This window comes from Oncorhynchus clarkii, chromosome 1 (genome assembly GCF_045791955.1).
Source record: "Oncorhynchus clarkii lewisi isolate Uvic-CL-2024 chromosome 1, UVic_Ocla_1.0, whole genome shotgun sequence".
NCBI lineage: Eukaryota > Metazoa > Chordata > Actinopteri > Salmoniformes > Salmonidae > Oncorhynchus > Oncorhynchus clarkii.
This window is the reverse complement of record NC_092147.1, coordinates 2740360-2812448: the sequence shown is the minus strand read 5'-3', so window position 1 is coordinate 2812448 and position 72089 is coordinate 2740360. Positions and strand designations below refer to the sequence as shown.

General features: G+C 46.0%; 2 protein-coding genes across 11 annotated transcripts in view; one reads left to right on the top strand and one right to left on the bottom strand.

The window, feature by feature from the left end:
- Positions 1 to 19786, top strand: part of LOC139415385 (tumor protein p63) — a 93647-nt gene extending 73861 nt beyond the window's left edge. For 3 of the 6 annotated variants that reach the window (XM_071163722.1, XM_071163651.1, XM_071163832.1), the window contains 4 exons: positions 11258 to 11409; positions 13000 to 13144; positions 15200 to 15293; positions 17522 to 19786. In XM_071163722.1, coding sequence (XP_071019823.1) covers positions 11258 to 11409; positions 13000 to 13144; positions 15200 to 15293; positions 17522 to 17818 — 688 coding nt within the window. In that variant the 3' untranslated portion in view covers positions 17819 to 19786. Of the gene's footprint in view, positions 1 to 11200; positions 11410 to 12999; positions 13145 to 15199; positions 15294 to 17521 lie in introns of all 6 variants that reach the window. The other 3 variants (XM_071163579.1, XM_071163517.1, XM_071163793.1) reach the window with 1 other exon arrangement.
- A 2774-nt stretch (positions 19787 to 22560) lies between these two features.
- Positions 22561 to 60292, bottom strand: LOC139415176 (zinc finger and BTB domain containing 11). 5 transcript variants are annotated; one of them, XR_011634952.1, is made up of 13 exons: positions 59797 to 60292; positions 56201 to 56460; positions 49756 to 49987; positions 48320 to 49515; positions 46548 to 46853; positions 43464 to 43698; positions 42284 to 42451; positions 39884 to 40001; positions 35836 to 35917; positions 34411 to 34487; positions 28673 to 28848; positions 23401 to 24013; positions 22561 to 23342 (listed from the first exon to the last, which is right to left on the bottom strand). XR_011634952.1 is itself a non-coding variant. In XM_071163101.1 (13 exons), the coding sequence occupies exons 1-12, from the start codon at positions 60104 to 60106 to the stop codon at positions 23493 to 23495; spliced, it is 3681 nt and encodes a 1226-aa protein (XP_071019202.1). In that variant the 5' UTR covers positions 60107 to 60292; the 3' UTR covers positions 22561 to 23400; positions 23473 to 23492. The 5 variants fall into 5 exon arrangements, 4 of the variants coding, with proteins under 4 accessions (XP_071019202.1, XP_071019331.1, XP_071019422.1 ...); XM_071163101.1 differs by having other exon boundaries at positions 22561 to 23400; positions 23473 to 24013; XM_071163230.1 differs by having other exon boundaries at positions 22561 to 23371; positions 23473 to 24013.
- Between the last annotated feature and the right edge of the window lie 11797 nt (positions 60293 to 72089).

Genomic DNA, 72089 nt, shown 5'->3' with positions numbered 1-72089 from the left:
TGGCCACACTACACCGAAATGGCCACACTGCACCGAAATGGCCACACTGCACCGAAGTGGCCACACTACACCGAAGTGGCCACACTACACCGAAATGGCCACACTGCACCGAAGTGGCCACACTGCACCGAAATGGCCACACTGCACCGAAATGGCCACACTGCACCGAAGTGGCCACACTACACCGAAATGGCCACACTACACCGAAATGGCCACACTACACCGAAATGGCCACACTACACCGAAATGGCCACACTACACCGAAATGGCCACACTACACCGAAATGGCCACACTACACCGAAATGGCCACACTACACCGAAATGGCCACACTACACCGAAATGGCCACACTACACCGAAATGGCCACACTACACCGAAATGGCCACACTACACCGAAATGGCCACACTACACCGAAATGGCCACACTGCACCGAAATGGCCACACTGCACCGAAATGGCCACACTGCACCGAAATGGCCACACTACACCGAAATGGCCACACTACACCGAAATGGCCACACTACACCGAAATGGCCACACTACACCGAAATGGCCACACTACACCGAAATGGTCACGCTACACCGAAATGGCCACGCTACACCGAAATGGCCACGCTACACCGAAATGGCCACGCTACACCGAAATGGCCACGCTACACCGAAATGGCCACGCTACACAGAAATGGCCACGCTACACCGAAATGGCCACACTGCACCGAAATGGCCACACTGCACCGAAATGGCCACACTACACCGAAATGGCCACACTGCACCGAAGTGGCCACACTACACCGGAATGGCCACACTGCACCGAAATGGCCACACTGCACCGAAGTGGCCACACTGCACCGAAATGGCCACACTACACCGAAATGGCCACACTACACCGAAATGGCCACACTGCACCGAAGTGGCCACACTGCACCGAAGTGGCCACACTACACCGAAATGGCCACACTACACCGAAATGGCCACACTACACCGAAATGGCCACACTACACCGAAATGGCCACACTACACCGAAATGGCCACACTACACCGAAATGGCCACACTACACCGAAATGGCCACACTACACCGAAATGGCCACACTACACCGAAATGGCCACACTACACCGAAATGGCCACACTGCACCGAAGTGGCCACACTACACCGAAATGGCCACACTACACCGAAATGGCCACACTACACCGAAATGGCCACACTGCACCGAAATGGCCACACTGCACCGAAATGGCCACACTGCACCGAAGTGGCCACACTACACCGAAGTGGCCACACTGCACCGGTGGCCACACTGCACCGAAATGGCCACACTGCACCGAAATGGCCACACTGCACCGAAATGGCCACACTGCACCGAAGTGGCCACACTGCACCGAAATGGCCACACTACACCGAAATTGTCACACTACACCGAAATGGCCACACTACACCGAAATGGCCACACTACACCGAAGTGGCCACACTACACCGAAATGGCCACACTGCACCGAAATGGCCACACTGCACCGAAGTGGCCACACTACACCGAAGTGGCCACACTACACCGAAGTGGCCACACTACACCGAAATGGCCACACTGCACCGAAGTGGCCACACTGCACCGAAATGGCCACACTGCACCGAAATGGCCACACTGCACCGAAGTGGCCACGCTACACCGAAATGGCCACGCTACACCGAAATGGCCACGCTACACCGAAATGGCCACACTACACCGAAATGGCCACACTACACCGAAATGGCCACACTACACCGAAATGGCCACACTACACCGAAATGGCCACACTACACCGAAATGGCCACACTACACCGAAATGGCCACACTACACCGAAATGGCCACACTACACCGAAATGGCCACACTACACCGAAATGGCCACACTACACCGAAATGGCCACACTACACCGAAATGGCCACACTACACCGAAATGGCCACACTACACCGAAATGGCCACACTACACCGAAATGGCCACACTACACCGAAATGGCCACACTACACCGAAATGGCCACACTGCACCGAAATGGCCACACTGCACCGAAATGGCCACACTACACCGAAATGGCCACACTACACCGAAATGGCCACACTACACCGAAATGGCCACACTACACCGAAATGGCCACACTACACCGAAATGGTCACACTACACCGAAATGGCCACACTACACCGAAATGGCCACGCTACACCGAAATGGCCACACTACACCGAAATGGCCACACTACACCGAAATGGCCACACTACACCGAAATGGTCACACTACACCGAAATGGCCACACTACACCGAAATGGCCACGCTACACCGAAATGGCCACGCTACACCGAAATGGCCACGCTACACCGAAATGGCCACGCTACACCGAAATGGCCACGCTACACCGAAATGGCCACGCTACACCGAAATGGCCACGCTACACTGAAATGGCCACACTACACCGAAATGGCCACGCTACACCGAAATGGCCACGCTACACCGAAATGGCCACGCTACACTGAAATGGCCACGCTACACTGAAATGGCCACGCTACACTGAAATGGCCACGCTACACTGAAATGGCCACGCTACACTGAAATGGCCACGCTACACTGAAATGGCCACGCTACACTGAAATGGCCACACTACACCGAAATGGCCACGCTACTCTGAAATGGCCACGCTACACTGAAATGGCCACGCTACACTGAAATGGCCACGCTACACCGAAATGGCCACGCTACACTGAAATGGCCACACTACACTGAAATGGCCACGCTACACTGAAATGGCCACAATTTATTTTCTTCTTCAATACTGTGTTTCCAAATGCCTCTGTTTCTCTATTTTGTAACTCTCTCCTCTTAACTTGTGACTTTCTACTGGTTTATTTCTCTGGTTCCTGTTTCCTACTCTCCTAAAGTGAGTCCTTACTTTCTTCTCTCTCTCTTCTCTGGTTTCTGTCTGCAGTCTGCTTAAGGCCCGGCTACGTTCAGAGCTCCTGGAACCCCTAGCGGCAGAGCAAAGGAGACGATGCAGTACCTCCTGAGACTCACCTCATCCTCACATTCCTCCTCCCTTCAGTTTCCTCGCTCCTCAAACCTCAGCCACAATCAGATTAGGGGCTCCTCTATCTTGCTCTCTCTCTCCCTCTTTCAGGGCTCTTTCTAATATTCTCTCTCCTCCCTCCCTCTATTTCTACCTCTCTCTCTCCTTCTCTCCTCGGTCTCTGGGTTCCTTCTCTGAGATTGTGCCGCTATTGAAACTCTCACATTCTCCAAACAGAGTTAAATAAACAGATAAACAGTCTGTTGGTGCTTCATGTTCATGAAATAAAACGTTTTTTTTCCCTATTCATTACTTATGTAACACATAATGTGTTAAAAGTTGAGTCTGTCTGGCAAGTACTCTGCATATACCAGTCTACTGATAAGATGCTGTCACATTAGACAAGTCAGATATTAAGAAGTTTTGCATGCCAGATTTTTTTTATTTTTTAAATAAGAAACTTTGTAGCTGTGTGGCAACACCAGTCTCAAACAGCAGAGGGCGCTTTGAGTTATTCAAAATTCAGTTTGTTTCATTAAAATGTTTTTACATTGAGTCATTTAGCAGATGCTCTTATCCAGAGCGACATACAGTAGTGAGTTTTCATTTTCATTATTTTTTTTCATATATTGGTCCTACGCGGGAATCGAACCCACAACCCTGGCGTTGCAACCGCCATGCTCTACAGCCTGTGTCACACGGGAACCCTATGGTCAGCGATTAGGCTATACAGCACATAACCTACATCCTGTTTAAAGCACCATTCATGTCTTTTGTTGCTTTTTAAGTTTGTGTTGCTGATGGTCAAAATGACGCCAGTAATTGAGTTATGGAGGGGATACAGTCTACTTGTATTGCAGTCAGAACACGTGCATAGTATCAGGGGATACAGTCTACTTGTATTGCAGTCAGAACGCGTGCATAGTATCAGGGGATACAGTCTACTTGTATTGCAGTCAGAACGCGTGCATAGTATCAGGGGATACAGTCTACTTGTATTGCAGGCAGAACGCGTGCATAGTATCAGGGGATACAGTCTACTTGTATTGCAGTCAGAACACGTGCATAGTATCAGGGGATACAGTCTACTTGTATTGCAGTCAGAACACGTGCATAGTATCAGGGGATACAGTCTACTTGTATTGCAGTCAGAACACGTGCATAGTATCAGGGGATACAGTCTACTTGTATTGCAGTCAGAACGCGTGCATAGTATCAGGGGGTACAGTCTACTTGTATTGCAGTCAGAACGCGTGCATAGTATCAGGGGTACAGTCTACTTGTATTGCAGTCAGAACGCGTGCATAGTATCAGGGGATACAGTCTACTTGTATTGCAGTCAGAACGCGTGCATAGTATCAGGGGTACAGTCTACTTGTATTGCAGTCAGAACGCGTGCATAGTATCAGGGGATACAGTCTACTTGTATTGCAGTCAGAACGCGTGCATAGTATCAGGGGATACAGTCTACTTGTATTGCAGTCAGAACACGTGCATAGTATCAGGGGATACAGTCTACTTGTATTGCAGTCAGAACGCGTGCATAGTATCAGGGGATACAGTCTACTTGTATTGCAGTCAGAACGCGTGCATAGTATCAGGGGATACAGTCTACTTGTATTGCAGTCAGAACGCGTGCATAGTATCAGGGGATACAGTCTACTTGTATTGCAGTCAGAACGCGTGCATAGTATCAGGGGATACAGTCTACTTGTATTGCAGTCAGAACGCGTGCATAGTATCAGGGGATACAGTCTACTTGTATTGCAGTCAGAACGCGTGCATAGTATCAGGGGATACAGTCTACTTGTATTGCAGTCAGAACACGTGCATAGTATCGGGATACAGTCTACTTGTATTGCAGTCAGAACGCGTGCATAGTATCAGGGGATACAGTCTACTTGTATTGCAGTCAGAACGCGTGCATAGTATCAGGGGTACAGTCTACTTGTATTGCAGTCAGAACACGTGCATAGTATCAGGGGATACAGTCTACTTGTATTGCAGTCAGAACACGTGCATAGTATCAGGGGATACAGTCTACTTGTATTGCAGTCAGAACGCGTGCATAGTATCAGGGGATACAGTCTACTTGTATTGCAGTCAGAACGCGTGCATAGTATCAGGGGATACAGTCTACTTGTATTGCAGTCAGAACGCGTGCATAGTATCAGGGGATACAGTCTACTTGTATTGCAGTCAGAACGCGTGCATAGTATCAGGGGATACAGTCTACTTGTATTGCAGTCAGAACGCGTGCATAGTATCAGGGGATACAGTCTACTTGTATTGCAGTCAGAACACGTGCATAGTATCCGCCTCTCGGCTGACCTCTCCTCCTATTGGCTGGGGCTGGTCAGGAACTAGTGTTTTTCTACAAGACTTCACTTGTCTATTGATTGAGCTTTTGTTGTTTTGTCTTTGGAGCTGGACTCAAACCTAACGGTGTGTTCCCCATGATACCCTATTGTCTAAATAATTACTATTTTTAACCAGAGCCTTATGGCAGTCCTAGGTAGAGCCCTGTTGGCAGTCCTAGGTAGAGCCCTGTTGGCAGTTCTAGGTAGAGCCCTGTTGGCAGTCCTAGGTAGAGCCCTGTTGGCAGTTCTAGGTAGAGCCCTGTTGGCAATTCTAGGTAGAGCCCTGTTGGCAGTCCTAGGTAGAGCCCCGTGGCAGTCCTAGGTAGAGCCCTGTGGCAGTCCTAGGTAGAGCCTTAGGGTAGTCCTAGGTAGAGCCCTGTTGGCAGTCCTAGGTAGAGCCCTGTTGGTATTCCTAGGTAGAGCCCTGTTGGCAGTCCTAGGTAGAGCCCTGTTGGCAGTCCTAGGTAGAGCCCTGTTGGCAGTCCTAGGTAGAGCCCTGTTGGCAGTTCTAGGTAGAGCCCTGTTGGCAGTCCCAGGTAGAGCCCCGTAGCAGTCCTAGGTAGAGCCCTGTGGCAGTCCTAGGTAGAGCCCTGTGGCAGTCCTAGGTAGAGCCCTGTGGCAGTCCCAGGTAGAGCCCCGTGGCAGTCCCAGGTAGAGCCCCGTGGCAGTCCCAGGTAGAGCCCCGTGGCAGTCCCAGGTAGAGCCCCGTGGCAGTCCTAGGTAGAGCCCCGTGGCAGTCCCAGGTAGAGCCCTGTGGCAGTCCTAGGTAGAGCCCTGTGGCAGTCCTAGGTAGAGCCCTGTGGCAGTCCCAGGTAGAGCCCCGTGGCAGTCCTAGGTAGAGCCCCGTGGCAGTCCCAGGTAGAGCCCTGTGGCAGTCCTAGGTAGAGCCCTGTGGCAGTCCTAGGTAGAGCCCTGTTGGCAGTCCTAGGTAGAGCCCTGTTGGCAGTCCTAGGTAGAGCCCTGTTGGCAGTCCTAGGTAGAGCCCTGTTGGCAGTCCTAGGTAGAGCCCTGTGGCAGTCCTAGGTAGAGCCCTGTGGCAGTCCTAGGTAGAGCCTTAGGGTAGTCCTAGGTAGAGCCCTGTTGGCAGTCCTAGGTAGAGCCCTGTTGGCAGTCCTAGGTAGAGCCCTGTTGGTAGTCCTAGGTAGAGCCCTGTTGGCAGTCCTAGGTAGAGCCCTGTTGGCAGTCCTAGGTAGAGCCCTGTTGGCAGTCCTAGGTAGAGCCCTGTTGGCAGTTCTAGGTAGAGCCCTGTTGGCAGTCCCAGGTAGAGCCCCGTGGCAGTCCTAGGTAGAGCCCCGTGGCAGTCCCAGGTAGAGCCCCGTGGCAGTCCCAGGTAGAGCCCCGTGGCAGTCCCAGGTAGAGCCCCGTGGCAGTCCCAGGTAGAGCCCCGTGGCAGTCCTAGGTAGAGCCCCGTGGCAGTCCCAGGTAGAGCCCCGTGGCAGTCCTAGGTAGAGCCCTGTGGCAGTCCTAGGTAGAGCCCTGTTGGCAGTCCTAGGTAGAGCCCTGTTGGCAGTCCTAGGTAGAGCCCTGTTGGCAGTCCTAGGTAGAGCCCTGTTGGTAGTCCTAGGTAGAGCCCTGTTGGCAGTCCTAGGTAGAGCCCTGTTGGCAGTCCTAGGTAGAGCCCTGTTGGCAGTCCTAGGTAGGCCTAGGCAGTCCTAGGTAGCCCTGTTGGTAGTCCTAGGTAGAGCCCTGTTGGCAGTCCCAGGTAGAGCCTTGTGGCAGTCCCAGGTAGAGCCCTGTGGCAGTCCCAGGTAGAGCCCTGTGGCAGTCCTAGGTAGAGCCCTGTGGCAGTCCTAGGTAGAGCCCTGTGGCAGTCCTAGGTAGAGCCCTGTGGCAGTCCTAGGTAGAGCCTTAGGTAGTCCCAGGTAGAGCCCTGTGGCAGTCCTAGGTAGAGCCCTGTGGCAGTCCTAGGTAGAGCCCTGTGGCAGTCCTAGGTAGAGCCTTAGGGTAGTCCTAGGTAGAGCCTTAGGGTAGTCCTAGGTAGAGCCTTAGGGTAGTCCCAGGTAGAGCCCTGTGGCAGTCCTAGGTAGAGCCTTAGGGTAGTCCTAGGTAGAGCCTTAGGGTAGTCCTAGGTAGAGCCTTAGGGTAGTCCTAGGTAGAGCCCTGTGGTAGTCCTAGGTAGAGCCCTGTGGATCCTGGTCAAAAGTAGTTCATAACAAAAGGAATAGGGTGCCATTTGGGAGGCACATTAATAGTGTTATGGGGAGAGGTGCCATTTGGGACTCAGTAGTGTTATGGGGAGAGGTGCCATTTGGGAGGCACATTAGTAGTGTTATGGGGAGGGGTGCCATTTGGGAGGCACATTAGTAGTGTTATTGGGAGAGGTGCCATTTGGGAGGCACATTAGTAGTGTTATGGGGAGAGGTGCCATTTGGGAGGCACATTAGTAGTGTTATTGGGAGAGGTGCCATTTGGGAGGCACAAAAGTAGTGTTATTGGGGAGAGGTGTATTGTGAGAATCACTTTGATCATGCTGGTCATGTTGTATAAGGTCACTGCAGGACAGTTTGTTTTGTTGTTTTTGTTTAATTTTCTGAAATATATTTAGCATTTATTTAGGATTGACAGATTCATGACACACATGTGCCTTTATGTACAGAGAGCAGATTCCACGGAGAACTTTCTTTTTGACTGTTTGAAACAGATTGTTGTGATGCATGGCTGTTGCGGTTCGTTTGGTCTGTCAGAACTCAATAAATGTATTTTCTGCTTTGACTTTTCCTTCTCGTTTTTCCTCTTACGTTACTCCATCTCTTCATCTCTCCATCTCTTCATCTCTCCATATGCAAAACAAGGCACCCTCAGCTCAAGCCCATGATGCCACTAAGGGCTCTATTCAATCAGATCAGCGTTATCCAACATTCTATCCCACATTCTAGGATGATAGATGTAATCTACTCCTCCACTAGGATGATCGATGTAATCTACAGGATGATAGATGGAATCTACAGGATGATAGATGTAATCTACTCCTCCACTAGGATGATAGATGTAATCTACAGGATGATAGATGGAATCTACAGGATGATAGATGTAATCTACTCCTCCACTAGGATGATCGATGTAATCTACAGGATGATAGATGGAATCTACAGGATGATAGATGTAATCTACTCCTCCACTAGGATGATAGATGTAATCTACTCCTCCACTAGGATGATAGATGTAATCTACAGGATGATAGATGTAATCTACAGGATGATAGATGTAATCTACAGGATGGTAGATGTAATCTACAGGATGATAGATGTAATCTACAAGATGATAGATGTAACCTACTCCTCCATTAGGATGATAGATGGAATCTACTCCTACATTAGGATGATAGATGTAATCTATACGATGATAGATGTAATCTACTCCTCCATTAGGATGATAGATGTAATCTACAGGATGATAGATGTAATCTACTCCTCCATTAGGATGATAGATGTAATCTATAGGATGATAGATGTAATCTACTCCTCCATTAGGATGATAAATGTAATCTACAGGATGATAGATGTAATCTATAGGATGATAGATGTAATCTACTCCTCCATTAGGATGATAGATGTAATCTACAGGATGGTAGATGCAATCTACTCCTCCATTAGGATGATAGATGTAATCTACAGGATGGTAGATGTAATCTACTCCTCCATTAGGATGATAGATGTAATCTACAGGATGGTAGATGTAATCTACTCCTCCATTAGGATGGTATATGTAATCTACAGGATGATAGATGTAATCTACAGGATGATAGATGTAATCTACTCCTCCATTAGGATGATAAATGTAATCTACAGGATGATAGATGTAATCTATAGGATGATAGATGTAATCTACTCCTCCATTAGGATGATAGATGTAATCTACAGGATGATAGATGTAATCTACAGGATGATAGATGTAATCTATAGGATGATAGATGTAATCTACTCCTCCATTAGGATGATAGATGTAATCTACAGGATGGTAGATGTAATCTACTCCTCCATTAGGATGGTAGATGTAATCTACAGGATGATAGATGTAATCTACAGGATGATAGATGTAATCTACTCCTCCATTAGGATGGTAGATGTAATCTACAGGATGATAGATGTAATCTACAGGATGATAGATGTAATCTACAGGATGATAGATGTAATCTACTCCTCCATTAGGATGATATATGTAATCTACAGGATGATAGATGTAATCTACAGGATGATAGATGTAATCTACAGGATGATAGATGTAATCTACTCCTCCATTAGGATGGTAGATGTAATCTACAGGATGATAGATGTAATCTACAGGATGATAGATGTAATCTACTCCTTCATTAGGATGATAGATGTAATCTACAGGATGGTAGATGTAATCTACTCCTCCATTAGGATGGTAGATGTAATCTACAGGATGATATATGAAATCTATAGGATGATACATGTAATCTACACCTCCGTTAGGATGATAGACGTAATCTACAGGATGGTAGATGTAATCTACAGGATGGTAGATGTAATCTACACCTCCGTTAGGATGATAGATGTAATCTACAGGATGATAGATGTAATCTACAGGATGATAGATGTAATCTACACCTCCATTAGGATGATAGATGTAATCTACAGGATGATAGATGTAATCTACACCTCCATTAGGATGGTAGATGTAATCTACAGGATGATAGATGTAATCTACAGGATAATAGATGTAATCTACTCCTCCACTAGGATGATATATGTAATCTACAGGATGGTAGATATAATCTACAGGATGATAGACGTAATCTACACCTCCGTTAGGATGGTAGATGTAATCTACTCCTCCACTAGGATGATATATGAAATCTATAGGATGATAGATGTAATCTACAGGATGATAGATGTAATCTACTCCTCCATTAGGATGATATATGAAATCTATAGGATGATAGATGTAATCTACAGGATGATAGATGTAATCTACAGGATGATAGATGTAATCTACTCCTCCGTTAGGATGGTAGATGTAATCTACACCTCCGTTAGGATGGTAGATGTAATCTACAGGATGATAGATGTAATCTACACCTCCGTTAGGATGATAGATGTAATCTACAGGATGGTAGATGTAATCTACAGGATGATAGATGTAATCTACTCCTCCATTAGGATGATAGATGTAATCTACAGGATGATAGATGTAATCTACACCTCCGTTAGGATGATAGATGTAATCTACAGGATGATAGATGTAATCTACTCCTCCGTTAGGATGATAGATGTAATCTACAGGATGATAGATGTAATCTACACCTCCGTTAGGATGATAGATGTAATCTACAGGATGATATATGTAATCTACTCCTCCGTTAGGATGATAGATGTAATCTACAGGATGATAGATGTAATCTACAGGATGGTAGATTTCACCTCCGTTTAATTGAATGATGTTTAATCTGAGCTTCATTATTCGTATATAGTCTAGATGTTCTGAACGTCTAAGGAGAGTGGGGGGCGGCAAGAGCAGCTGCTCCGCGATTTTGACGGCTCCAAAACGTCTGCTATCGACGGTTGACGCTGATCTGAATCTATACACATACTGTTAGATGACACGTAAACTTTATAGTCACAGAGAGGTGCTTTGAGTTTCTATGGCGTGCTTCAATTGAATCGTTTCCGATAGTGTTGAAAACACATTGGCGTGTAAGAGATTCATGTTTGAGAATAAAATCAGCTACACAATCTGTCAAAAATGATTACCTAACCTTGTCAATAACTATACTGAACAGTAAAACTTAAAATGTTGTATTCCACTGTACTGTAACTAACAGCCTTGTGGCCCTTTGTCGTTAAAGATGGGATCTCTGGGGCGATGAGAGTAACGGCCTGTACCCTCCTCTCCCCTGCCCCAGGAGCGCCATGGCCCCCCAGCCCCAGTATGGCTCCAGCTCCCCTCCTCTCCCCCACGGCAAGGTCAACAAGCTCCCCTCCGTCAGCCAGCTCATCAACCCCCAGCAACGCAACACCCTCACCCCCTCCTCCATGGCCCAAGGCCTGACTGACAGTAAGTGTGCCTTTACCCCTTTGTATAGAGAGATTCTGCTCCCCCTGTCTGACTTGATCTGTTTAGAGGCCCCTGTCCTGTCTTTGTGTCTGGGTCCCTGTCATAACTCCCCTGCCCCGCCAACTCCAGTACCACGTCCCCTCTGGGCCGATCATGTGACACGCGTCAGGGAGGATAGCGGTATCTGTCTGGGCACAAGTGGCGCTGGGAGGGATGTGTATGTTGTCACTGTACAACTCTCAGCCCCTTGTCAGAACGCTTCCTCCTCTGGGTCAATGGGGCGGCAGGTAGCCTAGCGGTTAGAGCGTTGGACTAGTAACCGGAAGGTTGCAAGATCAAATCCCCGAGCTGACAAGGTACAAATCTGTCGTTCTGCCCCTGAACAGTTAACCCACTGTTCCTAGGCCGTCATTGTAAATAAGAATGTGTTCCTAACTGACTTGCCTAGTAAAATAAAGGTTAAATACATTTTAAAAAGACCTGTGGGACTCTGTTCCTCCCCTCTGGAGCCTCGCTGCAGGTCCTGGTCCTGTCTAGAGGCCCCTGTCCTGTCTAGAGGCCCCTGTCCTGTCTCGCTGCAGGTCCTTGTCCTGTCTAGAGGCCCCTGTCCTGTCTAGAGGCCCCTGTCCTGTCTAGAGGCCCCTGTCCTGTCTAGAGGCCCCTGTCCTGTCTCGCTGCAGGTCCTTGTCCTGTCTAGAGGCCCCTGTCCTGTCTAGAGGCCCCTGTCCTGTCTAGCTGCAGGTCCTGGTCCTGTCTAGAGGCCCCTGTCCTGTCTCACTGCAGGTCCTTGTCCTGTCTAGAGGCCCCTGTCCTGTCTAGAGGCCCCTGTCCTGTCTAGAGGCCCCTGTCCTGTCTCACTGCAGGTCCTGGTCCTGTCTAGAGGCCCCTGTCCTGTCTAGAGGCCCCTGTCCTGTCTCGCTGCAGGTCCTTGTCCTGTCTAGAGGCCCCTGTCCTGTCTAGAGGCCCCTGTCCTGTCTAGAGGTCCCTGTCCTGTCTCGCTGCAGGTCCTTGTCCTGTCTAGAGCTCCCTGTCTGTCTCTCTGCAGGTCCTTGTCCTGTCTAGAGGTCCCTGTCTGTCTCGCTGCAGGTCCTTGTCCTGTTCTCAGGACATGTATTATTCTTGGCGTTGCCCTTTCACTATTTTAGTAAGACGGTAGATGGCTGAGCATGTTCCCTTTCTCCTCCTCCACCTCATGTATTGTTGTCGAGGTGCGCCCCCCCCCGTCTATCTTATGTAGATAATACACAATCTCAGAGACCGTTAAGAGTTCTTACATTTGTCCAGCCTCATCCCTTAGGGCTGAAAAAACGAATGACAGATTGTGGCTTTAAAGAGTACCGCTCTCTCTGAGAGCTTGTTTCTGGGAATGACGCGATGATGCTCACTGCCCCTAATCTACAGAAATATCTGAACCATAGTAATGGTGCTGGAGATACATTTGACATTTTAAAAATGCCAAATTACCCCCTTTAAGAGTCACTCACACAAGTCCATGTGATTCTCTAGTGACTCTGACGATTGGCCACATTGGCTAACAGTAGATTGCTTCCTTTTATAGAGATAAAACTATGATCTCTATGGTTTCTCTAGTGACTCCGATGATGGGCCACATGGCTATGAATGCTGACATGTCGGCCCTGAGCCCCGCCCACATCCTGCAGCCCCAGTTACCCATGGTGCCCAGCTCCCACTGCACCCCCCCGCCTCCCTACCCTATGGACAGCAGCATCTCCAGGTACCTAGCTAAACAACCACCAGTGGAGGCTGGTGAAGGAAGGACGGCTCATAGTGATGGCTGGAATGGCTTTACAGTATCTCTGTTTGATAAGGTTTCATTCATTCCATTACTAAGAGCCCGTCCTCCGATTTAACATTTTAAAAAAGTGGCACCAGCCACCACTGATAACACACATCTGTTGATGCTCTTGGACAGTTGTGGGCTCTATAAAAAGTCAGGACGAGACACAATATTGACAGGACAATTTCAACACGGCTTTAAAAGTGTCTCCTAGCGCTAGTTTTGACCTGAACCTGAACCGCTCTAACTAACATGGTTCTAAATAACTGGATCTGACAGAGCTCTCTGTACTGGATCTGACAGAGCTCTCTGTACTGGATCTGACAGAGCTCTCTGTACTGGATCTGACAGAGCTCTCTGTACTGGATCTGACAGAGCTCTCTGTACTGGATCTGGCAGAGCTCTCTGTACTGGATCTGACAGAGCTCTCTGTATTGGATCTGACAGAGCTCTCTGTACTGGATCTGACAGAGCTCTCTGTACTGGATCTGACAGAGCTCTCTGTATTGGATCTGACAGAGCTCTCTGTACTGGATCTGACAGAGCTCTCTGTATTGGATCTGACAGAGCTCTCTGTACTGGATCTGACAGAGCTCTCTGTACTGGATCTGACAGAGCTCTCTGTACTGGATCTGACAGAGCTCTCTGTACTGGATCTGACAGAGCTCTCTGTACTGGATCTGACAGAGCTCTCTGTATTGGATCTGACAGAGCTCTCTGTATTGGATCTGACAGAGCTCTCTGTACTGGATCTGACAGAGCTCTCTGTACTGGATCTGACAGAGCTCTCTGTACTGGATCTGACAGAGCTCTCTGTACTGGATCTGACAGAGCTCTCTGTACTGGATCTGACAGAGCTCTCTGTATTGGATCTGACAGAGCTCTCTGTACTGGATCTGACAGAGCTCTCTGTACTGGATCTGACAGAGCTCTCTGTACTGAATCTGACAGAGCTCTCTGTACTGGATCTGACAGAGCTCTCTGTATTGGATCTGACAGAGCTCTCTGTACTGGATCTGACAGAGCTCTCTGTACTGGATCTGACAGAGCTCTCTGTATTGGATCTGACAGAGCTCTCTGTACTGGATCTGACAGAGCTCTCTGTACTGGATCTGACAGAGCTCTCTGTACTGGATCTGACAGAGCTCTCTGTACTGGATCTGACAGAGCTCTCTGTACTGGATCTGACAGAGCTCTCTGTATTGGATCTGACAGAGCTCTCTGTATTGGATCTGACAGAGCTCTCTGTACTGGATCTGACAGAGCTCTCTGTATCGGATCTGACAGAGCTCTCTGTACTGAATCTGACAGAGCTCTCTGTACTGGATCTGACAGAGCTCTCTGTACTGGATCTGACAGAGCTCTCTGTACTGGATCTGACAGAGCTCTCTGTATCGGATCTGACAGAGCTCTCTGTATCGGATCTGACAGAGCTCTCTGTACTGGATCTGACAGAGCTCTCTGTACTGGATCTGACAGAGCTCTCTGTACTGGATCTGACAGAGCTCTCTGTATTGGATCTGACAGAGCTCTCTGTACTGGATCTGACAGAGCTCTCTGTACTGGATCTGACAGAGCTCTCTGTACTGGATCTGACAGAGCTCTCTGTATTGGATCTGACAGAGCTCTATGTATTGGATCTGACAGAGCTCTCTGTACTGGATCTGACAGAGCTCTCTGTATTGGATCTGACAGAGCTCTCTGTATCGGATCTGACAGAGCTCTCTGTACTGAATCTGACAGAGCTCTCTGTATCGGATCTGACAGAGCTCTCTGTATTGGATCTGACAGAGCTCTCTGTATCGGATCTGACAGAGCTCTCTGTACTGGATCTGACAGAGCTCTCTGTATCGGATCTGACAGAGCTCTCTGTACTGAATCTGACAGAGCTCTCTGTATCGTTGAACAGTCTTGTCTAATACAGTTATTACTAGAATGTCGAGGTGCTATTTTTCACTACTAACCAGTTTCCTTCTCTGTGTCCCGCTGCAGCTTTCTTCTGCGGCTGGGCTGCGCAGCCTGCCTGGACTGTTTCACAGCACAGGGCCTGACCAACATCTACCAGATCGAGAACTATAACTTGGAGGTGAGGCCTTGCCTGTCGCACGCACCTGTGTGGTTAAACTCAGAGAGAAGGGTCGGCTGGCTTCAGGAGGCCTGAGCCTTCGTGTATAAGGCAAGAAAAAAAATAACATTTATGAAAAAGGAACGTTTATCTGCAAGTCATCGTTGTAATCAGAACTACTCTTCATTTATTGGGCTGCCTGGCGCCGAGCCTAGCCTGAGAGCATTGGGCTGCCTGGCGCAGAGCCTAGCCTGAGAGCATTGGGCTGCCTGGCGCCGAGCCTAGCCTGAGAGCATTGGGCTGCCTGGCGCAGAGCCTAGCCTGAGAGCATTGGGCTGCCTGGCGCCGAGCCTAGCCTGAGAGCATTGGGCTGCCTGGCGCCGAGCCTAGCCTGAGAGCATTGGGCTGCCTGGCGCAGAGCCTAGCCTGAGAGCATTGGGCTGCCTGGCGCCGAGCCTAGCCTGAGAGCATTGGGCTGCCTGGCGCCGAGCCTAGCCTGAGAGCATTGGGCTGCCTGGCGCAGAGCCTAGCCTGAGAGCATTGGGCTGCCTGGCGCCGAGCCTAGCCTGAGAGCATTGGGCTGCCTGGCGCCGAGCCTAGCCTGAGAGCATTGGGCTGCCTGGCGCCGAGCCTAGCCTGAGAGCATTGGGCTGCCTGGCGCAGAGCCTAGCCTGAGAGCATTGGGCTGCCTGGCGCAGAGCCTAGCCTGAGAGCATTGGGCTGCCTGGCGCAGAGCCTAGCCTGAGAGCATTGGGCTGCCTGGCGCAGAGCCTAGCCTGAGAGCATTGGGCTGCCTGGCGCAGAGCCTAGCCTGAGAGCATTGGGCTGCCTGGCGCAGAGCCTAGCCTGAGAGCATTGGGCTGCCTGGCGCCGAGCCTAGCCTGAGAGCATTGGGCTGCCTGGCGCAGAGCCTAGCCTGAGAGCATTGGGCTGCCTGGCGCAGAGCCTAGCCTGAGAGCATTGGGCTGCCTGGCGCAGAGCCTAGCCTGAGAGCATTGGGCTGCCTGGCGCAGAGCCTAGCCTGAGAGCATTGGGCTGCCTGGCGCCGAGCCTAGCCTGAGAGCATTGGGCTGCCTGGCGCAGAGCCTAGCCTGAGAGCATTGGGCTGCCTGGCGCAGAGCCTAGCCTGAGAGCATTGGGCTGCCTGGCGCAGAGCCTAGCCTGAGAGCATTGGGCTGCCTGGCGCCGAGCCTAGCCTGAGAGCATTGGGCTGCCTGGCGCCGAGCCTAGCCTGAGAGCATTGGGCTGCCTGGCGCCGAGCCTAGCCTGAGAGCATTGGGCTGCCTGGCGCAGAGCCTAGCCTGAGAGCATTGGGCTGCCTGGCGCCGAGCCTAGCCTGAGAGCATTGGGCTGCCTGGCGCAGAGCCTAGCCTGAGAGCATTGGGCTGCCTGGCGCAGAGCCTAGCCTGAGAGCATTGGGCTGCCTGGCGCAGAGCCTAGCCTGAGAGCATTGGGCTGCCTGGCGCCGAGCCTAGCCTGAGAGCATTGGGCTGCCTGGCGCCGAGCCTAGCCTGAGAGCATTGGGCTGCCTGGCGCCGAGCCTAGCCTGAGAGCATTGGGCTGCCTGGCGCAGAGCCTAGCCTGAGAGCATTGGGCTGCCTGGCCAGAGCCTAGCCTGAGAGCATTGGGCTGCCTGGCGCAGAGCCTAGCCTGAGAGCATTGGGCTGCCTGGCGCAGAGCCTAGCCTGAGAGCATTGGGCTGCCTGGCGCAGAGCCTAGCCTGAGAGCATTGGGCTGCCTGGCGCAGAGCCTAGCCTGAGAGCATTGGGCTGCCTGGCGCAGAGCCTAGCCTGAGAGCATTGGGCTGCCTGGCGCAGAGCCTAGCCTGAGAGCATCGGGCTGCCTGGCGCAGAGCCTAGCCTGAGAGCATTGGGCTGCCTGGCGCAGAGCCTAGCCTGAGAGCATTGGGCTGCCTGGCGCAGAGCCTAGCCTGAGAGCATTGGGCTGCCTGGCGCAGAGCCTAGCCTGAGAGCATTGGGCTGCCTGGCGCCGAGCCTAGCCTGAGAGCATTGTCTTCCGGGAGATGGCGTTATTCTAACGCGTCAGCGTTGCCATGAACTATCATTGCAAACGGATTTATCGTGCTATCTGACGTAAGACTATGGTCTTTTTGGGCTGCCTGCTGGGGCCCTGGGCCTAGCCTAAGAGCATTGGGCTGCCTGCTGGGGCCCTGGCCCTAGCCTGAGAGAGAAGACTAAACGAGGCTAGAGAGACTAACCCCCAGTGTGTGATGTCATCCCCGTCCACAGGACCTGTCCCGGCTGAAGATCCCGCAGGAGTTCCAGCACGTCATCTGGAAGGGCATCATGGAGCACCGGCAGAGCATGGAGTTCTCCCCTCCTCCCCACATCCTGCGTACCTCCAGCGGGGCCTCCGCCGTCAGCGTAGGGTCCTCCGAGGCCCGCGGCGAGCGGGTCATCGACGCCGTGCGCTTCACCCTGCGCCAGACCATCTCCTTCCCTCCGCGTGACGACTGGTCCGACTTCTCCTTCGACCTGGACTCCCGACGCAACAAGCAGCAGCGCATCAAGGAAGAGGGAGAATAGAAAAACTCACACTCTGGATGGAATTTCAATCTAAGGTGCACTGTTGACAAGCGCACTGTACCAATGGGTCTGTAAAACGGCCATTTTCCTGACGTTCAGAGATCACTTTTACAGTAAACGCTGGGGATGTCGGCTCAAGCGCACGTTATCATTAAAAGTCGAGTGCGGTACGCTTGTCGGCAATGGGCCTTGGATTGAAGCCCTGCCTCTGTCACACACCTGTTGACCAACCTCTCTCGTATCACGGTACAGAACTAGGAATTCTCTGCTTCAAAGTGCTCTGGGTCCGGTTTCCTCAAAAGCATCTAAGTTCATTGTTAGAACAACCCTCGTTTTGGAGCAGAACACAAAAAAACATTGTTGGAAGTTGTTTACCAACCTGCCTCAGACCAGCTAAGTACATCGTCATAAGACCTGACTTACATCGCTAGCGGGAAACTGGACCCTGGTCCTTAGTTCAGATATCCTAAATAGCAAAATACTATGCAAATAAAAATGCACTTATTTTATGTTTTTAGGAAAGCCTTCCATAGCTGCCAGCTAGAGGATGAGACAAATTATGTTTTTAGGAAAGCCTTCCATAGCTGCCAGCTAGAGGATGAGACAAATTATGGTTTTAGGAAAGCCTTCCATAGCTGCCAGCTAGAGGATGAGACAAATTATGGTTTTAGGAAAGCCTTCCATAGCTGCCAGCTAGAGGATGAGACAAATTATGGTTTTAGGAAAGATACATTTCATACAACAAACAAAAATCTAATTTCTTGAGACAAAACTCTTAAATGCTTTTTGTGATTTGCTTTGATAGGTTTTATAATCCATTCCGATGTTAGGAAATGAGAGGAAACCTTTTGGGGGATTTGTTGTTGTTGTTGTTGTTGTTGGGCCGTAGAAGGTGTATGGCCAGGATCCAATCCAAAGTGCGTTACGACAGATGAGACCTTCAAAATTATAAAGATAAATACATTTTTCTATGTAGGTGCTTCTGTCTTGCTGTTGACCCACTTAGCAAACATCTGTCAACTGCTACCATTTCATAAATAAATTATAATCGAATTCACAAATATTGCAAAAAAAACAAACAGGATATACACTCAGTGGACAGTTTATTAGGTACACCCATCTAGTCAGACCCTTTTTGCCTCCAGAACAGCCTGAATTCTTCGGGAAATTGATTGTGTGGTGTTCAAATGTTGCTCAATTGGTATCAAGAGACCTAAACGTGTGTCAGGAAAACATTCCCCACAGCATTACACCACCAGCCTGTACTGGGGGGGCGATGAGTTTCTGCCAAATCCTGACACTGCCACCAGCCTGTACTGGGGGGCGATTAGTTTCTGCCAAATCCTGACACTGCCACCAGCCTGTACTGGGGGGGCGATGAGTTTCTGCCAAATCCTGACACAGCCACCAGCCTGTACTGGGGGGGCGATGAGTTTCTGCCAAATCCTGACACTGCCACCAGCCTGTACTGGGGGGGCGATGAGTTTCTGCCAAATCCTGACACTGCCACCAGCCTGTACTGGGGGGGCGATGAGTTTCTGCCAAATCCTGACACTGCCACCAGCCTATACTGGGGGGCGATGAGTTTCTGCCAAATCCTGACACTGCCACCAGCCTGTACTGGGGGACGATGAGTTTCTGCCAAATCCTGACACTGCCACCAGCCTGTACTGGGGGACGATGAGTTTCTGCCAAATCCTGACACTGCCACCAGCCTGTACTGGGGGGGCGATGAGTTCCTGCCAAATCCTGCCACCAGCCTGTACTGGGGGGCGATGAGTTCCTGACAAATCCTGCCACCAGCCTGTACTGGGGGGGCGATGAGTTTCTGCCAAGTCCTGACACCAGTGTGATGTACCAGGAATCGGCATTCGTCGGACCAGGCGATGTTTCCACTCCTCAAATTGTCCAGTGTTGTTGCCCACTGGAACCTCTTCCTCTTGTTTTTATCTGATGGGAGTAGAACCCGGTGTTGCAATAGAACCAGCCGTGACAAAAACCGACGAGTTGTGCGTTTCCGAGATGCTGTTCTGCACACCAATGTTGTACTGTGTCGTTAATGGTCTGTTAGCTTGCACGATTCAAGCCATTTCTCATTGGCTTTGGTCCAAATTAAAACGTTACATTGTTGTTAGTGGTTATACTAAATAAACAATCCTCATATATATACACACACACACACATATATACACACACACGTTGCTTTAGTTTACATTGTGAACCTAGCAAGTAGTAGTGACTTCTTAACTCATAGTAAAATAATCAGTGGTGTGTGTATAAAGTCGAGGCCACATGCAACCAAATGTAACTTTATTTTTTCGCATTTCAATTCACAAGATCTAATGAACCGTCAACAATTGACGCAAAGCAAGCGCACCACGGGGCAGAGAAGCAACTTTCATCGATTTCAAAGCATTTCCTCAAATGCTGATGTTCAATGTCGGACGCCCGATAGCCAAGGACCGTTTCTAAGGGAAGTTAGTGTTGCTATGGGGCTACCAGCTACATTAGCTTGTAGGCTAGCGGACTTTTCACACGTTTTGTGGAAACACATGTACGACCTCCCGAAAACATTACTGAATTGAATATGGTGCTTTTCCACCCGCTTACTTTCAAAATAAATCTGTATTTATCGGTGCTGTTGACCGATGATGGTAAACTTCTCAACTGCCATAGTGCGGCCACCGGAAGTAACCTCACAACTGGCGTGTGGCGGCCTCTAGTGGCCATATTGGTACTGTGCTAAATACGGGCCAAAAATGACAAAATACTCATATTACACTTCAGCTCAAGCCTAAATTACCATAACAAGTATAATGTACTGCTCTGTTCTTTACCGCACCTTGGGTTGAATCCCGGTCTGTTGCTCTAGACGGGACTGTCATGATCGCCTGCTGTTTTTAGTCCACAACTGTTTTTGCCTGCTGGTCACAAGCCGGTCTTGATTGTATACATTTCAAGATACATATTTTTACTTTGTGTCAGAGAAAAGTGTGATTAAAAGTTGGATTGGTTGATTTCTTTTTTTTTTTATACCACAAAACAAGTTACTGCCTTGTATCGTGCCTGTGTTAACCTTCCTGCTTCCAGGATTTTCAGAAACCTGGGGATTTAGTCATCCATTTGTTTGTTAAACCATTGTGTTTATAACTCTTGGAGGAAGTTACTGGAATAGTTCAATCGTGTTTATAACTCTTGGGGAAATGACTGGAATTTTGCTACCCTCGTGTTGGTTAAACTATCGTGTTTATAACTACTTACTGTATTTCTACGTGAATGAGAATTGCATCACCACACAAACTTTTATCTGAAGTATTTAACAGCTCAACACGCTCACAGCCCTCGAGGTGATAACAATACTGTTACAGATCATCTTTGGTATTGTCCCCCCCCCCCAAAAAAATAGCACCCTACGGTCGAAAGTATAGGGCGGCATTTGGGATGAATTTCATTGCCTGCTTGTTCTCGCCGTCTGTAACACGATGTACAGTCTTTTGTGGGTCTGTTGAACATTTACTGGGCTACATTTTTCATTTTTCTTACAAAACGCTCCTTTTGATTTGTCTGGCTGGATTTTTGGAACCACATTTTGTAAACTGCTGTTGTTGTTGTTGTTGTTGCTACAGATTAACTTGATAGATGGCCCAAACTATTGAGATCATTGTATATACATTTGTATAGTTATTTTCTGAAAGCTACATGCTGTTATGTATTTTTTACTAAAAAAAAACAAACAAAAAGGATTGGTCTTAGAATAGTGCCATTACGGTAGAAAGGGGTTCGGGTTATTTCTATTCATTTAAATGAATACAAATCGGGGTCTCAACAAGTCACTGTTCTCACAAGCGGTCTGTGTTGCCATAAACACAGTTTATATAATTTCAATATTGAAAGTGTGATAACCACTGAATGAACATGCCATGAATGACCCTAGTATGTCATCGGTACATTGAAAGCAGAACCTCGTACTGTAATCTGCTGTTCTACAATTTTGTAAAATGAATTGTAAATAATGTTACAATGTACTTATTTTGATAAACAAAACAATAAAAATATCCCAAGTATATCAAAATGCTGTTGCAGTTTGTAACATGTCCATTAGTGACACTAAAACGTGCAGATGGCCTTACATTAAAGCAGAATAGTCATTCCTTGGTCGTACTAAGTCAGCCTGTACACGGTGTGGTCTTTGAGAGAAAGACAGACAAGATGAACATAAGCAATAGGTTTATTATGTTTCCCCTTCAGCCCGTGGTCAGGGGAGGCAGGTGCTAGTTGAGCTTCAACTTATAAAGGGGGGAGCGATACCAGACGGTGAGCTTCAACTTATAAAGGGGGGAGTGATACCAGACGATGAGTGATACCAGACGGTGAGTGATACCAGACGATGAGCTTCAACTTATAAAGGGGGGAGTGATACCAGACGATGAGTGATACCAGACGGTGAGTGATACCAGACGATGAGCTTCAACTTATAAAGGGGGGAGTGATACCAGACGATGAGTGATACCAGACGGTGTGAGTGATACCAGACGGTGAGTGATACCAGACGATGAGCTTCAACTTATAAAGGGGGGAGTGATACCAGACGATGAGTGATACCAGACGGTGTGAGTGATACCAGACGGTGAGTGATACCAGCTTGCAGATCAGGCTCATGTTAAAACAAGGCTAGAACAAAGTTGCACAAACATGGTAAATAAAACATGGTCCTGAAGGAAAAGGAAAAAAAGTCTGAAAACTGGATTATTTTATCATTTAATAAAATATCTGAGATTCAACGGTATGTGGTGAGATTCATGAATGCAGCAAATTCGTCCAGATTAATACAGAATATGTTAAATGACTGCCACTATTTTACACACAAGATTGGATTGAGCTTTAAATCAATTCAGTTCGTTCAATCTATATATTCAGTAAAAAATAGTCAACTTTGTACCTTCTGTCCCACTGTAGACAAGAGGGGCCTGTTCAATTGGGGGAAAACAAGGGAGCAGTACCTGAATTCATCTCATAAGAACACATTGTTTTCCATTGCAGAATGTTTTGCTACAGTTGTGCCCTAATGAACACCACCCAGGTATCTGACACATTCCCCGTTCCTCCACCTCAGGACAGAGACTGACAGTCCTGTGTCAACCTGTCCACCTGGGTTCTGATAGGTCAGGGATACGAGAGGTCACTCCACCTGGGTTGTGATAGGTCAGGGATACGAGAGTCACTCCACCTGGGTTGTGATAGGTCAGGGATACGAGAGTCACTCCACCTGGGTTGTGATAGGTCAGGGATACGAGAGTCACTCCACCTGGGTTCTGATAGGTCAGGGATACGAGAGTCACTCCACCTGGGTTCTGATAGGTCAGGGATACGAGAGTCACTCCACCTGGGTTCTGATAGGTCAGGGATACGAGAGTCACTCCACCTGGTTCAGGATTAGGGATATTAGTGGCTATGTGAGTCATTCTTGCTGTCCACTAGGTGGTCTGTCACGTCACTCCACCTCTGGTCTGTCACGTCCCTCCACCTCTGGTCTGTCACATCACATCACTCCACCTCTGGTCTGTCACGTCACATCACTCCACCTCTGGTCTGTCACGTCCCTCCACCTCTGGTCTGTCACGTCCCTCCACCTCTGGTCTGTCACGTCCCTCCACCTCTGGTCTGTCACATCACATCACTCCACCTCTGCCATGTGTACCACCTCCATGGTTTGTATAACCTCTTGCTCCTCCATCTTCACCCCCCCGGGCAGTACACTCTGCTGAGACAGCACATAGTTCACCACCTGCATGATGCTCTGATCTGACAAGGTCGCGACCCCGTCACCCTGAACGGCCTGAACCGCCTCCACCGTCTCCTCCGTGATCAGCACCGTCTCGATCTCCTCGGCCGGCGGCGGCTGGACGGGCCGGAGCTCGGGGGGGAGATCGGACGCCAGGATGGAGACGGCGTGTTCCACCTGAGTACCCTGGTTGTGAAACTGTAGGGTATCTTTCTCCAGCATGATCTTCCCCGGCAGGAGGTCGCCGTGGTACTTGGTCATGTGCTTCCGTAGGGAGCGGGCATCGATGTGGGCTTCCTGGCACTCGGGGCACACGTAAGGGCGCTCGCCGGTGTGGGTGCGTACGTGTCTCTTCAGAGAGCGGGCGTCGGCCCAGGCTACTCCACACGTCAGACACTCAAAGGGTTTGACTCCTGAGAGAAGAAGAGGACAGGTGTTAGAATAGACTCCTATTTTCTAGCCACCCAATCAACACCTGTCTGTAAGGTGAGTGAACCTATTAACATTAACAAGGCTTCGTTGGACCCTCCCCCTCCCCCAGTAGCCTCAACATCATTATAAGCACCAAGTGTGCTTGACAAATAGTGAAAATCAGCACAAATGCAATAATGGCATTAGAGTGAATACAAAGTGTCCATATGACAGCAGTCAAAAATAGTCCGTTGTCAGTTATTGGACATTATTTGTGGCCTCGCGCCTGCTTACAGAATGGGGTACGGCGTCAGTTGGATCTCATTTAGCTGTTGTCATTTACAACAAACTGACATACCCTCCTAACACTGGCTTATAACTCAGCCTTAATGTTAAGCCCATTTCCATCTTTAGATTAAAAAAAAATAAACATTTTCTGCCATTTAATATTTCAAAAAATTTATCTGGTTGTATTCATAAGAGTTGTTATTCTAAGCCAATCAGATGTTAGATTCATAATAGTTGTTATTCTAAGCCATTCAGATGTTACATCCATAACAGTTGTTATTCTAAGCCAATCAGATGTTACATTCATAAGAGTTGTTATTCTAAACCAATCAGATGTTGTATTATTAAGTTGTATACGTTCCCACTAGTGGCCATCTTCAAAGCTGCATAGAAACCTCAGACACTGTTTAGTACCTTCAGATGAGTGATCATACTTTATGTAAAACAAAGAGGGCATTAATTACCATATCATGGGAATTAATTACCATATCATGGGCATTAATTACCGTATCATGGGCATTAATTACCGTATCATGGGCATTAATTACCATATCATGGGCATTAATTACCATATCTTGCCAATTGAAAATGTTTGTTTTATGCTAGCGGTCGTGCCTGCATGTCAGTCACACAGTAGCAACATAACTTGAACTAAAACAAGTTTCACATCTTACATTTTGTCTTATTACTGTAAAAGGAACACTGTATTGTTGTACTCAAATGTACTAAATCTATTTCAGGTGGGCTTAGACTTTGCTATTCCCTTTTTCACCATACATCACCGTTCACATTAAGGTCGGTTTGCATTGAACCACATGGGGATAGTGTGTTGATATGTATAATATATATAATAAACATGGGCATAAATGTTCAGATTTAAGTTGATTAAAACACTCAAAAACTAGCTGTTGATGCAGAGCGACAGGTGGCGAGCGGTCGATGCAGAGCGACAGGTAGCGAGCGGTCGATGCAGAGCGACAGGTGGCGAGCGGTTGGTGCAGAGCGACAGGTGGCGAGCGGTCGGTGCAGAGCGACAGGCGGCGAGCGGTCGGTGCAGAGCGACAGGCGGCGAGCGGTCGGTGCAGAGCGACAGGCGGCGAGCGGTCGATGCAGAGCGACAGGCGGCGAGCGGTCGATGCAGAGCGACAGGCGGCGAGCGGTCGATGCAGAGCGACAGGCGGCGAGCGGTCGATGCAGAGCGACAGGCGGCGAGCGGTCGGTGCAGAGCGGTCGATGCAGAGCGACAGGCGGCGAGCGGTCGATGCAGAGCGACAGGCGGCGAGCGGTCGATGCAGAGCGACAGGCGGCGAGCGGTCGATGCAGAGCGACAGGCGGCGAGCGGTCGATGCAGAGCGACAGGCGGCGAGCGGTCGATGCAGAGCGACAGGCGGCGAGCGGTCGATGCAGAGCGACAGGCGGCGAGCGGTCGATGCAGAGCGACAGGCGGCGAGCGATCGATGCAGAGCGACAGGTAGCGAGCGGTTGATGCAGAGAGACAGGTAGCGGTTGATGCAGAGAGACAGGTAGAGGTTGATGCAGAGCGACAGGTAGCGGTTTACTGTTTGAGACCATTTAGAGCAGGGGTGTCAAAGTCAAATGGACGGAGGGCCAAATAAAAAAATCAGCTACAAGACGAGGGCCGGACTGTTCGAATGTTCATTGAAAAATTTTTAAATGACGCATATAGTCTAGTGAACCTAATTGAACCTACTGAAAACCTAACAAATATATTACAATATGATCAGATAAATAAAGCAATATTTTCTTATGGCTCTGTCAGTAATCTTTAATTTTCAACAGACACAAAAGACAAATTTCCTTTATATAAATATCCCCATAACATGAACATTAAATGAAAGAAACCGGTATTCAAGGCACCATCAGTAGACTATATTTTCTATTTTAGCAAAAGTGGGCTAAATTTACTTCAAAGAAAAAACAATAATAGCAATTTTCTATCATCCACTCAACTGAAATATTTTTAAAATATAATTGGATTGAAATACAAAAAAATAAAGTGCAAAAATCTATTAATCAAAAACAACACTTTGTTTAAGGAGAAGTAACATGCAGTGAAAACAAATATTAAATTTTAACTTTTAAACTTGAACTGAGTAAAAACTCTAAATATGTGATTGCACAGTAATGTTCACTTGTTTGAGGTTGAGGGTGATACTTGGTGGTGTCCCATCTTTTCCACAAGTTCATCAATGTTCGGGGTAAGGCTCTGAGCTGAAGAAATCCTCAGAATTGAGTGGAGGTGTTCAGCAGTAAGTCGACTTCTGTGTGATGTTTTGTTCAGGTTCATCAAAGAAAACAGTTGTTCACACAGGTATGTGCTGCCAAACATAGACAACGTTTGAGCAGCCTGGATGCGCAGCTGGGGCATTGTGCCGGGGAGGAAACGGGCGAACTCCGCAGCACCCACTGCCGCATATTTTGCCCTCAGTGCATCATTGCATTGGAGGTCAATCAACTCCATTTGGAGGTTTGGTGGTGAGCTTTCCACGTCAACAGCAAATGGGTTACCGAGCAGTTCCAACCTGCTTTTTTGTGCTTCAAAGTCAGCAAATCGGCGTCGAAAGTCAGCGGCAAGCATACCTATTTTATCAGCCAACTGTGTGCTCGGGAACGCACTGGTAGAGAGCTTCTCTTTCATGGTCTGGCAGCTGGGAAAGTGGCTCAAATTTTCTTTCCGCATCTGCGTCTCCCACAGAGTCAGTTTGGTTTTAAATGCCTTCACTGTACTGTACATATCAGAGATGACACGATCCCGACCCTGCAGCTGCAAGTTTATTGCATTCAGATGACTCGTAATGTCACACAGAAAAGCCATTTCACACAGAAACATTTCGTCTCGGAGTTGTGTTGTGTCTTTCCCTTTGCTGTCCAAGAACAGACAAATCTCCTCACGAAGCTCGAAACATCTTTGAAGCACCTTTCCCTGGCTTAGCCATCGCACCTCTGTGTGATAAGGCAAATCACCATGCTCCGTTTCTAACTCCGTCAGAAATGCCTTGAACTGGCGGTGATTCAAACCTTTGGCTCTGATAAAGTTAACTGTGCGCGTGATGATGCTCATTACATGCTCCATTTTCAAGGCTTTACCGCACAACGCTTCCTGGTGTATGATACAATGATAAGCTGTCAGCTCACCTGTCGCGTTTTCCTCTTGCATCTTTTCCCGTATCTTCGCCACCAGTCCGCTCCTGTGTCCACACATCGCAGGTGCTCCGTCGGTTGTCAAACCCACGAGTTTTTCCCAAGGCAGCTCCATCTCATTTACACATCTTGACACCTCTTCATACAAATCATGCCCCGTAGTTGTGCCATGCATAGGACGTAAAGCCAAAAACTCCTCTGTCACGCTTAGGTTGGAGTCCACTCCGCGGATGAAAATTGACAACTGGGCAATGTCAGAAATGTCGGTGCTCTCATCCACAGCCAAGGAATATGCAATAAAATCTTTTCCCTTTTTCACAAGCTGCTCTTTTAGATTGATGGACAACTGGTCTACTCTCTCGGCAATGGTGTTTCTGCTCAGACTCACATTTAAAAAGAGTTGCCTTTTTTCTGGGCAAACTTCGTCACAAACTTTAATCATGCAGTTTTTGATGAAATCCCCCTCCGTAAATGGCCGGGCTGATTTAGCGATCTCTTCTGCCAAAATAAAACTGGCCTTGACAGTTGCGTCCGCGTGTGTGTCCGCGTGTTTCGTTTCATAATGTCGTCTCAGATTATACTCTTTCAGTACCGCCACACTTTCTCCACACAGAAGACACACAGGTTTTCCAGCTACCTTCGTGAACATATACTCCGACTCCCACCTTGTTTGAAACCCCCGGTTCTCAGTATCCACCTTCCGTTTTGCCATTTTTGATGGGTATCTGAAAGTTAATTTTACTGTGATGCTGACGACTGCTGTGCCAATAAATATTGAAATGAAGCAGCCTACTGCTCGGTGCGTCACCTTTGCATTGTGGGAAATGTAGTATTGGTGCGTGTAAAAGATCTGCGGGCTGCCGGCTTGCTGCGGGCCGGTTCTAATAATAAATCAAGATCATCCCAGGGGCCGTAAAAAACCTTCTTGCGGGCCGGATGTGGCCCGCGGGCCTTGACTCTGACATATGTGATTTAGAGTACATTTACCCTATATCATCAAGGAGTAGTACGTTTTACTGTTAGAGTCCATTTAGATCCAGTTAAACAGTAGGTTCGAGTGTTAGATGTTGCCCGCATAGTAATTGCATGCATCGCTCCAGCTATGAACTTGAGAGAGCTCACATTTCTCCAGCCACATAGTAAACCAAGTGCCATTAGGCTGAAGACATATTGTGGCTTCACGTGTGTGTGTGTGTGTGTGTGTGTCTCACCCTGGTGGTTGTTCATGTGTCGTCTGTACTCTCGGAGCTGGGTGAACTTCCTGCCACAGTGTTCACACTCTCTCTCTAGGTTCTGCTTGACTCTGCCCTTCTTGCCATGCGTGGCCTTCTTCACATGTCTCCTGAACAGAGCCTTCTCAAAGAACTCCTTACCACAGACGTTACACCTACAGGACAAAGGATTAACAATCAAATATCATCTAGGAAAAAACCTGTTTACATCAACAATTGTCACAAAGTGCTTCAAATCATCCCTCCATCCCTCACTCGTTTAAATCATCCCTCCATCCCTCACTCGTTTAAATCATCCCTCCATCCCTCACTCGTTTAAATCATCCCTCCATCCCTCACTCGTTTAAATCATCCCTCCATCCCTCACTCATTTAAATCATCCCTCCATGCCTCACTCGTTTAAATCATCCCTCCATCCCTCACTCGTTTAAATCATCCCTCCATGCCTCACTCGTTTAAATCATCCCTCCATCCCTCACTCGTTTAAATCATCCCTCCATGCCTCACTCGTTTAAATCATCCCTCCATGCCTCACTCGTTTAAATCATCCCTCCATGCCTCACTCGTTTAAATCATCCCTTCATGCCTCACTCGTTTAAATCATCCCTCCATCCCTCACTCGTTTAAATCATCCCTCCATCCCTCACTCGTTTAAATCATCCCTCCATGCCTCACTCGTTTAAATCATCCCTCCATCCCTCACTCGTTAGAAACAGAGACAAAATAAATAACATCTGAAACTAATTAGTATGAAGATGTGTATATGAATGCATGCCGTTCCATGTCTGAACGTAAACTAAATGTGTCAGTTTTTGAAATGCCTGGTGTCAAGGTTGTGAACGTTTTAGTGGTATCCTAACCTAGCAGGCTAAAAGATAAGGTTGTGAACGTTTTAGTGGTATCCTAACCTAGCAGGCTAAAAGAAACACCTGTTGTCAAGGTTGTGAACGTTTTAGTGGTATCCTAACCTAGCAGGCTAAAAGATAAGGTTGTGAACGTTTTAGTGGTATCCTAACCTAGCAGGCTAAAAGATAAGGTTGTGAACGTTTTAGTGGTATCCTAACCTAGCAGGCTAAAAGATAAGGTTGTGAACGTTTTAGTGGTATCCTAACCTAGCAGGCTAAAAGATAAGGTTGTGAACGTTTTAGTGGTCTCCTAACCTAGCAGGCTAAAAGATAAGGTTGTGAACGTTTTAGTGGTATCCTAACCTAGCAGGCTAAAAGATAAGGTTGTGAACGTTTTAGTGGTATCCTAACCTAGCAGGCTAAAAGAAACACCTGTTGTCAAGGTTGTGAACGTTTTAGCGGTATCCTAACCTAGCAGGCTAAAAGAAACACCTGTTGTCAAGGTTGTGAACGTTTTAGTGGTATCCTAACCTAGCAGGCTAAAAGAAACACCTGTTGTCAAGGTTGTGAATGTTTTAGCGGTATCCTAACCTAGCAGGCTAAAAGAAACACCTGTTGTCAAGGTTGTGAACGTTTTAGCGGTATCCTAACCTAGCAGGCTAAAAGAAACACCTGTTGTCAAGGTTGTGAACGTTTTAGCGGTATCCTAACCTAGCAGGCTAAAAGAAACACCTGTTTTCAAGGTTGTGAACGTTTTAGTGGTATCCTAACCTAGCAGGCTAAAAGATAAGGTTGTGAACGTTTTAGTGGTATCCTAACCTAGCAGGCTAAAAGAAACACCTGTTGTCAAGGTTGTGAACGTTTTAGTGGTATCCTAACCTAGCAGGCTAAAAGATAAGGTTGTGAACGTTTTAGTGGTATCCTAACCTAGCAGGCTAAAAGAAACACCTGTTGTCAAGGTTGTGAACGTTTTAGCGGTATCCTAACCTAGCAGGCTAAAAGAAACACCTGTTGTCAAGGTTGTGAACGTTTTAGTGGTATCCTAACCTAGCAGGCTAAAAGAAACACCTGTTGTCAAGGTTGTGAACGTTTTAGCGGTATCCTAACCTAGCAGGCTAAAATAAAAGGTTGTGAACGTTTTAGCGGTATCCTAAGCTAGCAGGCTAAAATAAAAGGTTGTGAACGTTTTAGTGGTATCCTAACCTAGCAGGCTAAAATAAAAGGTTGTGAACGTTTTAGTGGTATCCTAACCTAGCAGGCTAAAAGAAAAGGTTGTGAACGTTTTAGCGGTATCCTAACCTAGCAGGCTAAAAGAAAAGGTTGTGAACGTTTTAGTGGTATCCTAACCTAGCAGGCTAAAAGATAAGGTTGTGAACGTTTTAGTGGTATCCTAACCTAGCAGGCTAAAAGATAAGGTTGTGAACGTTTTAGTGGTATCCTAACCTAGCAGGCTAAAAGAAACACCTGTTGTCAAGGTTGTGAACGTTTTAGCGGTATCCTAACCTAGCAGGCTAAAAGAAACACCTGTTGTCAAGGTTGTGAACGTTTTAGTGGTATCCTAACCTAGCAGGCTAAAATTAAAGGTTGTGAACGTTTTAGTGGTATCCTAACCTAGCAGGCTAAAAGAAAAGGTTGTGAACGTTTTAGCGGTATCCTAACCTAGCAGGCTAAAAGAAAAGGTTGTGAACGTTTTAGTGGTATCCTAACCTAGCAGGCTAAAAGAAAAGGTTGTGAACGTTTTAGTGGTATCCTAACCTAGCAGGCTAAAAGAAAAGGTTGTGAACGTTTTAGTGGTATCCTAAGCTAGCAGGCTAAAAGAAAAGGTTGTGAACGTTTTAGTGGTATCCTAAGCTAGCAGGCTAAAAGAAAAGGTTGTGAACGTTTTAGTGGTATCCTAACCTAGCAGGCTAAAATAAAAGGTTGTGAACGTTTTAGTGGTATCCTAACCTAGCAGGCTAAAAGAAACACCCTGCATATTCTGGTCCTGATGAGAAAGAAAGGGGGGAAAAAGGGGGTGGGGGGGGGTTCTCTTCTGCACTGTTCAACCAATCCAGTAAATATGGAGGAGGAGTTGAGACGGAGTGTCGCCTTGGTAACGGTTAATGTTGGTGTTTCTTGTGCATTTGACTCTGCCAAAATAGTACACAGTTACTCTCCTTCTAGATAACATGAAAACTGTTTCTTGAAGACGCCTAGGCTAGCGCTAGTCAACTTCTTTCACCCATCAGCTTCAGCCAGGCTGGTTGGTTTGACTTGGATAGCCCATCTCTGGGGCTAGATACGGACCGCCAATAAATATTTTAGTTGTCTCATCAAAATACGATCAATATTTGTATATGAATATCTACAATTTATAATTGGTTTGAGGTTTTTAAATATATAAAAATATTGGTCCCATGTACATGTACATACATAGGGATATCAAATGTCAAACCGAATTGACCATGAGCATTAAAGTCCGGTTCCTTTGCAGCTGTGCTCCAAATTGATGATTACTTGAGTGCTGCCAGCTGTGGGCAGGATTGAGAAAAACTGTTACCTTCCCTTCATTCTATGACATCACCCCCACGCCCTCCAACTAACCATCAAACAGGCAAAGCACCGATACAAATACTAAGCTCAAATCCTATTACACCAACTGGCAGGGCTTGCAAACTATCACTGCTGCGAGCTTTCCAGTGACGCGGTCTTACCAGACAAGCTAAATGCCTTCTATGCTCGCTTCGAGGCAAGCAACACTGAACCATGCGAGAGAGCACCAGCTGTTCCGGACGACTGTGATCACGCTCTCCATAGCAGATGTGAGTTAGACCTTTAAAAACAGGTTAACATTCACAAACCAATTACCAGGAAGCGTGTGCTGACCAGCTGGAAAGTGTTTCCACTGACATTTTCAACCTGTCCCTGTCCGAGTCTAATACCAACATGTTTCAGGCAGACCACCATAGTCCATGTGCCCAAGAAGGCCAAGGTAACCTGTCTAAATGACTATCGCCCCATAGCATTCCCATCTGTAGCCATGAAATGCTTTGAAAGGCAGGTCATGGCTCAAACACCATTATCCCAGACAGCATGAACCCACTCCAATTCGCATACTGCCCCAACAGAGCCACAGATGACACAATATCTATTGCCCTCCACACTGTCCTTTCCCAATTGGACAAAAGAAACATCGACGTGAGAATGCTGTTCATTGACTACAGCTTGGCGTTCACCACCCAAGCGCCCTACAAGGTCATCACTAAGCTAAGGACCCTGGGACTGAACCCCTCCCTCTGCAACTGGATGCTTCAGAGGGTAGTGCGTACAGCCCAGTACATCACTAAAAGTGGCAGTAATAAAGCCTCTCTTGAAAAAGCCAAACCTTGACACAGAAAATATAAAAAACGAATTGGTCAACTTTCTGTCCAAAAATGATGCAGAAAAATTTATCCATGCTTTTGTCACTTCTAGGTTAGACTACTGCAATGCTCTACTTTCCGGCTAACCGGATAAAGCACTAAATAAACTTCAGTTAGTGCTAAATACGGCTGCTAGAATCCTGACTAGAACCAAAACATTTGATCATATTACTCCAGTGCTAGCCTCCCTACACTGGCTTACTGGGGCTCTTTCATACCGTCCCTAGGGACCCCTTGGGTTGTGTCGTGGCGGAGATCTTTGTGGGCTATAATCGGCCTCGTCTCAGGATGGTAGGTTGGTGGTTGAAGATATCCCTCTAGTGGTGTGGGGGCTGTGCTTTGGCAAAGTGGATAGGGTTATATCCTGCCTGTTTGGCCCTGTCCGGGGGTGTCATCGGATGGGGCCACAGTGTCTCCTGACCCCTCCGGTCTCAGCCTCCAGTATTTATGCTGCAGTAGTTTGTGTCGAGGGGCTGGGGTCAGTTTGTTATGTCTGGAGTACTTCTCCTGTTTTATCCGGTGTCCTGTGTGAATTTAAGCATGCTCTCTCTAATTCTCTCTTTCTTTCTCTCTCTCGGAGCACCTGAGCCCTAGGACCATGCCTCAGGACTACCTGACATGATGACTCCTTGCTGTCCCCAGTCCACCTGGCCGTGCTGCTGCGCCAGTTTCAACTGTTCTGCCTTATTATTATTTGACCATGCTGGTCATTTATGAACATTTGAACATCTTGGCCATGTTCTGTTATAATCTCTACCCGGCACAGCCAGAAGAGGACTGGCCACCCCACAGCCTGGTTCCTCTCTAGGTTTCTTCCTAGGTTTTGGCCTTTCTAGGGAGTTTTTCCTAGCCACCGTGCTTCTACACCTGCATTGCTTGGGGGTTTAGGCTGAGTTTCTGTACAGCACTTTGAGATATCAGCTGATGTACGAAGGGCTATATAAATACATTTTATTTGGGGCCGAGCCTCCTGCCATCCAGGACCTCTATACCAGGCGGTATCAGAGGAAGGCCCCACGTCATAGACTGTTCTCTCTGCTAACGCACAGCAAACGGTAACGATGTCAGGAACCAAAAGGATCCTGAACAGCTTCTACCCCCGAAAGCCATGAGACTGATAAATAGTTAGTTAAATAGTTAACCAAATAGTTACCTGGGCTATCTGCATTGACCCATTTTTAACTTACTATCGTTTGCCATGCTATAGTTTACCACCTGTCAAGTCGTTCCTAGTTATATGTGTATACCTACCTCAATTAGCTCGTACCCTGGCAGATCAACTTGGTACCGTATATCGTTACTTATTGTGTATATATTTTATTACGTGTTTTTACTTTTCTATTATTTATCTATTTTCTTTCTCTCTGCGTTGTCGGGAAGGACCCGTAACTAAGCATTTCACTGTTAGACCACACCGGTTGTTTACCAAGCATGTGATGAATAGAATTTGATTTCTATGGTGGTGACTTACTTGTAAGGCTCTGCCACACTGTGGGACTTCACATGGGAATACCAGTCCTTCTTCCAACTGTAACACTTCCCACATACCTGAGAATATAACACAGCTGTCACACTTCCCACATACCTGAGAATATAACACCAAACACAGCTATAACACTTCCCACATACCTGAGAATATAACACCAAACACAGCTATAACACTTCCCACATACCTGATAGAATATAACACCAAACACAGCTATAACACTTCCCACATACCTGATAGAATATAACACAGCTATAACACTTCCCACATACCTGAGAATATAACACCAAACACAGCTATAACACTTCCTACATACCTGAGAATATAACACCAAACACAGCTATAACACTTCCCACATACCTGAGAATATAACACCAAACACAGCTATAACACTTCCCACATACCTGAGAATATAACACCAAACACAGCTATAACACTTCCCACATACCTGATAGAATATAACACCAAACACAGCTATAACACTTCCCACATACCTGATAGAATATAACAAACACAGCTATAACACTTCCCACATACCTGAGAATATAACACCAAACACAGCTATAACACTTCCTACATACCTGAGAATATAACACCAAACACAGCTATAACACTTCCTACATACCTGATAGAATATAACCCAACACAGCTATAACACTTCCTACATACCTGATAGAATATAACACCAAACACAGCTATAACACTTCCCACATACCTGATAGAATATAACACCAAACACAGCTATAACACTTCCTACATACCTGATAGAATATAACCCAACACAGCTATAACACTTCCTACATACCTGAGAATATAACCCAACACAGCTATAACACTTCCTACATACCTGAGAATATAACCCAACACAGCTATAACACTTCCTACATACCTGATAGAATATAACACCAAACACAGCTATAACACTTCCCACATACCTGATAGAATATAACACCAAACACAGCTATAACACTTCCTACATACCTGAGAATATAACACCAAACACAGCTATAACACTTCCCACATACCTGATAGAATATAACACAGCTATAACACTTCCCACATACCTGATAGAATATAACACCAAACACAGCTATAACACTTCCCACATACCTGAGAATATAACACCAAACACAGCTATAACACTTCCCACATACCTGATAGAATATAACACCAAACACAGCTATAACACTTCCTACATAGCTGAGAATATAACACCAAACACAGCTATAACACTTCCCACATAGCTGATAGAATATAACACAGCTATAACACTTCCCACATACCTGATAGAATATAACACCAAACACAGCTATAACACTTCCCACATAGCTGATAGAATATAACACAGCTATAACACTTCCCACATAGCTGATAGAATATAACACCATTATTAATATTAATATTCCCCACCTGACACTGGAAGGGCTTGAGTCCCAGGTGTTTGTTCATGTGCTGCTGCAGGTCTTTGGCCTCAAAGAAACTCTTATCACAGCTGGAGGAGAGAAGGGGATACAGACCAGTCAGTTATCACAGCTGGAGGAGAGAAGGGGATACAGACCAGTCAGTTATCACAGCTGGAGGAGAGAAGGGGATACAGACCAGTCAGTTATCACAGCTGGAGGAGAGAAGGGGATACAGACCAGTCAGTTATCACAGCTGGAGGAGAGAAGGGGATACAGACCAGTCAGTTATCACAGCTGGAGGAGAGAAGGGGATACAGACCAGTCAGTTATCACAGCTGGAGGAGAGAAGGGGATACAGACCAGTCAGTTATCACAGCTGGAGGAGAGAAGGGGATACAGACCAGTCAGTTATCACAGCTGGAGGAGAGAAGGGGATACAGACCAGTCAGTTATCACAGCTGGAGGAGAGAAGGGGATACAGACCAGTCAGTTATCACAGCTGGAGGAGAGAAGGGGATACAGACCAGTCAGTTATCACAGCTGGAGGAGAGAAGGGGATACAGACCAGTCAGTTATCACAGCTGGAGGAGAGAAGGGGATACAGACCAGTCAGTTATCACAGCTGGAGGAGAGAAGGGGATACAGACCAGTCAGTTATCACAGCTGGAGGAGAGAAGGGGATACAGACCAGTCAGTTATCACAGCTGGAGGAGAGAAGGGGATACAGACCAGTCAGTTATCACAGCTGGAGGAGAGAAGGGGATACAGACCAGTCAGTTATCACAGCTGGAGGAGAGAAGGGGATACAGACCAGTCAGTTATCACAGCTGGAGGAGAGAAGGGGATACAGACCAGTCAGTTATCACAGCTGGAGGAGAGAAGGGGATACAGACCAGTCAGTTATCACAGCTGGAGGAGAGAAGGGGATACAGACCAGTCAGTTATCACAGCTGGAGGAGAGAAGGGGATACAGACCAGTCAGTTATCACAGCTGGAGGAGAGAAGGGGATACAGACCAGTCAGTTATCACAGCTGGAGGAGAGAAGGGGATACAGACCAGTCAGTTATCACAGCTGGAGGAGAGAAGGGGATACAGACCAGTCAGTTATCACAGCTGGAGGAGAGAAGGGGATACAGACCAGTCAGTTATCACAGCTGGAGGAGAGAAGGGGATACAGACCAGTCAGTTATCACAGCTGGAGGAGAGAAGGGGATACAGACCAGTCAGTTATCACAGCTCAGACCAGTCAGTTATCACAGCTGGAGGAGAGAAGGGGATACAGACCAGTCAGTTATCACAGCTGGAGGAGAGAAGGGGATACAGACCAGTCAGTTATCACAGCTGGAGGAGAGAAGGGGATACAGACCAGTCAGTTATCACAGCTGGAGGAGAGAAGGGGATACAGACCAGTCAGGACAGGCACGACATCACATAGTGTGTGTGTGTGTGTGTGTGTGTGTGTGTGTCTATATCTATATATATATATATACTGTATGTATGTATGTATGTACACTTGAGTCTACAAAACATTAGGAACACCACCATAATATTGAGTTGCGTCCCCCGATCTGGGGACCGGGCAGAGATCTGGGGACCGGGCAGGCCACAGCAGTAAGCTAAATCCAATAGCCTACAGGGTGTAATTTGTTCTTTAGTAAAAATAATGGTTCCCTTCAGAATGGAGGAGAAACCCACCTTCAAAGAAATCCTACGTAAATTGGACAGACTATACAAGTTACTGGGGAGAAAGTATTTCTCTCAAACAGCGGCCCCTAACTTGTTAAATAAGGTGAAGGGGGGGGGGGGGGGGGTTCAGACAGAACTAAACAACAGCAAAAAAATAATTGCGCTGCCCTCACCAAAGACTGGACACTGAAATCCCGCGGTATGGAAACAACCTACGTGGAATCCTACACAGCCGACAACCTGGCTGAAGCCCTGCCCTCCAAAGCTGATTAAACAGCATGATCCTTACACAGGTGTAGCTTGTGCTGGGGACAATAAAAGGTGCAGTTTTGTCACACGTCTCAAGTTGAGGGAGCATGCAATTGGCATGCTGACTGCAGGAATGTCCACCAGAGTTGTCGCCAGAGAATTTAATGTTACATTTCTCTACTATAAGCCACCTCCAACATCGTTTTAGAGAATTTGGCAGTAGGTCCAACCGGCCTCAAAACCGCAGACCACGTGTAACCACGCCAGCCCAGGACCTCCACGTCCGGCTTCTTCACCTGTGGGATCATCTGAGACCAGCCTCCCAGACAGCTGATGAAACTGTGGGTTTTGCACAACCAAAGAATTTCTGCACAAGCTGTCAGAATCCGTCTCGGCTCATCTGCTCACCAGAGTCTTGACCTGACTGTAGTTCAGCGTCGTAACTGACTTCGATGGCCACTGGCACGCTGGAGAAGTGTGCTCTTCACAATGAATCCCGGTTTCAGCTGTACTGGGCAGATGGCATCGTGTGGGCGAGTGGTTTGCTGATGATAATGGTTGTGAACAGAGTTCCTCATGATGGCGGTGGGGTTATGGTATGGGGCAGGCATAATTTATAGACAACGAACAATTGCATTTTAATCGATGAAAATTTGAAAGCACAGATGCCATTGAAGAGGAGTGACAAGAATCCACAATCAACAGCCTGATCATCTCTATGTGAAGGAGATGTATTGAGCTGCATGAGGCAACGGCTGGTCACACCAGATACTGACTGGTTCTCTGATCCACGCCCCTACCTTTTTTCCTAAGGTATCTGTGACCAGATGCATATCTGTATTCCCAGGTCATGTGAAATTCATTGATTAGGGCCTAATTCATTCATTTCAATTGTCTGATTTCCTAATATGAACTGTATATATATATATTATATATATATTTATTTATAGCCTTTTAGATGTTAAAATAAACTACGCTATGTGAAATTATTGTCCATGTATAAATGTTATTCAGATGCCCTAGCAAATACACAAACAAAATAGGCTAATTTTCTTGAATCATTCAATACTGCATTTCCATTGGCCCGTTGTATTGTTGGTTTTTATTTAGCCAATCATACTCTAGTTAAACCAAAGATTAGAATTAAATCGTATGGAAAATGCTCCGGGAAACCTAAACAGGCTACCAAATAGATGATCGTAGAGTTGCGAATGTCAATGAAACAGGCCCAGCCAGGCATATCGCAGTATTTCAAAACTACAATTGCAGGAAAACATAGTTTGGAAAGCAATTGGCTACCGCTTCAAAGAGAAGACAATGAAAAAACTAATCTGTCTTTTAGTTTTTAATTCTCAACTTTGTTGAGCGAATATTATTATTGGCACCAGCAGCGCATGAGCCATATCATTGGGTCAGTAGCATATGCCTCGTCTTCATCATTGGGTCAGTAGCATATGCCTCGTCTTCATCATTGGGTCAGTAGCATATGCCTCGTCTTCATCATTGGATCAGTAGCATATGCCTCGTCTTCATCACTGGGTCAGTAGCATATGCCTCGTCTTCATCACTGGGTCAGTAGCATATGCCTCGTCTTCATCACTGGGTCAGTAGCATATGCCTCGTCTTCATCACTGGGTCAGTAGCATACGCCTCGTCTTCATCATTGGGTCAATAGCATACGCCTCATCTTCATCATTGGGTCAATAGCATATGCCTCGTCTTCATCACTGAGTCAGTAGCATACGCCTCATCTTCATCATTGGGTCAGTAGCATATGCCTCGTCTTCATCATTGGGTCAGTGCCATACGCCTCATCTTCATCTTAATTTACACCGATTGAAGCTGATTTAACAAGTGACCTTAATAAGAGATCACAGCTTTCACCTGGATTCACCTGGTCAGTCTATACCATGGAAAGAGCAGGTGTTCCTAATGTTTTGTACATAGCTACACAGGCAATATTACTCACACACCTAAAATAAACAGCTAACAGAGAGAAATACAGCAGGAATGAGCACACACACACACACACACGAAAGGACAAAACTCACCCACTCAGATAGACCTACTTTATCCAAATGAATGTCTGAGAATGAGGAGAGAGAAGCAGATTCCTTACTGATTGCAGGGGAATCCTCGTACTTCAGGTCTGGGCTGGTGTCTCTTAATGTGTTTACTCAGACCAGAGGCTCGGTGGAACGACCTCCCACACTGGGTACAGAGATACTTAGATTCACCTGGAAGACATTTAACAGAGATATTACCAGACATTTGACATTTAACAGAGATATTACCAGACATTTAACAGAGATATTACCAGACATTTAACAGAGATATTACCAGACATTTAACAGAGATATTACCAGACATTTAACAGAGATATTACCAGACATTAAACAGAGATATTACCAGACATTAAACAGAGATATTACCAGACATTAAACAGAGATATTACCAGAGATATTACCAGACATTTAACAGAGATATTACCAGACATTAAACAGAGATATTACCAGCGATATTACCAGACATTTAACAGAGATATTACCAGACATTTAACAGAGATATTACCAGACATTAAACAGAGATATTACCAGACATTAAACAGAGATATTACCAGAGATATTACCAGAGATATTACCAGACATTTAACATAGATATTACCAGACATTTAACAGAGATATTACCAGACATTAAACAGAGATATTACCAGACATTAAACAGAGATATTACCAGAGATATTACCAGAGATATTACCAGAGATATTACCAGACATTTAACAGAGATATTACCAGACATTTAACAGAGATATTACCAGACATTTAACAGAGATATTACCAGATATTAAACAGAGATATTACCAGACATTTAACAGACATTTAACATAGATATTACCAGACATTTAACAGAGATATTACCAGAGATATTACCAGACATTTAACAGAGATATTACCAGACATTTAACATAGATATTACCAGACATTTAACAGAGATATTACCAGATATTAAACAGAGATATTACCAGATATTAAACAGAGATATTACCAGAGATATTACCAGACATTTAACAGAGATATTACCAGACATTTAACAGAGATATTACCAGACATTTAACAGAGATATTACCAGACATTTAACAGAGATATTACCAGACATTTAACAGAGATATTACCAGACATTTAACAGAGATATTACCAGACATTTAACAGAGATATTACCAGACATTTAACAGAGATATTACCAGACATTTAACAGAGATATTACCAGACATTTAACAGAGATATTACCAGACATTTAACAGAGATATTACCAGACATTTAACAGAGATATTACCAGACATTTAACAGAGATATTACCAGACATTTAACAGAGATATTACCAGACATTTAACAGAGATATTACCAGAGATACCTAGATTAACCAAACCAAGGACTTGTGTATTGAGTGAACAGTATAGTATGAAACCCCTTATCGCCAGAGAGTAATGTGTTCCTACAGACTGAGGACTAATACACTTTTCACACTATTGTGCCAACCCCAACGTATACTGGCTATTTCTAGCAAATATGGTGGATGCCTCGTCAGACCAACGCAGAACAACTCTGCTCTGAGCAGCTCAACGGCTCCATAGTGTGAATACTGGTGTCTGAGGAGAATGTACCTGTGTGAATACTGGTGTCTGAGGAGAATGTACCTGTGTGAATACTGGTGTCTGAGGAGAATGTACCTGTGTGAATACTGGTGTTTGAGGAGAATGTACCTGTGTGAATACTGGTGTCTGAGGAGAATGTACCTGTGTGAATACTGGTGTCTGAGGAGAATGTACCTGTGTGAATACTGGTGTCTGAGGAGAATGTACCTGTGTGAATACTGGTGTCTGAGGAGAATGTACCTGTGTGAATACTGGTGTTTGAGGAGAATGTACCTGTGTGAATACTGGTGTCTGAGGAGAATGTACCTGTGTGAATACTGGTTTCTGAGGAGAATGTACCTGTGTGAATACTGGTGTCTGAGGAGAATGTACCTGTGTGAATACTGGTGTCTGAGGAGAATGTACCTGTGTGAATACTGGTGTCTGAGGAGAATGTACCTGTGTGAATACTGGTGTCTGAGGAGAATGTACCTGTGTGAATACTGGTGTTTGAGGAGAATGTACCTGTGTGAATACTGGTGTCTGAGGAGAATGTACCTGTGTGAATACTGGTGTCTGAGGAGAATGTACCTGTGTGAATACTGGTGTCTGAGGAGAATGTACCTGTGTGAATACTGGTGTCTGAGGAGAATGTACCTGTGTGAATACTGGTGTCTGAGGAGAATGTACCTGTGTGAATACTGGTGTCTGAGGAGAATGTACCTGTGTGAATACTGGTGTCTGAGGAGAATGTACCTGTGTGAATACTGGTGTCTGAGGAGAATGTACCTGTGTGAATACTGGTGTCTGAGGAGAATGTACCTGTGTGAATACTGGTGTCTGAGGAGAATGTACCTGTGTGAATACTGGTGTCTGAGGAGAATGTACCTGTGTGAATACTGGTGTGTTCCTCCAGACTTCTCTTACTAACGAAGGACTTGTCACAGAGCAGACAGTGGAACTGTTTAGCAGCGTCATGTAGAGCTCTGTGCATCTTCAGGCTGTGTTTATGAGCGAAGGTCTTCCCACAGACCCTGCAGGAGTGGGGCCGTACCCCTGTGGAAACAACAACAATTAGAATAACAATATTAAAAGGCTAGGATTCAATCCCAACACCGGCTAATAGGCATTACTGCTTTATTGACATTAAGGATTCACAACCCAGCGTGGGTAATAGGCCTTACCGCTTTAAAAAGGCAACTTCAAATTGAGGTGATATATGCAGTGTTTTCTGTGATTGCAGGAACATTGCCTTTAAAAGGCCAGAAGCCTATAACCCGCCATAGAATAGAATCCTTAAAATCAATAATAATAATAATAACAACAACAACAACGAGGCCACGTCAATGCAGAATTCTATATTTCTCACACAGAAACAAATATATTTAACCATCTTGCTGCATTGCGTAAACGCAGATGTAAAATGTTTCTCAATGTAATTTCTGCTCGACTTCAGACTAAGTTTGTGCTTCAGGTTGAGTTTCTCCAATCAGACGAGAAACCTTCGCTCTCGTCGTCAGACCAATCACATTCCCGCGTTCACAAACAGGCCTTCGATCAGCTGACCTCGCTCTGACCAATAACAGAGAGGAAGAGACGATAGTAAAACTACCGGAGAAAAGTAACTAAGTTAAAATGCAAGATTAAGTTTAAGATTAAGTTTAACATTAAGTTTAAGATTAAGGTTAGGATTAAGTTTAAGATTAAGTTTAGGATTAAGATTAAGTTTAAGATTAAGTTTAAGTTTAAGATTAAAGTTTAACATTAAGTTTAAGATTAAGGTTAGGATTAAGTTTAAGATTAAGTTTAGGATTAAGATTAAGTTTAAGATTAAGTTTAAGCGGAACATTAAGAAATGTAGCTGGCTGCAGTATTTTGATAGTAAACATAAGAAACCTCCCCTCATCAACAAAACATTATCAAAACACAGACGAAATGGTTTAAAAACAGATGTTTTTGATGTTCTGTGTTTTGAAAATGCTGATTTCGGGAAAGCTTAACGTGACCCCTGATAACAACAACAAATTTATACAGGCGCTTTACCACCTGAGAGCTGGGGGAAACTGACCAGTGTGGTTCAGCATGTGGATCCTCAGCGAGTACAGCTTAGGAAGAGTCTTTCCACAGATGTCACAGACAAACTCTCTCTTGGTGCGTCCCTTGGTCCTGCCGTCCACCTCGAGGCCCTCCTCGCCGTGGGGCTGGGGGACCCTGACCAGGGTCGGCCTCTGACTCTTCTGGTGCTTGTGTCTGGCCAGATGGGCCCTCAGAGAGGCAGCGTACTGAAACTCCTTGTTACATAACTAGGGAAAGAAAGAAATGTAGTCGGCAGTCTGGTGAGACCACACAGCAGAGATCACACAGCAAAGATCACACAGCAAAGATCACACAGCAGAGATCACACAGCAAAGATCACACAGCAGAGACCACACAGCAGAGACCACACAGCAGAGATCACACAGCAGAGATCACACAGCAGAGATCACACAGCAGAGACCACACAGCAGAGACCACACAGCAGAGATCACACAGCAGAGATCACACAGCAGAGATCACACAGCAGAGACCACACAGCAGAGACCACACAGCAGAGACCACACAGCAGAGACCACACAGCAGAGATCACACAGCAGAGACCACACAGCAGAGACCACACAGCAGAGATCGTCAACTAGATTCAGCCGCGGGACCAATTTGTCTCGAGCGGCTGGTCGGGGGGGGGTGGGGGGGGTCAGAACATAATTACAAATCATTTGTTAAACTGATAATTTAATGCAAAAAAGCCCGAAACTGATAGATTTCACTAAAACATGATAATTTCAAACCTTGCTTACATTTGTATACGATCACATACCCTGAGTGACGAATTGAGGCTGTTCTGAGGGCAAAGGGGGAGGGAGGTTTCAACTCAATATTAGCAAGGGGTCTAGTATCACAAAGATAACGTTATCAACCAAGTCCTGTTTCCAACGTGAATGAAAGACTACGTAAGGATGTGATGGTGTTACTGTACATAAGTCATTGAGAGCTCCATGGTGTAAACGGACCAATTACTGCCCTCCGTAATAGTACATCTCATTACTGTTCCCCGGGCGACGAAGACGTGGATGTTGATTATGGCAGCCCCCCCAGCACCTGGCTGATATATATAATTCATATTTTTTTATGAAAAAAAGGTTTATGTATATATCAAATATATATAATCAAATAAAGTTTAAATATAAACCTTTTATCAAAAAATATGAATTTTTAAATATAAAATCTGTTTATATATACACACACAGAGAGAGATTTGACATATATACAAATTAATATTTTTTTATCAAAGAAAGGTTTATGTATATATATATATATAAACATTTATAATATACATAAAAACGTTTTTTTTAATATATATATATATATATATATATATATATACCTGTAGGGGAACCCTGGAGACAACACTATAACATCTCTGTTCACTCAGAGCTACATCATCTCTAAAGAGAGATGGCTGCCTGTAGGGGAACCCTGGAGACAACACTATAACATCTCTGTTCACTCAGAGCTACATCATCTCTAAAGAGAGATGGCTGCCTGTAGGGGAACCCTGGAGACAACACTATAACATCTCTGTTCACTCAGAGCTACATCATCTCTAAAGAGAGATGGCTGCCTGTAGGGGAACCCTGGAGACAACACTATAACATCTCTGTTCACTCAGAGCTACATCATCTCTAAAGAGAGATGGCTGCCTGTAGGGGAACCCTGGAGACAACACTATAACATCTCTGTTCACTCAGAGCTACATCATCTCTAAAGAGAGATGGCTGCCTCTAGGGGAACCATGGAGACAACACTATAACATCTCTGTTCACTCAGAGCTACATCATCTCTAAAGAGAGATGGCTGCCTGTAGGGGAACCCTGGAGACAACACTATAACATCTCTGTTCACTCAGAGCTACATCATCTCTAAAGAGAGATGGCTGCCTGTAGGGGAACCCTGGAGACAACACTATAACATCTCTGTTCACTCAGAGCTACATCATCTCTAAAGAGAGATGGCTGCCTGTAGGGGAACCCTGGAGACAACACTATAACATCTCTGTTCACTCAGAGCTACATCATCTCTAAAGAGAGATGGCTGCCTGTAGGGGAACCCTGGAGACAACACTATAACATCTCTGTTCACTCAGAGCTACATCATCTCTAAAGAGAGATGGCTGCCTGTAGGGGAACCATGGAGACAACACTATAACATCTCTGTTCACTCAGAGCTACATCATCTCTAAAGAGAGATGGCTGCCTGTAGGGGAACCCTGGAGACAACACTATAACATCTCTGTTCACTCAGAGCTACATCATCTCTAAAGAGAGATGGCTGCCTGTAGGGGAACCCTGGAGACAACACTATAACATCTCTGTTCACTCAGAGCTACATCATCTCTAAAGAGAGATGGCTGCCTGTAGGGGAACCATGGAGACAACACTATAACATCTCTGTTCACTCAGAGCTACATCATCTCTAAAGAGAGATGGCTGCCTGTAGGGGAACCATGGAGACAACACTATAACATCTCTGTTCACTCAGAGCTACATCATCTCTAAAGAGAGATGGCTGCCTGTAGGGGAACCATGGAGACAACACTATAACATCTCTGTTCACTCAGAGCTACATCATCTCTAAAGAGAGATGGCTGCCTCTAGGGGAACCATGGAGACAACACTATAACATCTCTGTTCACTCAGAGCTACATCATCTCTAAAGAGAGATGGCTGCCTCTAGGGGAACCATGGAGACAACACTATAACATCTCTGTTCACTCAGAGCTACATCATCTCTAAAGAGTGGTGGCTGACAGTCATACATGACTCAGACCACAGTGTCTCACGACCCCTCCTGCCTCAGCCCCCTGCCTCAGCCCCCTGCCTCAGCCCCCTGCCTCAGCCCCCTGCCTCAGCCCCCTGCCTCAGCCTCCAGTAGTTTATGTGTCAGGGAGCTACATGACTTACAGACACAGACCTATTTAGAGACCCCTACACTACTTCATCTAGAGAACAGTGTTGTTGGTACGTGCACTACTACAGTTGTGGCCAAAAGTTGAAAAACATTTCCACTGCATTTCAGCCCTGCCACAAAAGGACCAACTGACATCATACATACGTACAGTACACTTGTATCCTCTGGTCTTCTCGTGTTTGAGCGTGTGCATGATGAGCGCGTAGCGCCTGTGAAACGACAGTCCACACTCCGAACAGGCGTGTTCTCCCTCCACCTCACTCCCTCCATCTGGCTGCGCGGGGCCTTGACCCGGCTCTGGCCCCTGCCCCACGGGCTGCTCTGTGATAGGTGCTCCATATAGAATGCCGTCTGGTGATTGGACGCCCTCAGTCTCTGTCTGGACAACATTCTCCATCCCAGCCACAGCAGCTTCCATCTCTTCAACGTGCCTCTTGGCGGGTCTACCCCTCTTCTTGAGGGTGTTGGGGTTTGGAAAAGAGATACAGAACAGTTAGGATGGGTAACACACACTCAAAAGTTATGTTTGGACACACCTACTCATTCAAGGGTTAGTTTTAATTTTAATTAATAAAAAATGTGTAGCCCCATTTATTTTCTAGATTAGAGAGTAATAGTGAAGACATCAACACTATGAAATAACACATATGGAATCATGCAGTAACCAAAAAAAGTGTTAAACCAATCTAAATATATTTTATATTTGAGTTTCTTCAAAGTAGCCACCTTTTGCCTTGATGACAGATTTGCAGACTCTTGGCATTCTCTCAACCAGCTTCATGAGGTAGTCACATGGAATGCATTTCAATTAACAGGTGTGCCTTGTTATAACTTAATTTGTCAAATTTCTTTCCTTAATGCGTTTGAGCCAATCAGTTGTGTTGTGACAAGGTAGGGGGGGAATACAGAAGATAGCCCTATTTGGTAAAACACCAAGCCCATATTATGCCAAGAACAGCTCAAATAAGCAAAGAGAAATGACAGTCTGTCATTACTTTAAGACATGAAGGTCAGTCAATACAGAACATTTCAAGAACTTCGATAGTTTCTTCAAGTGCAGTCGCAAAAAAACATCAAGCACTATGATGAAACTGGCTCTCATGAGGACCGCCACAGGAAAGGAAGACCCAGAGTTCCCTCTGCTGCAGAGGATAAGTTCCTTAGAAATACCAACCTCAGAATAATAATACGAAGAGACTTGCTTGGGCCAAGAAACACGAGCAATGGACATCTGTACTTTGGTCTGATGAGTCCAAATTTGAGCATGTGTGGTTCCCACCGTGAAGCATGGAGGAGGAGGTGTGATGGTTCTTTGCTGGTGACACGGTCAGTGATTTATTTAGAATTCAAGGCACACTTAACCAGCATGGGTACCACAGCATTCTGCAGCGATACACCATCCCACCTGGTTTGCCCTTAGTGGGACTACCATTTGTTTTTCAACAGGACAATGACCCAACACACCTCCAGGCTGTGTAAGGGCTATTTGACCAAGAAGGAGAGTGATGGAGTGCTGCATCAGATGACCTGGCCTCCACAATCACCCGACCTCAACCCAATTGAGATGGTTTGGGATGAGTTGGACCGCAGAGTGAAGGAAAAGCAGCCAACAAGTGCTCAGCATATGTGGGAACTCCTTAAATACTGTTGGAAAAGCATTCCTCATGAAGCTGGTTGAGAGAATGCCAAGAGTCTGCAAAACTGTCATCAAGGCAAAGGGTGGCTACTTTGAAGAATCTCAAATATAAAATACACGTTTTTGGTTACTACATGATTCCATGTGTTATTTCATAGTTTTGATGTCTTCAATATTATTCTACGAGAGAGAGAGAGACACACACAAGCGCAAAGACTGATGTATTATCCATGCATGAATCTATAGTGACTGTGATTCTGTTCAGGTGTTTGTCTATAGCCTACCTTGGGGGTGCTGGGGCGCTGTGGGGTCTGGGCTCCCTTCTTGTCCTCTCTGTCCTCCTCCAGCCCCATGTGTAGCCTGACGTAGCCCCCCTCCCCCATGGAGCGCTGCCGTAGGCGTCTCTTATAGGGGTCATGGGTCCTCTGAACCTCCTCTGCAAGAGTAGAGACCGGCTCTGGCACCTCTACCACCTCCTCCTCGACAGGAGACTCTGGCTCCTCGATCACCTCATGCTTCACCTTGGCTGGACGTCCTCTCTTCCTCTTGGGGGGTTGGGGAGCAGCGGGAGGCTGGGGCTCGGCCTGGGGTGCTGGATCGACAGTCTGGTGCGCCGACGTCTCCTCCTCCTGGGGTGCTGGATCCACCTGGACGACAGGTGGCTCTACAGCCAGATGGACCACCTCAGTAGGGGCCACCTTCCCTGGGTCCACGCTGATGAGGAAGGCCCCCGGCTCCATGGAGAGGGAGTCCCCCTCGTCCCCTTCATTATGCTGCTGTTGCTCCAGGGCCAGACAGGCTGACACCACGGCCAGGGACTCATTGGCTCCGGCCTGGCCGCTGTGGGTCACCACCGTCATGGTCTCGGTCTCTCCAGTAGGGGAGAAGAGGGTGACCGACTCGCCTACTCGGGCCTGGCCGCTGTGGGTGACCACCGTCATGGTCTCGGTCTCTCCAGTAGGGGAGAAGAGGGTGACCGACTCGCCTACCCGGGCCTGGCTACTGTGGGTGACTAGAGTCACCGTCTCTGACCCTGCCTCCCCAACCACGGTCATAGTCTCCCCTGGTTCACCTCCCAGAGCCTGGGTGACTACAGACGTCAGATCCCCTCTGAAGGACTCTGTTGTGTTTTCCACGACAGCCAGGGAGTCCAGGTCCTCCCCTGCTCCAGCTAGCCCAGTATGAGTCACCACGGCATGGCCGTCGCTGCCGATGGTCATAATGTAGGCCCCGGGGTCTTCATTCGGGGCCTGTTGGGGTGCCGGCTGGCTGGACACCACCGTGTGGATGTCTCCTTGCTGGTAGACCATCAGCTTCTGCTCCTCTACCTTCTTGTGGACGGACTCACAGATCTGAAGGACCTCGGCCATCAGAAGGTGTCGGGCCAGCGTGGCAACGTCGGCCATCACACAGAAGTTGAAGCAGAGGTTGGAGGTGTATGCAAACTCTAGCAGAGGGAGGAAACTGACCTTGCTGAAACCTGAGAGAGAGAGAGAGAGAAACGGGTTATTCCTCTGACCAAACCACCTCAGTAAGATGATGATGATGATGATGGACAGGGAAACATCATCCAACCGTTTGATAACTCAGGACCTATACGGCCCCAGGACGGTGACCTTTTTCCTGCTACTCTCAAAAAGACTTGTACCCCCGATTCATCCTCCGGTGGTCTGGAGTCCTTTATCAGACGTCCTCACCCAGCACCTTCTCCATGTCTCACCTGAGAGGTCGACCACCGCTTCGTGACTGGACACAGCTCCCTTCTCTATGAACAGCTCATTAAAGTAGTCGCTGCAGGCGGCCAGCACAGCCTTGTGGGCCCTGTGCTCCTCCCCCTCGATCAGCAGCGTGATGTCACAGAACTGGTTGTTGAGGCGCTGCTGGTTCAGCTTGTCCAGCATCGTCTGACCGTGTCTGGGAAGGTACTGCTTCACCACTCCTTTACTGTCCACCTGGAGAGATAACACAGGAAGTCATGACTACTGTCCACCTGGATAGATAACACAGGAAGTCATGACTACTGTCCACCTGGATAGATAACACAGGATGTCATGACTACTGTCCACCTGGAAGAGAGACCTAAGACAACACTAGACAGAGAGAGAGACCTAAGACAACACTAGACAGAGAGACCTAAGACAACACTAAACAGAGAGACCTAAGACAACACTAAACAGAGAGACCTAAGACAACACTAAACAGAGAGACCTAAGACAACACTAGACAGAGAGAGAGACCTAAGACAACACTAAACAGAGAGAGAGACCTAAGACAACACTAGACAGAGAGAGAGACCTAAGACAACACTAGACAGAGAGAGAGACCTAAGACAACACTAAACAGAGAGAGAGACCTAAGACAACACTAGACAGAGAGAGAGAGACCTAAGACAACACTAGACAGAGAGAGAGAGACCTAAGACAACACTAGACAGAGAGATCTAAGACAACACTAGACAGAGAGAGAGAGAGAGACCTAAGACAACACTAGACAGAGAGAGAGAGAGAGACCTAAGACAACACTAGACAGAGAGAGAGACCTAAGACAACACTAGACAGAGAGAGAGACCTAAGACAACACTAGACAGAGAGAGAGAGACCTAAGACAACACTAGACAGAGAGAGACCTAAGACAACACTAGACAGAGAGAGAGAGACCTAAGACAACACTAGACAGAGAGAGAGACCTAAGACAACACTAGACAGAGAGAGAGACCTAAGACAACACTAGACAGAGAGAGAGACCTAAGACAACACTAAACAGAGAGAGAGACCTAAGACAACACTAAACAGAGAGAGAGACCTAAGACAACACTAGACAGAGAGAGAGACCTAAGACAACACTAGACAGAGAGAGAGAGACCTAAGACAACACTAGACAGAGAGAGAGAGACCTAAGACAACACTAGACAGAGAGAGAGAGAGAGACCTAAGACAACACTAGACAGAGAGACCTAAGACAACACTAAACAGAGAGACCTAAGACAACACTAAACAGAGAGACCTAAGACAACACTAGGCAGAGAGACCTAAGACAACATTAGACAGAGAGACCTAAGACAACACTAGACAGAGAAACCTAAGACAACACTAGACAGAGAAAGAGACCTAAGACAACACTAGACAGAGAGAGCGAGACCTAAGACAACACTAGACAGAGAGAGAGACCTAAGACAACACTAGACAGAGAGAGAGAGACCTAAGACAACACTAGACAGAGAGAGAGACCTAAGACAACACTAAACAGAGAGACCCAAGACAACACTAGACAGAGAGAGAGAGACCTAAGACAACACTAGACAGAGAGAGCGAGACCTAAGACAACACTAAACAGAGAGAGAGACCCAAGACAACACTAGACAGAGAGAGAGAGACCCAAGACAACACTAGACAGAGAGAGCGAGACCTAAGACAACACTAAACAGAGAGAGAGACCCAAGACAACACTAGACAGAGAGAGCGAGACCTAAGACAACACTAGACAGAGAGAGCGAGACCTAAGACAACACTAGACAGAGAGAGAGACCTAAGACAACACTAGACAGAGAGAGAGACCTAAGACAACACTAGACAGAGAGAGAGACCTAAGACAACACTAGACAGAGAGAGAGACCTAAGACAACACTAGACAGAGAGAGACCTATGACAACACTAGACAGAGAGACCTAAGACAACACTAGACAGAGAGACCTAAGACAACACTAGACAGAGAGAGAGACCTAAGACAACACTAGACAGAGAGAGAGACCTAAGACAACACTAAACAGAGAGAGAGAGACCTAAGACAACACTAGACAGAGAGAGAGAGACCTAAGACAACACTAGACAGAGAGACCTAAGACAACACTAAACAGAGAGAGAGACCTAAGACAACACTAGACAGAGAGAGAGACCTAAGACAACACTAAACAGAGAGAGAGAGACCTAAGACAACACTAGACAGAGAGAGAGACCTATGACAACACTAAACAGAGAGAGACCTAAGACAACACTAAACAGAGAGAGAGACCTAAGACAACACTAGACAGAGAGAGAGACCTATGACAACACTAAACAGAGAGAGAGACCTATGACAACACTAAACAGAGAGAGAGACCTAAGACAACACTAGACAGAGAGAGAGACCTAAGACAACACTAGACAGAGAGAGAGACCTATGACAACACTAAACAGAGAGAGAGACCTAAGACAACACTAAACAGAGAGACCTAAGACAACACTAGACAGAGAGACCTAAGACAACACTAGACAGAGAGAGAGACCTAAGACAACACTAGACAGAGAGACCTAAGACAACACTAGACAGAGAGACCTAAGACAACACTAGACAGAGAGAGAGAGACCCAAGACAACACTAGACAGAGAGAGAGACCTAAGACAACACTAGACAGAGAGAGAGACCTAAGACAACACTAAACAGAGAGAGAGACCTAAGACAACACTAGACAGAGAGAGAGAGACCTAAGACAACACTAGACAGAGAGAGAGAGACCTAAGACAACACTAGACAGAGAGACCTAAGACAACACTAAACAGAGAGAGAGACCTAAGACAACACTAAACCGAGAGAGAGACCTAAGACAACACTAGACAGAGAGAGAGACCTAAGACAACACTAGACAGAGAGAGAGAGACCTAAGACAACACTAGACAGAGAGAGAGAGACCTAAGACAACACTAGACAGAGAGAGAGAGAGAGACCTAAGACAACACTAAACAGAGAGACCAAAGACAACACTAGACAGAGAGACCTAAGACAACACTAAACAGAGAGACCTAAGACAACACTAGAGAGAGAGACCTAAGACAACACTAGACAGAGAGAGAGAGACCTAAGACAACACTAGACAGAGAGAGAGAGAGAGACCTAAGACAACACTAAACAGAGAGACCAAAGACAACACTAAACAGAGAGACCTAAGACAACACTAAACAGAGAGACCTAAGACAACACTAAACAGAGAGAGAGACCTAAGACAACACTAAACCGAGAGAGAGACCTAAGACAACACTAGGCAGAGAGACCTAAGATAACATTAGACAGAGAGACCTAAGACAACACTAGACAGAGAGACCTAAGACAACACTAAACAGAGAGACCTAAGACAACACTAGACAGAGAGACCTAAGACAACACTAGACAGAGAGACCTAAGACAACACTAGACAGAGAGACCTAAGACAACACTAAACAGAGAGACCTAAGACAACACTAGACAGAGAGACCTAAGACAACACTAGACAGAGAGACCTAAGACAACACTAGACAGAGAGACCTAAGACAACACTAGACAGAGAGAGAGACCTAAGACAACACTAGACAGAGAGAGAGACCTAAGACAACACTAGACAGAGAGAGAGACCTAAGACAACACTAGACAGAGAGAGAGACCTAAGACAACACTAGACAGAGAGAGAGACCTAAGACAACACTAGACAGAGAGAGAGAGACCTAAGACAACACTAGACAGAGAGAGAGACCTAAGACAACACTAAACAGAGAGATCTAAGACAACACTAGACAGAGAGACCTAAGACAACACTAGACAGAGAGACCAAAGACAACACTAGACAGAGAGACCTAAGACAACACTAGACAGAGAGACCTAAGACAACACTAGACAGAGAGACCTAAGACAACACTAGAGAGAGAGACCTAAGACAACACTAGAGAGAGAGACCTAAGACAACACTAGACAGAGACCAAAGACAACACTAAACAGAGAGACCTAAGACAACACTAGACAGAGAGAGAGAGACCTAAGACAACACTAGACAGAGAGAGAGAGACCTAAGACAACACTAGACAGAGAGAGAGAGAGAGAGACCTAAGACAACACTAGACAGAGAGAGAGAGAGAGACCTAAGACAACACTAGACAGAGAGACCTAAGACAACACTAAACAGAGAGACCTAAGACAACACTAGACAGAGAGACCTAAGACAACACTAGACAGAGAGACCTAAGACAACACTAAACAGAGAGACCTAAGACAACACTAGACAGAGAGAGAGAGACCTAAGACAACACTAGACAGAGAGAGAGACCTAAGACAACACTAGACAGAGAGAGACCTAAGATAACACTAGACAGAGAGAGAGACCTAAAACAACACTAGACAGAGAGACCTAAGACAACACTAGACAGAGAGAGAGAGAGAGACCTAAGACAACACTAGACAGAGACAGAGAGACCTAAGACAACACTAGACAGAGACAGAGAGACCTAAGACAACACTAGACAGAGACAGAGAGACCTAAGACAACACTAGACAGAGAAAGAGACCTAAGACAACACTAGACAGAGAGAGAGACCTAAGACAACACTAGACAGAGAGAGAGACCTAAGACAACACTAGACAGAGACAGAGACCTAAGACAACACTAGACAGAGAGAGAGAGACCTAAGACAACACTAGACAGAGAGACCTAAGACAACACTAGACAGAGAGACCTAAGACAACACTAGACAGAGAGAGAGACCTAAGACAACACTAAACAGAGAGAGAGACCTAAGACAACACTAGACAGAGAGAGAGAGACCTAAGACAACACTAGACAGAGAGAGAGACCCAAGACAACACTAGACAGAGAGAGAGACCTATGACAACAGTAGACAGAGAGAGAGACCTAAGACAACACTAAACAGAGAGAGAGACCTAAGACAACACTAGACAGAGAGAGAGACCCAAGACAACACTAGACAGAGAGAGAGACCCAAGACAACACTAGACAGAGAGAGAGACCTATGACAACACTAGACAGAGAGAGAGACCTAAGACAACACTAGACAGAGAGAGAGACCCAAGACAACACTAGACAGAGAGAGAGACCTATGACAACACTAGACAGAGACCTAAGACAACACTAGACAGAGAGACCTAAGACAACACTAGACAGAGAGAGAGACCTATGACAACACTAAACAGAGAGAGAGACCTAAGACAACACTAAACAGAGAGAGAGACCTAAGACAACACTAGACAGAGAGACCTAAGACAACACTAAACAGAGAGAGAGACCCAAGACAACACTAGACAGAGAGAGAGACCCAAGACAACACTAGACAGAGAGAGAGACCTATGACAACACTAAACAGAGAGACCTAAGACAACACTAGACAGAGAGACCTAAGACAACACTAGACAGAGAGAGAGACCTAAGACAACACTAAACAGAGAGAGAGACCTAAGACAACACTAAACAGAGAGACCTAAGACAACACTAGACAGAGAGAGAGACCTAAGACAACACTAAACAGAGAGAGAGACCTAAGACAACACTAGACAGAGAGAGAGAGACCTAAGACAACACTAGACAGAGAGAGAGACCTAAGACAACACTAGACAGAGAGAGAGAGACCTAAGACAACACTAGACAGAGAGAGAGACCTAAGACAACACTAGACAGAGAGAGAGAGACCTAAGACAACACTAGACAGAGAGAGAGACCTAAGACAACACTAGACAGAGAGAGAGAGAGAGACATAAGACAACACTAGACAGAGAGAGAGAGAGAGACCTAAGACAACACTAGACAGAGAGAGAGAGAGAGAGAGAGACCTAAGACAACACTAGACAGAGAGAGAGAGAGAGAGAGACCTAAGACAACACTAGACAGAGAGAGAGAGAGAGACCTAAGACAACACTAGACAGAGAGACCTAAGACAACACTAAACAGAGAGAGAGACCTAAGACAACACTAAACCGAGAGAGAGACCTAAGACAACACTAGACAGAGAGAGAGACCTATGACAACACTAAACAGAGAGAGAGACCAAAGACAACACTAGACAGAGAGACCTAAGACAACACTAGACAGAGAGACCTAAGACAACACTAGACAGAGAGACCTAAGACAACACTAGACAGAGAGACCTAAGACAACACTAGACAGAGAGACCTAAGACAACACTAAACAGAGAGACCTAACACTAGACAGAGAGACCTAAGACAACACTAGACAGAGAGACCTAAGACAACACTAAACAGAGAGACCCAAGACAACACTAGACAGAGAGAGAGACCCAAGACAACACTAGACAGTATAGTTTCAGTAAAGGGACTAGGCTATATCCCCTAAGACAACACTAGACAGTATAGTTTCAGTAAAGGGACTAGGCTATACCCCCCCCCCCCCCCCCAAAATAAAATACAGCAACACTGACAAAGACCAGTTCGTGTTTAGCCACAGTCCTGGGGCTCTTGGTCTTGTGATGAATGGAAGTCACCAAGTCCATCTCCTCCTCCTCTTCCTCTTCCACCTCCTCATCATCGTCGTCACTGGCTGGGGTTGTGACCCTCCTTGGTCTCCCTGGTCGGCCCACCAGTCTGGATCCACTCCGGTCCTCTGACAATCCTCTCCGGTCCTGTCTGTTCTGGCACTGCCTGCACTGTCTCATGTAGTCCTTCACCTGCTTCAGGATACCTGGGAGGACACGGGGTTAATCACGTTGATTTATCGACAGTATGCTTACACAACGAACGGTTTCAGTAGCTGGCTGTATTGCCTTCATCATTATGGTGCAGCAGTACTCTCAACACATTAAAGTAGACATTTTGGACCAAAAATGTCCGTTTCTGAAACACGTGCATATGGGGAGAGGTTGGTACTTTAATATTAATGTGTGGTGTGTTAACAAGGGAACCAGTGGTGTGTTGACAGGGGAACCAGTGGTGTGTTGACAGGGGAACCAGTGGTGTGTTGTCAAGGGAACCAGTGGTGTGTTGTCAAGGGAACCAGTGGTGTGTTGACAGGGGAACCAGTGGTGTGTTGTCAAGGGAACCAGTGGTGTGTTGACAGGGGAACCAGTGGTGTGTTGACAGGGGAACCAGTGGTGTGTTGACAGGGGAACCAGTGGTGTGTTGACAAGGGAACCAGTGGTGTGTTGACAGGGGAACCAGTGGTCTGTTGTCAAGGGAACCAGTGGTGTGTAGGGAACCAGTGGTGTGTTGATAAGGGAACCAGTGGTGTGTTGGGAACCAGTGGTCTGTTGTCAAGGGAACCAGTGGTGTGTAGGGAACCAGTGGTCTGTTGTCAAGGGAACCAGTGGTGTGTAGGGAACCAGTGGTGTGTTGATAAGGGAACCAGTGGTGTGTTGGGAACCAGTGGTCTGTTGTCAAGGGAACCAGTGGTGTGTAGGGAACCAGTGGTGTGTAGGGAACCAGTGGTGTGTTGATAAGGGAACCAGTGGTGTGTTGACAGGGGAACCAGTGGTGTGTTGATAGGGGAACCAGTGGTGTGTTGTCAAGGGAACCAGTGGTGTGTTGATAAGGGAACCAGTGGTGTGTTGACAGGGGAACCAGTGGTGTGTTGACAGGGGAACCAGTGGTGTGTAGGGAACCAGTGGTGTGTTGACAGGGGAACCAGTGGTGTGTTGACAGGGGAACCAGTGGTGTGTTGACAGGGGAACCAGTGGTGTGTTGACAAGGGAACCAGTGGTGTGTTGACAGGGGGAACCAGTGGTGTGTTGACAGGGGAACCAGTGGTGTGTTGACAGGGGAACCAGTGGTGTGTTGACAGGGGAACCAGTGGTGTGCGGGTCAGCTGTTTGTTCACCCACAATTGCTAATAACCCATGTAATAGCCCGTGTAATAGCCCGTGTAATAACCCGTATAATAGCCTGTGTAATAACCTGTGTAATAACCCGTGTAATAACCCATATAATAGCCCGTATAATAACCCGTGTAATAACCCGTGTAATAACCCGTGTAATAGCCTGTGTAATAGCCCATGTAATAACCTGTCCGCCCATCTAGATGTGATAAAGTTGAAATCACCTGCACCTTGCCCGCTAATATAGAGAATGCGCCGTAGACTACAGTCAGACGGTGCAATGGCCTATTTGTTAGTCAAAGTCTACCTGCACATAACCATCTGATAATTTATCACTCCAGTGTTAATCTGCATAATTGTAATTATTCGCCTACCTTCTCATGCCTTTTGCACACAATGTATATAGACTCCCCTTTTTTCTACTGTGTTATTGACTTGTTAATTGTTTACTCCATGTGTAACTCTGTGTTGTCTGTTCACACTGCTATGCCTTATCTTGGCCAGGTCGCAGTTGCAAATGAGAACTTGTTCTCAACTAGCCTACCTGGTTAAATAAAGGTGAAATAAAAAAATAAAAATAAAAAACTTGTCTATAATTAGATACGTGCAGCTTCTCTTCTGTCATATGCTGCCCTAGAAGAATAAATAAAACCTAAGAATGTCTTTGCTCCGCAAAAAAAAAGTAGAGATAACAGAGAACCTCACCAGAATGTCATAAATCGATAGAATGGATGCGGCAATCTAGTTCTGTTAACGCTACTTTTTTTTGCGGCGCAAAGACGTTTAGGGACCGGGAAGAAAAAGTTAGGGACCAGGGAGAAAATGCAACAACTCTAAAAACTGATCTCTCTGTGCAAAATTTCCAAATGACAGTTTGACTGTTTTAGTTTCTTTACAGTTCAAATATAGATTATAAAACATCATGCTCTGTTTTCAGAAAGTTTGATACTTCAGGATTTTGGCAATGAGACCCTTTATCTACTTCCTCAGAGTCCGATGAACTAGTGGATACACTTTTTATGTTTTGGAGTCAAGTATGCTAGCAGATAGCGCAATAACTTGAAGTCTATGGGTAACGCTAGTTAGCATTGTTTCATAAAACTACTTTACTATAACTGCTTCAATCCCTGATCACACTTCTAGTCGATGTCATAGCAGCGTTGGCTATCAAAGCTCATCCGGCAGATAGCCTACTGGATTTAGAGTGGTGGACCAGAAACCGAAAGGTTGCCGGTTCGAATCCCCGAGCAGACCAGGTGAAAAATCTGCCGATGAGCCCTTGAGCAAGACACTTAACCCTAATTGCTCCTGTAAGTAGCTCTGGACAAGAGCGCCTGTTAAAATGACTCAAATGTAAACTGTAAAAACATGTCATCGGGTTCAAAGGTCGTTTCTCGCCTAACTGTATATGTTCAGGCCGTCAAATCAAATCCTTCGATATGAAGTTGTTGTTTTTTTTAAAAGAATATTAAAACGTGTGATTTTCACGAGGTTGGAGTAACATGGTTTAGAAACTGTGGGCCTGAACGATGCGGGCATAGGTAAGGGTAAGGCTTAAAATCCATGCCTGTACTGGGCTCTAGTGAAATATTGCGTGGATAAAGGGCACAACCCTAAACTCGCCTGCTCCACAGATATAACCATGGGGACTGCGGGTATGACTCAACCTGCACATAACTTAAAACTGCAATATTTAACTTTTTGGGTAACCCACTAAATTCACATAGAAATGAAGCTTAAAGATATGTCATTCTCATTGAAAGCCAGTCTAGTCTAAGAAGCGGTGGTGTATCTGTTCTGTCTACAATTTCTAACCTTCCCGTTTAGTTTTTGCTGTCTTTTACATTCGGTTTGGTACATCAGCTTCAAATAGCTGAAAATACAATATTTAATATCTGAAAATACAAACAAATTATTCACAGCTGTTTAGATGGTACAATTAATGTCTGTAGAATGACTTTGTTTTGTCACAAACTGAAATTAGGCGGACTATTAGAATTTTTTGCAACCAGGAAATGGCGGAATGATTCCTGCATATTGCTCCTTTAAGCGTACGATGCATTGATTGACCTGGCGAGCCATATGGCAAACAAACTGCGAAGGAAATATACCAGCTGGTGCTTTATTTTACGCGTGTCCTTTTGGCCTAATAAACTAAACAAAACAAACGTGTTGCTGAATAATTTAGCTGTAAAATTATATTTTACCTCTCCACCAATACTTCTGAGAAATTGATTCCCAAGTGTGATGCTGGTTGAGGTGCTCTTCTCCGGTGACAATGTGTGACTCGTCGATCAGTTCCTTCCTCCGTCCTGCCTGCAACACCACTTCCAACTCGGTGAATTCATCCAGGCCCTTCTGCCTTCTCTGGTAGTACAGTGTGCCATTCCGCACGACATAGCAAGCGGCTGCTTTACGTATCTTTCTTTTAGTATTGCCATGGGTCCCCGGTGCGTACGGCTCCCGCTCATCAGTCAGATAGCGTCTGATGGCTAAGTAGCTTTCCTCGCACGACATAACCTTAATTATTCGCGCACACAACTAAAAAAATACGCTATTTATTTCGAAGAGAAAGGCATCTTCATACTTGTAATTTTTAAATCCGTATAAGTGCCACATAGTATACAAAAAAAATACAATATTTCAGGTTATTTTCGAAGGGGGAACGCAGTTCTTGACCGTGAGGGGTGGACTTGCATGAACAGACAAAATGGCTGCTGCACAACCGGATGTGGCGTGAGAAATGGCGGAAGAGCAGAGATATTGTATATAATGGCGAGGTAATCTTGTCTCCGCCCTAACAGTGTTCGTCCGTGTCCCGAAGGCAGGTGGTCTGCTTATCGTGGACAGATTAAACCCTCTCGCTTCGCCTCGTCCTTCTCATTCTTTGAGGTTTAATGGCGGAATACAACCTAGGGGTGTATTCACGCCACCTACTGTACAGGGTAAGGAAACAAAAATATTCATTTGGAGGGGGGCAGAGGTCTGATACCAACAGGTGGTCTGATACCAACAGTCTGTTCTCTCCCTTACCATCAGGCAGGTGGTCTGATACCAACAGTCTGTTCTCTCCCTTACCATCAGGCAGGTGGTCTGATACCAACAGTCTGTTCTCTCCCTTACCGTCGGGCATCGGTCTGACACAATTTCTATATACACTGAGTACACAATTATGAGAACACCTATTTAATATTGAGCTGCTTGCTTAGCGAGTACCACTTCCTCCCATACCTGGCGTGAACTCGAAACCTCTGCCTCACAAACACACAACTGGCCCCCTCAAGTGTCTTATCCGATCGCTCCACCTCAAAAGCTAGCTAATGTGGCGATGCAAGAGGGACACTTCAGGCTTGGGAGTAAGTTCCCCATCTGCTACACCAACACACATCACAGCTGCTGCTACCAGATTCTTATAGTTTGTCCATTTTATACTTTATTTTACATTTAGAAAGACAATAACAACATAATGACGTCATGACAATAAAGAATAGAGAGGGGGGGGGGGGGGGGTCGCCTGGGTCCTACCAGGAAACGCAGGACACCCAGCGAGCCCTGCCACAGCAAGCCAGGCATCATGTGTGACCAGGCAGGAGTCAAGCCTGGGGGGTACAGTTCACAAACAAATACAGACCATTAATATATTAGGCTACGCTCTGATATACATATGACATATTTAAGAAATGAATTCATTTTTTAAAATTTAACTAACTATATTTCACTTTTATAGTGTCCCAGAGACCCTCTAGACCTGCAGGACCGATGTCGCTCTTTCCGTACTCAATAAATCCAGGAATTCCCTTAACCAAATGTCCATGCTGAAGCACTGAGGTTTACACTGTTTCCAATTCATAAGTAATGTTTGTTTGACCGAACAGTGCAATGATGCGTGGCGTGGCTCTAGGTCGGATATTGTCCACCCTACTTCCTAGTAAACACACTACAGGACAAAGTGGAATACACACGTTCAAAATTCCAGACACGATATCAACTACTTCTGTCCAAAATCTTTTGACGGACGGACATTTCCAGAACAGATGCATTAGTTTACCAACCTCCCCGCAGCCATGCCAAAATCTGAAAAGGCTTTGATACGTTTTTTTTTTTCAACAAGTGAGGTTTTATATAAAGCCCTATGTAAGAACTTCATTTGAATAATTCTAAACCTTACACAGTTGGATTCTGCTGATTTGAATAATTCTAAACCTTACACAGTTGGATTCTGCTGATTTGAATAATTCTAAACCTTACACAGTTGGATTCTGCTGATTTGAATAATTCTAAACCTTACACAGTTGGATTCTGCTGATTTGAATAATTCTAAACCTTACACAGTTGGATTCTGCTGATTTGAATAATTCTAAACCTTACACAGTTGGATTCTGCTGATTTGAATAATTCTAAACCTTACACAGTTGGATTCTGCTGATTTGAATAATTCTAAACCTTACACAGTTGGATTCTGCTGATTTGAATAATTCTAAACCTTACACAGTTGGATTCTGCTGATTTGAATAATTCTAAACCTTACACAGTTGGATTCTGCTGATTTGAATAATTCTAAACCTTACACAGTTGTATTCTGCTGATTTGAATAATTCTAAACCTTACACAGTTGGATTCTGCTGATTTGAATAATTCTAAACCTTACACAGTTGGATTCTGCTGATTTGAATAATTCTAAACCTTACACAGTTGGATTCTGCTGATTTGAATAATTCTAAACCTTACACAGTTGGATTCTGCTGATTTGAATAATTCTAAACCTTACACAGTTGGATTCTGCTGATTTGAATAATTCTAAACCTTACACAGTTGGATTCTGCTGATTTGAATAATTCTAAACCTTACACAGTTGGATTCTGCTGATTTGAATAATTCTAAACCTTACACAGTTGGATTCTGCTGATTTGAATAATTCTAAACCTTACACAGTTGGATTCTGCTGATTTGAATAATTCTAAACCTTACACAGTTGGATTCTGCTGATTTGAATAATTCTAAACCTTACACAGTTGGATTCTGCTGATGTTCTTCCATATTGCATCCCGCTGTACTGCGGTGAGAGATTTACCCAAGTCCTGGATGTTGCTGTTTGGGGAGGAGAGGCCAATCAGCTTGTTTAAGACGGAAACCGTTCCTTCCCCATTAGCTGCACCCCTCTTCACATGAAAACTCAAGTAGTGGGTTATCTATCAATCTTACGGTGTAACTTGGGGTACTACCATAATGAGGATAGGGAGATCAAATTGATATGTTCTGTTACCAGTAGTGGGTTATCTATCTTACAGTAGAACTCGATGTAATACCATAATGATTGCAATGTTCTGTTACCAGTAGTGGGTTATCTATCTTACAGTAGAACTCGATGTAATACCATAATGATTGCTATGTTCTGTTACCAGTAGTGGGTTATCTATCTTACAGTAGAACTCGAAGTAATACCATAATGATTGCTATGTTCTGTTACCAGTAGTGGGTTATCTATCTTACAGTAGAACTCTAAGTAATACCATAATGATGATATGTTCTGTTACCAGTAGTGGGTTATCTATCTTACAGTAGAACTCTAAGTAATACCATAATGATGATATGTTCTGTTACCAGTAGTGGGTTATCTATCTTACAGTAGAACTCTATGTAATACCATAATGATTGCTATAACTTAATTTGGAAGGAGGGTCTTTGATTTGACAGCCTGCAGATCCTTAGTTCAACACGAGACAACCGTTAGACTCTTAGCTAGCCAACATCACCATGACTTCACCTAGAAGTGGGATCGGGGATTTCTATTGGAGAAGCAGTTTCTGCCTATCGTTATACCGGACGGTCTTTGATGATGCCTTGCTATGTGCATTTCTGACCACAAGGTGGCGCAATGTGACAACAAACCAAGCTGTTTTCCTCTTTCCCAAAGCTTTACTCATGATTCATATTTCAAATGAATCTTCCAGTATCATTTTGCTTTTTCATAGGCAACATATTTAAATGGCCTGATAGAAAATGAGCAAACATTGACAATATATATGAATGCTTGTTGGAACAATAATCAACAACATCTCAAAATCAGCAATGACCTTCCTCCCAAGTCCCAACCACCTGATCCAGTCGAGGATCCCAGATGACTGTCAGGTACCAGTGTAACTAAAGCATCGTTGTCTCCAGGAGCCCTCCAAGGAAGGGCATTACAGGTAGCTTTAAGGAGGGAATTTGATTTTGCAAAGAGATTTCATGCGACCTCATAAGATGTTTCACGGCAGTTTTAAGTGTGTTGTTGTGTATTAAGTCCAATCATATCCATACACATCCAATCACATCCAATCATATCCATACACATCCAATCATATCCATACACATCCAATCATATCCAAACACATCCAATCATATCCATACACATCCAATCATATCCATACACATCCAATCATATCCAATCACATCCAAGCATATCCATACACATCCAATCATATCCATACACATCCAATCACATCCAATCATATCCATACACATCCAATCATATCCATACACATCCAAGCATATCCATACACATCCAATCATATCCATACACATCCAATCATATCCATACACATCCAATCATATCCAATCACATCCAATCATATCCATACACATCCAATCATATCCATACACATCCAAGCATATCCAATCACATCCAATCATATCCATACACATCCAATCATATCCATACACATCCAATCATATCCATACACATCCAAGCATATCCAATCACATCCAATCATATCCATACACATCCAATCATATCCATACACATCCAATCATATCAAATCACATCCAATCATATCCAATCATAGACATACACATCCAATCATATCCAATCACATCCAATCATATCCAATCATATACATACACATCCAATCATATCCAATCATATACATACACATCCAATCATATCCATACACATCCAATCATATCAAATCACATCCAATCATACCCAATCATATCCATACACATCCAATCATATCCATACACATCCAATCATATCCAATCACATCCAATCATATCCATACACATCCAATCACATCCAATCACATCCAAGCATATCCATACACATCCAATCATATCCAATCACATCCAAGCATATCCATACACATCCAATCATATCCATACACATCCAATCATATCCAATCACATCCAATCATATCCATACACATCCAATCATATCCATACACATCCAAGCATATCCAATCACATCCAATCATATCCATACACATCCAATCACATCCATACACATCCAATCATATCCATACACATCCAATCATATCCAATCACATCCAATCATATCCAATCATATACATACACATCCAATCATATCCAATCATATACATACACATCCAATCATATCCAATCATATACATACACATCCAATCATATCCAATCACATCCAAATAATATAATAAGCCAAAATGCCTCTTGCTGTACAATAGTCGACAGGTAATGAAATGCACCTATGACATTGCTTTGTCATCAAGATGAAGCCAATCAAAAGCCACAGTCACAGAGGACTTTTAGCGAGCCGTTACTGGGTGTGTTGACTCTCCTCTCCTCCTCTTCTCTCCTCCTCCTCCCCAACTCTCTCCTCCCCTCCTCTGCTCGCCTCTCCTCCTCCCCTTATCTCCTCCCCCCCTCTCCTCTGTCTGGTCTGGGCAGCGCTCTCCGTTCTGTCTGGAAGAGATAATTGAACAGCCTCCACCTCTGAAGGGGGTTGCTGGGCAACAGCCCTGGGTGACTCATCACATCGCTGTTTTCTGATGAACCGTATCCTAGCTATCCTCATCTAACAACAGTCCTGTTGTCTGTCTGTGTGTCCCTATCTCTGACTGTAACGTTCTCTATGTGGTCAGTTGACACACTGGGACTGTCATAGATTTGAAGCACACTCGTTCACACACATAGGCCCTAAAGACACGCATGTACGCACACACATAGACTTACAAACAAGGCCACATATAGCTCCTGAGAGCTGTAGGACTATAATGTATGAATAAAAACTATTGTCACAGGGATTCCTGTCGGCTTTTACCAAATTCATTTATATTGATGATGAAGAAAGGACCAAAAAGGTAATGTCCCCTACAGTCCAACCTTGAAATGTGATGGTTAGAAGGACTGTCCCTCTAGCAGGACAGCGCTCCTATTGGTCCTTTGGTCTTTAAGAGAAGTATCCCTCTAGCAGGACAGCGCTCCTATTGGTCCTTTGGTCTTTAAATAAGAGAAGTATCCCTCTAGCAGGACAGCGCTCCTATTGGTCCTTTGGTCTTTAAGAGAAGTATCCCTCTAGCAGGACAGCGCTCCTATTGGTCCTTTGGCCTTTAAGAGAAGTATCCCTCTAGCAGGACAGTGCTCCGATTGGTCCTTTGGTCTTTAAATAAGAGAAGTATCCCTCTAGCAGGACAGTGCTCCGATTGGTCCTTTGGTCATTAAGAGAAGTATCCCTCTAGCAGGACAGCGCTCCTATTGGTCCTTTGGCCTTTAAGAGAAGTATCCCTCTAGCAGGACAGTGTTCCTATTGGTTATTTGGTCTTTAAGAGAAGTATCCCTCTAGCAGGACAGTGTTCCGATTGGTCCTTTGGTCTTTAAGAGAAGTATCCCTCTAGCAGGACAGTGCTCCTATTGGTCCTTCGGTCTTTAAGAGAAGTATCCCTCTAGCAGGATAGTGCTCCTATTGGTCCTTTGGTATTTAAATAAGAGAAGTATCCCTCTAGCAGGACAGCGTTCCGATTGGTCCTTTGGTCTTTAAATAAGAGAAGTATCCCTCTTGCAGGACAGTGCTCCTATTGGTCCTTCGGTCTTTAAGAGAAGTATCCCTCTAGCAGGACAGTGCTCCTATTGGTCCTTCGGTCTTTAAGATAAGTATCCCTCTAGCAGGACAGTGTTCCGATTGGTCCTTTGGTCTTTAAATAAGAGAAGTATCCCTCTAGCAGGACAGTGTTCCGATTGGTCCTTTGGTCTTTAAGAGAAGTATCCCTCTAGCAGGACAGTGCTCCTATTGGTCCTTTGGTCTTTAAATAAGATAAGTATCCCTCTAGCAGGACAGTGTTCCGATTGGTCCTTCGGTCTTTAAGAGAAGTATCCCTCTAGCAGGACAGTGCTCCTATTGGTCATTTGGTCTTTAAATAAGAGAAGTATCCCTCTAGCAAGACAGTGCTCCTATTGGTCCTTCGGTCTTTAAGAGAAGTATCCCTCTAGCAGGACAGTGCTCCTATTGGTCCTTCGGTCTTTAAGAGAAATATCCATCTAGCAGGACAGTGCTCCTATTGGTCCTTTGGTCTTTAAAAGAAGTATCCCTCTAGCAGGACAGTGCTCCTATTGGTCCTTCGGTCTTTAAGAGAAATATCCATCTACCAGGACAGTGCTCCGATTGGTCCTTTGGTCTTTAAATAAGAGAAGTATCCCTCTAGCAGGACAGTGCTCCTATTGGTCCTTCGGTCTTTAAGAGAAGTATCCATCTAGCAGGACAGTGTTCCTATTGGTCCTTCGGTCTTTAAGATAAGTATCCCTCTAGCAGGACAGTGCTCCTATTGGTCCTTCGGTCTTTAAGAGAAGTATCCCTCTAGCAGGATAGTGCTCCTATTGGTCCTTCGGCCTAGTATTTGTTCATACAACGCGTCCACTTACTGCCCAGCAGTATGTCTGTTGACACAATCTTGACTGTGTTTACTGTACTCATGACATTTCCAAGAGTCTTTAACTTTTCCACAGTAAATTATATTAATGTCTTACTAAGGGTCTAAATGTCATCCACACTACAGTCTTCAATGGAGGAGAGAGTCCTTTAACCTTGAGGTTTCTCTGTCAGCTCATTAATACATCTGTGACACACAACACGATGAAGATGATTGCAGTGTTGGTTTGTATTGTGCCTGGCTGACGGAGCACAGTAGCAGGACGCTGATGGGATGCCAGCTCCACAGCAAGGCCTCGTGATTCCACTCACATTTATTGACACGAAACTTGGCCGCTCAACTTGTCTTCAACTCAGAGGTTCCGTTACATTTCTCCTGCCCTGTGTGAGTTATTGGCCAGGTCCCAAATTGCACCCTATTCCCTATACTGGTCAAAAACAGTGCACAGGGAATAAGGTCCCATTGACAGCCTCCATGGTAGGTGACAGAGTAGGTAAAGACATAGTGAGCAGTTGATGCCGGAATTGAGGTGAGTAACTGTCGATCTGATGTTCAAAAGTTCTTGTCGGTTATAAGAAATGATAGCGGATACATGGAGTGAATATGTCATTAAAATAAAGGCCAAAATAATCACAAAAGAGCAAAGTATGGCTCCATCTTTCCTTCAGAGTGTTTGTATATGTGTGTGTGTGTGTGTGTGTGTGTGTGTGTGTGTGTGTGTGTGTGTGTGTGTGTGTGTGTGTGTGTGTGTGTGTGTGTGTGTGTGTCTGTTGGTGTGTATGTCTGTTGGTGTGTGCCTGTATGTGTGTGTGTGTGTGTGTGTGTGTCTGTTGGTGTGTGTGTGTGTCTGTTGGTGTGTACCTGTATGTGTGTGTGGTGTGTGTGTGTGTGTGCCTGTCTGTGTGTGTGTGTGATGGAAAACTACTCCAGCACCAAGGCAGCCCTACTCAGCTCCATATCACTGACCATGACCCCGACAGAGCAGAACGAAGGAGAGGAGAGGAGAGAACAACAGAACAGAGCAGGACCAGGCTGAACAGAACAGAGCAGAGCAGAACAGAGCAGAGCAGAACAGAGAAGAATAAAGCCGAACCAGGCTGAAGAGAACATTGTGGAACCAGGCAGAACAGAACAGAGTAGAACCATGCAGAACAGAACAGAGTGGAACCAGGCAGAACAGAACAGAGTGGAACCAGGCAGAACAGAACAGAGTGGAACCAGGCAGAACAGAACAGAGTGGAACCAGGCAGAACAGAACAGAATGGAACCAGGCAGAACAGAACAGAGTATAACCTGGCAGAGCAGAACAGAGTGGAACCAGGCAGAACAGAACAGAGTGGAACCAGGCTGAACAGAACAGAGTGGAACCAGGCAGAACAGAACATAGTGGAACCAGGCAGAACAGAACAGAGTGGAACCAGGCTGAACAGAACAGAGTGGAACCAGGCAGAGCTGAGCAGAGTGGAACTAGGCAGAACAGAACAGAGTGGAACCAGGCAGAACAGAACAGAGTGGAACCAGGCAGAACAGAACAGAGTGGAACCAGGCAGAACAGAACAGAGTGGAACCAGGCAGAGCTGAGCAGAGTGGAACCAGGCAGAGCTGAGCAGAGTGGAACCAGGCAGAGCTGAGCAGAGTGGAACCAGGCAGAACAGAACAGAGTGGAACCAGGCAGAACAGAACAGAGTGGAACCAGGCAGAACAGAACAGAGTGGAACCAGGCAGAGCTGAGCAGAGTGGAACCAGGCAGAACAGAACAGAGTGGAACCAGGCAGAACAGAACAGAGTGGAACCAGGCAGAACAGAACAGAGTGGAACCAGGCAGAACAGAACAGAGGGGAACCAGGCAGAACAGAACAGAGTGGAACCAGGCAGAGCTGAGCAGAGTGGAGACAGAGCCGGGAGAGGCAGTGAAAGATAAGCCAATCTCCTCTCTGTCTATTTCCCAGCTGTGTTTGTCATTTCTGCAGACAGACACCTTTTTCTTCCCAGGGCTCTAAATGAATAGGATCCCATGGACCCCAGAGGGTTATTAATCTCAACATCCAATCACAGAGGGTTATTAATCTCAACACCCAATCACAGAGGGTTATTAATCTCAACACCCAATCACAGTGGGTTATTAATCTCAACACCCAATCACAGAGGGTTATTAATCTCAACACGCAATCACAGAGGGTTATTAATCTCAATACCCAATCACAGTGGGTTATCCATCTCAACACCCAATCACAGTGGGTTATTAATCTCAACACCCAATTACAATCTCCTTCATCCTCATTTGTTCCAATCGGAGTCACAGGCCCTTCCCTTATAGGCCTACCGTGACTGTGTTTCTATAGGACAGAGTAGAGCAGAACCAACCTACCGTGACTGTACGGTGACTGTGTTTCTATAGGACAGAGTAGGGCAGAACCAGCCTACCGTGACTGTACGGTGACTGTGTTTCTATAGGACAGAGTAGAGCAGAACCAGCCTACCGTGACTGTACGGTCACTGTGTTTCTATAGAACAGAGTAGAGCAGAACCAGCCTACCGTGACTGTACGGTCACTGTGTTTCTATAGGACAGAGTAGAGCAGAACCAGCCTACCGTGACTGTACGGTGACTGTGTTTCTATAGGACAGAGTAGAGCAGAACCAGCCTACCTTGACTGTACGGTGACTGTGTTTCTATAGGACAGAGTAGAGCAGAACCAGCCTACCGTGACTGTACGGTCACTGTGTTTCTATAGGACAGAGTAGAGCAGAACCAGCCTACCGTGACTGTACGGTCACTGTGTTTCTATAGGACAGAGTAGAGCAGAACCAGCCTACCGTGACTGTACGGTGACTGTGTTTCTATAGGACAGAGTAGAGCAGAACCAGCCTACCTTGACTGTACGGTGACTGTGTTTCTATAGGACAGAGTAGAGCAGAACCAGCCTACCGTGACTGTACGGTGACTGTGTTTCTATAGGACAGAGTAGAGCAGAACCAGCCTACCGTGACTGTACGGTCACTGTGTTTCTATAGGACAGAGTAGAGCAGAACCAGCCTACCGTGACTGTACGGTCACTGTGTTTCTATAGGACAGAGTAGAGCAGAACCAGCCTACCGTGACTGTACGGTGACTGTGTTTCTATAGGACAGAGTAGGGCAGAACCAGCCTACCGTGACTGTACGGTGACTGTGTTTCTATAGGACAGAGTAGAGCAGAACCAGCCTACCGTGACTGTACGGTCACTGTGTTTCTATAGGACAGAGTAGAGCAGAACCAGCCTACCGTGACTGTACGGTGACTGTGTTTCTATAGGACAGAGTAGAGCAGAACCAGCCTACCGTGACTGTACGGTCACTGTGTTTCTATAGGACAGAGTAGAGCAGAACCAGCCTACCGTGACTGTACGGTCACTGTGTTTCTATAGGACAGAGTAGAGCAGAACCAGCCTACCTTGACTGTACGGTGACTGTGTTTCTATAGGACAGAGTAGAGCAGAACCAGCCTACCTTGACTGTACGGTGACTGTGTTTCTATAGGACAGAGTAGAGCAGAACCAGCCTACCGTGACTGTACGGTGACTGTGTTTCTATAGGACAGAGTAGAGCAGAACCAGCCTACCTTGACTGTACGGTGACTGTGTTTCTATAGGACAGAGTAGGGCAGAACCAGCCTACCGTGACTGTACGGTCACTGTGTTTCTATAGGACAGAGTAGAGCAGAACCAGCCTACCGTGACTGTACGGTGACTGTGTTTCTATAGGACAGAGTAGAGCAGAACCAGCCTACCGTGACTGTACGGTCACTGTGTTTCTATAGGACAGAGTAGAGCAGAACCAGCCTACCGTGACTGTACGGTCACTGTGTTTCTATAGGACAGAGTAGAGCAGAACCAGCCTACCGTGACTGTATGGTCACTGTGTTTCTATAGGACAGAGTAGAGCAGAACCAGCCTACCGTGACTGTACGGTCACTGTGTTTCTATAGGACAGAGTAGAGCAGAACCAACCTACCGTGACTGTACGGTGACTGTGTTTCTATAGGACAGAGTAGAGCAGAACCAGCCTACCGTGACTGTACGGTGACTGTGTTTCTATAGGACAGAGTAGAGCAGAACCAGCCTACCGTGACTGTACGGTGACTGTGTTTCTATAGGACAGAGTAGAGCAGAACCAGCCTACCGTGACTGTACGGTCACTGTGTTTCTAGAGGACAGAGTAGAGCAGAACCAGCCTACCGTGACTGTACGGTCACTGTGTTTCTATAGGACAGAGTAGAGCAGAACCAGCCTACCGTGACTGTACGGTGACTGTGTTTCTATAGGACAGAGTAGAGCAGAACCAGCCTACCGTGACTGTACGGTCACTGTGTTTCTAGAGGACAGAGTAGAGCAGAACCAGCCTACCGTGACTGTACGGTCACTGTGTTTCTATAGGACAGAGTAGAGCAGAACCAGCCTACCGTGACTGTACGGTGACTGTGTTTCTATAGGACAGAGTAGAGCAGAACCAGACTACCGTGACTGAACGGTCACTGTGTTTCTATAGGACAGAGTAGAGCAGAACCAGCCTACCTTGACTGTACCGTGACTGTGTTTCTATAGGACAGAGTAGAGCAGAACCAACCTACCGTGACTGTACGGTCACTGTGTTTCTATAGAACAGAGTAGAGCAGAACCAGCCTACCGTGACTGTACGGTGACTGTGTTTCTATAGGACAGAGTAGAGCAGAACCAGCCTACCGTGACTGTACGGTCACTGTGTTTCTATAGGACAGAGTAGAGCAGAACCAGCCTACCGTGACTGTACGGTGACTGTGTTTCTATAGGACAGAGTAGAGCAGAACCAGCCTACCGTGACTGTACG

What these genes read in the sequence shown, in the direction of transcription:
- LOC139415176 (XM_071163101.1), bottom strand. Translation starts at nt 60,106, where the DNA reads ATGTCGTGCGAGGAAAGCTACTTAGCCATCAGACGCTATCTGACTGAT. An exon ending in TCAGAAGTATTGGTGGAGAG is followed by an intron (nt 56,461 to 59,796) that starts GTAAAATATAAT and finishes GTGTCCTCCCAG; the next exon opens with GTATCCTGAAGCAGGTGAAG. An exon ending in AGCGCCCCAGCACCCCCAAG is followed by an intron (nt 46,854 to 48,319) that starts GTAGGCTATAGA and finishes AACACCCTCAAG; the next exon opens with AAGAGGGGTAGACCCGCCAA.